At 32.4% G+C, this 72,089-nt stretch overlaps 2 protein-coding genes across 2 annotated transcripts; both read left to right on the forward strand.

Moving 5' to 3' along the window:
• Positions 1-15,369: 15,369 nt before the first annotated feature.
• LOC133186105 (uncharacterized) lies at positions 15,370-18,636 on the forward strand. Its single transcript, XM_061321380.1, has 2 exons — positions 15,370-15,394; positions 18,004-18,636. The coding sequence occupies exon 2, from the start codon at positions 18,005-18,007 to the stop codon at positions 18,440-18,442; it is 438 nt and encodes a 145-aa protein (XP_061177364.1). The 5' UTR covers positions 15,370-15,394; position 18,004; the 3' UTR covers positions 18,443-18,636.
• Positions 18,637-58,036: 39,400 nt separating this feature from the next.
• Positions 58,037-60,497, forward strand: LOC133186106 (natterin-3-like). The gene is made up of 2 exons (XM_061321381.1): positions 58,037-58,129; positions 59,879-60,497. The coding sequence occupies exon 2, from the start codon at positions 59,880-59,882 to the stop codon at positions 60,309-60,311; it is 432 nt and encodes a 143-aa protein (XP_061177365.1). The 5' UTR covers positions 58,037-58,129; position 59,879; the 3' UTR covers positions 60,312-60,497.
• Positions 60,498-72,089: the final 11,592 nt, after the last annotated feature.

A 72,089-nucleotide genomic window follows, 5' to 3' on the forward strand; every position in this document is an offset into this window, starting at 1 on the left:
CACAGGGCTTACAGCGGGTGTGACCGGTCAACAGGGGATGCTTACTCCTCCTAGGAACCGATTCTCCCTCTATTTCTAGGGTTTGTGTTTTTGCACTGTTTACGATTTGTTTTGTGTACTGGATTTATGATATTGATCTCTATCCGTTATCTTCACATTTCACCATTTAAATGGTACACGAGGTATAAAACATACATAAAATACAATTGGTCAAGTAGGATGTGTGATCCAGAATTGAAGGGATTTTTTTTAAGTAACCGTCACATAATTGACCAGGTATAAGATGGCTGGAGGCTATGGTAGTCGCAGATCGTTTTATTTAATCAAACGAATAGACATAATTAGGAAAAAAATAATAAAATTCATTGGGAAATATGTATTTGTAAAATATAAGGAAAAAAAGAGCTGATCCTTACGTCGCGGGTTCGAATCCACTGCGGGACGTGGAGACCGGTCCTTCGGATGAGAGGATGAGAGGCATAAGACCGTATAAACCGATGTCCCGTGTCAAGGTAGGTGTTGACACGAAAAAGATTCCTCACTGTTCAATTGCCCTGAGTGCCGATTATAGGTATGAATTTGCAGTCCTCCACCGGCAAGTGGTGGCGTCTGAGTGAAAAATTCTCGAGAGGGACGTTAAACAACAAACAAACAAACAAAAAAATTAAAATTTTCATGCAGCCGATCTATGTTTAATCCCGACTATGTGCGAATGTTTTTCCTGATTTTTAGCTTAAATTTACGCTTTCATCTTTATATATCATGTTTAGCTTTTTCTTTTTTTCCTGTGTGAATTCTACGGTATTTTCATTTTTTTTTTTTTACATAAAAAATCTTTAAAATCCTAGTATTTTTTAAAGAGCCATGTTATATTTTTAGGTGTCCTTACTACGAGCACATATATTGAATTTCATTTTACATGCAAAGAATATCACATACAAGGATGGTTATTCGGAGGGAAGACCTCTCGCTGCTTGCAACGAGTATCTAGTTATTTACTTATTGTAAAGAATCACTCGGTGTAAAAATAGCCAAAGGCATAAACTTGCCAGATAAGTATTCTGAGCAATAGATAGTTTTCCTATGACGTATTTTGCCTCGGAGTTCTTCCCCTTGGCCGCCATCTTGTAGGTCAAAGTAGTGAATTGTCCTCTTTGATCAATCAATTTTAAACCAATTTTAAACATGCATACCAGAAATATATGGGAAAAAATATTTTAAAAAATTGAAATTATGAATTAAAAGAGCCTTTAACAAACGTATATTAATAAGAAAAACAGTGTTATCTTCGCCTCATTGCCCAGTATTACAAATTGAACTTGGGATCTGGGGATGTTTACCTACAATATGGCGGCCATGGGGGAAATAACTCTTGCTTAAATCATACTATACATATTTTATAGACTACTCAAGTTCCTCCAATAATGTCCGGAAGTCAAAGAAGATTTATTTAATTAATTAACTTAAAACATAATCAGTGACCAGTGTCATCAGGCAGTATGAGTGTGAATGATTTAAGAAAGCACTAAATATTTCTGGAGATGAAGAATTGGCCAGATGTTGTGTTGTTTAACTTCATTACTCATGTTACTTTTGAAAATCAGTAAAATCATTAAATATAATGAATATAATAATTATTTTTTAAAAAAAAGTATCAGAAGTGAAATGGGAGCCATTTCACTGGTGATAATAGTGTAATGTGTATTGTGGGTTCGACCACGAATGAAGTAGAAATATAATTATATAATTCTTTTTGTGTTACTTGACGTATTTAACTGACTGGATTTAATAAATAACAGAACACAATCAATATCAATCAACAACACAACGATTAAAAAACTGATCTTCAATATTAATGTAATTTTCCGGCTTTGTTATCTCCGTGTTCTAAGCCTTGATCTGAAACTATTTGTGAGTACTAGCTCCTAGACCACAAGTTACTAAACTCTGGGTTTCAAACACTCGTAAAATATAATTTGCTCTCTTATAAACGTAGGAATTTATGTTACTCAGATGGTCCGAGAGACCGCAAATGAGTAAACACAAACACCTTACCTCCCTATAAGTCTTCTACTTACGACAGCTTCTTATCAAATGAACCCCGGTTCTTGAAATCAGAATGAGCCCGCTTATCAGTATACTTTTCCTAGATTCCTAGATTTAGATCCTCTTAACTCGGCCGCGTTGCAGTGGTTGCACGTAACAAAATGACGTCAGATTTGTTGCGTCTGCATAAACAACTGAAACTCATAAACACATTTTTTTGTTACAGTACGTAGAAGTCTGCCACATAATTGCATTAAAAAGGCCAAAAATTAGAATCTTACCCCCTTCCTGAGTTTTGGAATATAGGTTTGTTTTCTCTTTTGGCTTGTCAATTATTTGTGTCCTTCCTTCTTATATGTTGGCGTTTTTGAGGATAACTCACATAAACCACGTGACAATTCCTAAATAACAAGTGATTCTTGTCTGTTATCGCCTCATATTTCAACCCCCCTCTAAAAAAAAAGAAACCATAAATATAGATAAACAAAACATTATAATGTTTCATATAAAGTAGAAAACAAGAAACATAAAAAAAAAAACGAGGGAAGACACCTTTAAACATACATGTATTAAGTGACCTACATTTTGGTCAATTAATCCTTACTGTCGTTTACTAATGAATAAATGATGAGAAATTTTTAAATAAAAACACGGAAATCATAGGAAATGAAAAAAAGAGTGCCATCATTTAACTACATGCATGTATATACGAGGGTTGTTCTGAAAGTTCGCGGACTTCTCTCATAACTTTTTTTTACTTAACGTCATATTATATCTTTTGGTTAACATCTTTAAAGATTACAGCTGTAAATTTGAATGATGTATTTCGAACTTCTTCAGAAATAAAAACCGCGAAAATGGGATCACAGAGCAGGTAAACATTTAGTTATTTACAAACATTACACAAAATAATGTCTGTAGTCGTTTCTCTGTAAAATATCAAAAAAGTACGAAAAAGTCCTAGACATTCAAAGTAAGAATCGTTACATTTTTTATATTCCAAATTATGACTTAATACCGGTATTTATTGCGTTTATCGCCATATTGTTATAAATGCTTTTAATACCAGTGCAAGGGCAATTACTCATGTGTTCTTGGTAGAGGTTAAACATTCTTGAGACTGTGAATTTTAAAGAGATTACTTAATATAACAAGCACCTAATGACCCCCACCCGTCCCCACCCCCCTTTTAGGCATCAAGTGAGATGACAAATGGGTGAATTCAAAAAAAATGACCAAACGCATATTTATCAACCCACACTAAAAATACAGGCAATGAAAATAGATTTCTATGTCTCAGCATATGTCTTTAGATAGTGTCTAAATACCTGCCAAATATCTCGTTGATATCTCAATTAACAAAAAAGTTATGCCCAAAAATGATGCTAAAATTGTCAGGAGTGCAACACCTTTTTGTGACATTTTGAAATTTCAATATTTTTTGGAGATCTGTGAAATAAAAAATAATGCTTCATGTTGAAAATAAAGACTTTCCTGATAATATTCAAAGTATTGAGCTTTAAATGTGGACTGTCATAACTTTTGTTTACTCAAGTTGTGGTCGTGGCTGATGTTTAAAAAAATGTTATACCATGTCAGGAGTGCAACAGAAAAAATGTAGTGTTGCCAAAAAAACATCAATTGTAAAATTCTCATAGAAAATTAAGACAAAAAAGAATTTTAGAAGTGTAAAATAATAACTGATATACATTTTAAAACTTAAAAATGTTATATAAATCACAAGCAGCATTAATGAGAGTCAAGTATATGTGCATACCCAAAAATGTCAGGAGTGCAACATTTGATGTTTTGCTCCCAAGCATGAAAAAAACTATTATCATTATATGATTTTCTGATTTTTATTTTGGAAAATAAAGACACTAAGAACATTTTTACAAAATATATTTATCAATTACAGGATCTGTCTGTGCTTCAGATCCATATTTCTATGGTCAGGAGTGCAACACATTTTTTTAAAGATTCAAGTTGTGTGAAGAAAAGACTTCTATTCATGCTTAGAAGTATTCATTAATTAATAATGATCTTTTTGTATAATTTAATGCTAAATTATTGACAGTTTTATTATTAAAATCCTTCCTTTTTCAATTTTATCAATTCAGATGTGTTTTTATCTTTTTGTGATTTTTTTAATGAACGTTAAAAATAAACACATTAAAACATTGTCATTAAATTCAAGTAATTCCTCCTCAACTTCACTGAAACAACAGAACAAGTTCTTATGTAATTTTCACTTCACAATTCTACTTTAAAGGCACCAATGCTTTTGGTCAGGAGTGCAACAAATATGTTAGAATTATAAATCATCCAATAAGAATAAAAATAAAGAAAAAATGATAAGTAGAATTTTTCTGGTGGGTTACTGTGTTTGTCTTCTAAAGGAAAATATGCTTTAAAATATATTTTATCTTCTAAATATACATTTAAGCTAGTTTTTTGGGCATAAAATAGGGTATAATTCCAGATAAAATGTGAATTTTAAATACTTTCATCTGTTTAATTATGAAGTATTGGACTATAAGTATTGCACAATTTCATTACCACTTGATGTTGCCAACACTTTATGAATTTTTGTGTTCTATGGTTTTAATTTTAAACTTTACTGCAGTCCGGAGTGCAACAAAACTGGTTCATAATTACCGATGCTTTTTAACTATCTTTACTAAAAAAAAAAGTTGAAAAAAAAAAAGCTTGATACTATTTGATGTTCAAAACACTATGTCTATCAACAAATTACAGAAAATTTACAGTCAATTCAGGGAATATTTTTCATCATTTCACATATATTTTAAATACAATTTATATATATTACACTTTGCAAATAATCATGTTTTAAGGTCTTCAAAATATGAAAAACCTGCTGTAAACGATGAAAAATATCAACACGACAAATTGATTTACAAAGTAAGAATGGGTTATTGTGTGTTATAATTTTTAAAACAATGTTAAATAAAATACATATCAGATGTCAGGAGTGCAACACAATAATGTAACATAGGGTCACTTCAAAATCTAGTATTTTTTGTAAGAGAACTAGTATATAACAATTCTTTTTTGGCCTAGATTTAAAGAATTGACTTGAACGGACAAAAAAGTGAACTTTGGGGAATTTTATTGCTTCATATTTTTTTCATATTAAAACTTTTCAAACCAGAATTGAAAAAATAATGTAAAATAACAATCAAAAAGCCAATTTTTTGTCACATGTACAAGAGACGATACTCATTCAAGGTATAGATTTAATCATTTATACCCATTTTACCATTTTGAAGCATAAAAAACTATAATTTGTTGTGATTATGTATTTTAGAAAGTCTTTCAAGGTGTAATGATATTTTCTTTTTTCAAAAGAAATTTTACTAATAAAAATTCTGAAACTTTTTAATCCAATTGTCTATTCCATTGCCACTTCAGGATTTTAAACTAGAATGCATTTGCAATATGATGATATAAGTGAAAAATATGTTATAAGTAGTTGAATTTTGCCAAAAAAATTCAGTTTGGGGGTCATTTTTTTGAATTCACCCAAATACCATTTCGACAAAAATTTGCAATTTTGTACAAAGTCACATGTACATGTAATAATTTATGGAAAATGTTATAAATTACATAGATGATTTTTTTTATTTTACAGGAAAATTGAGAGACACTATTTGTAAACATATGCTCGATATTTTTCACTAGGTCTGTGTTGAACTTGGCATAGCTAATGAAAAGACAGCGGAACTCCTATCAGGTTTGACTCGAAGGGATAGAATAGAGGCAGTTATATCTATTCTTTTGTGTTTACCTCAAGATACATTGACTGAGCTATTTATTTAACAATCCCAGGATAGGTGTCGAGAATGCTAAACACAAATTAAGTAAAACAACTAAAAATAAAAGTAGATGAAGTTATGTAGCTGATTTTCTTAAGAATATCCGCTCCTCAGCCAGGAAGGATAACTCTAAAATGATCATTTAATCAAGAAAGACTCAAATTTAAGTGTCCTTTTTTTAAGAATGAAAGACAGAAATTTATACCTAGCAATATTTACACAAACCCAAACACGATATCTTTTTATGATTTGATGAATACTTCTGATATATATGATATATATGAACTAATAGGTTTGGCTAAGTTTTGTAAAACTGTTCCTAAATTATTTCATGCCTGAACTTCCTACAATGTAAACATTAAACGATTTTTTTTGACAACCGTCAGTACTGTCCATATCAAAGATCTTTTTGTAGTTCATTATGTTAACTGTTCACATGTTGATTTGTTCAATTGTTAAACTTATTGTACTAACATACCCCATATGGGGCTTTAGTGAAAATAAAAGTTTCAAGTTTTCAAAAAGTTTCAAAATTAAGCTTGAAATTCGGGTCTTTTCGTGCAACAATTTTTATTCATGTAATTCATGTGATTCAAGTTTCTTTGAAGTATAAAAACGGTACTGGGAAAAAGTCGACATTTGTGCCCCATAATATATATTTTTAATACTTTACATAAATCAAATCTCCTTCAAGCTTGCTTTAATTGCCAAAGCTTGTTAACCATGATATGAAATTTGAAGTGATTTTTGATGTCTTCCAATTATAGCACATGCTTTTTACACTACAGGTATTTGTTATATAATAATTGAAAAAAATATGAGAAATAAAACTCCATATAAGTATTAATAACATGCATTTTTTTCGAAATGCCTGGATACCTACAAATGATTATTCTAAAATATATTTGTTGATCAATATACAATTAAAAGTTGCATAGCTGTTGCTTTTCATTTGTATGAAGTTTGAAGAAATATCATAGGTAATACACATTACTTTTCGAAAGCAGATAACATATTTTGAGCATTTTCAATTAACTGCTGATTTTCAGAACCTGAGAATCGGACTGCCCTAATCATTATAAATAGTTAAACTCTCCTTCCAGAGAGGTCATTGGATATCAGCTACAGGTGGTATATGTATATCTTGGGTTTTCAGGATATTTTTTCACATATCATTTTAGTATAGAGTAGAATGACATGTTTGGTTTTTTGATAAAAGTCGTCACATCTTTAGTGTTACATGTAGGTACCTTTGGCTAACAACAGGATATTATTTCAAACTGAAAAGCAATCGGTCGTGCAAATAGTCAATTCTGCTTAAGCCAGGCTACTGGTTAGAATTTTGTACTTATTATCACCTATTTCACTATTATATTTAAAGCAGAGTTAATTATTTAGTTATTATACCAAATTAAATTGCAGATTCTATTTTGCATTGACAGTGCCTTCATTTATGGACTTTGGGTCCTCATGCATCTCAGGCCAATAATGGAAAGGCAATAAGTTTTAATAATTGATCCACGCCTTTCCAACAATGGTACATTGGCATCATTAAGCTAGGTGGATGAACAAGTCCTTAATAAATAGAGTTTGAACTTGGTACAATCAGCCATGGCTAATTTTTGGTTCATTTCAATGGTAATCCACCTAACTACTAACGCGTTATTAGTTATCAACCCCTAATTGAATACTGTTCATTTCTGTAACATAAACAAATGCCGTTTTAGATCACACTCTTTTCAGCAGCAGTACATGTATTATAGAGCATTCCTGAATATTCCCTGGGTTTCGCCGGGGTATTTACATTTGTGTATAAGTAGATTGTGACAAATAGTTGCCACAAAATGTAATTATATTGTTTCATTATAAATGTGATTAAAATTAATTTCTGTTACCATTTATTGCTTCTGGGATTAACTTTGTTTAAAAGAAATCAATTTCAGAAGATAGATAGTCCTCATTGAAAAAAAAAAAGGCAAAATAAAGATGACGTTGTATAACGTCACGGAGTAGCAACTACAATTTTGTGTACTCAGGGAAAACTTGGGAACTCGGGGAAATGCATGCTGAAGGAAGCAGGAAATATGTCAGAACCGAGTTGCATTTGTTTATAAATGGCAGAGGTGGTACTTAAAGACTCTGTATCAGACGAGGGCCATCTGTGAGGAAACGAATTGTCTGGAAAAATCTGATCGAAAAACTGAAAGAGTTAGTTAGTTAGGTCACTGTTGCTGAGTTTTTGAAAGCACATTTGCGCGTACATGTAGCTGCCAATCTGTAGCTCGCTGGTCTGAAAAAAATATTCTGCCATTTTGTTGACAAGACAGCTCGGTCCAGTGCGCTTCGTGCATGGCTTGTACACACAGTTTTGTTGTCGAAGTAGAAAAGAATATGTTAGGTACAAATGTTTTTAAAGTAATATTTTGAGATGGCAGTGAATATATGGAAAAGAGCGCACTTTTTTATCCCAGTTTTTCAGATCAGCAGTCTGACTAAAGCCAGCCCCTACTATTTCACTTCGTTCGTAGGGTCTGACCCTACGAACGAAGTGAAATAGTAGGGGCTGGCTTTAGTCAGACTGTCAGATCAGCGAACTACTCTGCAGCTAAGTTACGCGAGGTAAATAAAAAAAAATAAAACATAGACAAACGAAATTATGCTACTGGAACAATGTTAGTTAAGTGAATGTCAAGTAACATAGAATCATTATCGGTTAGGACTGTGTGAAATGTATAGGGAAAATATTTTGAGAAAATCATGACACTTTTTTTTTTACAATGTTGTTAATTTGTTGATCTTAAAATTAAGTAATATGAGTTCCATTAAATCACATGGAATGAAACTTCACATATCAACAAAATAAATATTTTTTTTCATATGATAATATGCTCAATTTAATTTCTTAAAAATGGTAAAACGAAGGTTGACATGGTCCGCGAATTTTTCAAAGATAAATTAATCTCGATCAAAGAGCGACAACTCTTTAGGTCTAAACAAGAGATATATAATTATATCTCTGAAATCACGGGGATTGAGGGTAATTTGAATTAAGTTTAATCAAGAAGGCACATTTATTTATATGGATTTTCATGAAATATGAATCATTTATAAAAAGAAAGAGGAACATCTAAAACTCAAGTATTTCGCTATTGCCCCCCTCCCTCCCCGTGAAACAAAAAATCCTTTCTGCAGGTATAACATTTTGTAAATGGTAAATTCATACTAAAGTTGTTTTTTTTTTACCCGGAAGGGGGGATGATATATGTTACATACCAAAATATATCAAAAATTTATATTTTTTGGACAAGTTCGATTGCTAATTGTATTTTTTCTCTCAGGTTTGTGAAGTTATACATTGTCTGCGTTTCCTAAAGATATTCCCAAACTGTTGCTTCCAAAATTTTCAATTGGAAACAAACTTTACAGTGCTTTAAGTAAGTATCAACCAAGACAGGTCACAATCTGATTTTTATCAGAGAGTACATAGGTATGCGACTTGTCAAGGTTAACAACACAAATGTAAATATTATGCCTGTTTATAATGTTACATGGACGTTATCTGTAGACTCCGATATCGACAGCTACACTCCATATTACCTTCTTCAATGAGATAAAATTTTATTTCGTTATCTTATCAATACCTAGCAAGTGTATTCATATCTTTACTAAGGTGTTCTCACACTCTATCATGTCTACGGTGTGAAAAGCTTATGTGCGATTTCTATTGCACGTTTATTTTGGAATTAGTCACATAATTCGTTTTGCTAAAAAATAAGAGAAAAAAAACTATTTATTTTACACTGTTTCAGAATCTCTCAGTAAAAAACAATCAGAAGATTTTAAAAAAATGGAGACTGTTCCCTTGAAATACCTGTCTGTTTTAGATACTGATATTGATCAAGGAATAAAGAGAGTTTGTCGAAATCTCAAGGGTTATAGTGTAAATGAAGACAAAGAGCAATCCTGTTTTACAAGCATTGATGCAGAAGAAAGACAACAATACTTTGACAGATTTTCAAAACAAGGAACTTAAACGCATGGCTAATTAAATTAACTAAACTCCCAGAAATGTTATGAAAATTTTAGAGACCTATGATGACCGATGAAACCATTGAAATATCCAACAGAAAACAGTTACTAAGTAACTGGTTAGTTACATCAGAAATTCAGTCTGTGCCACAAGACTTTGTGTAAGTTATTATGAAATGACTGATATAAAAACCGACATGATTGTTCTTGCCATCGCAGTTTGACACATTTACTAAAGTAAATTTAGAGGCCAGTTTTATGGCTTTTTCAATGGCTTAGTTTAAAAGTTAAGTTGCAAAACTAATTGTACAGAAAGAGAGCAGAGCATTTATTAACATTTTTTATGCTTAAATTGTTTCTAACCTCCATACCTTTAAAAGATACTCAAAGTTATTAAACAGAATCTCCTAGAAAATATTCAGAAACTGGACAAGATGGACGGATGCTCTTAAGAGTAAATGAGCTACTTAGTATAAGTAGACGTATGAAAAGCATCTTGGAGTATTTCAAAGGCTGAGGGATGAGATTCCTAGCGATATTCTCAGCAAGGCTTTTCAGTTGTTTTTTTTTTTTTATTATTTTTTTTTTACTTTGTCTGCCGCAGAAAGTCAAGAAATGGCTTAAAGTACCATCAAAACACAGGTGTCACTAAGAACTGACAGGGTTTTCCTTTGTATAAGATATCATATAGTGATTAGTTTTGAGTATTAATAGCTCTGGTTCCAGGATCATGAAACAGACTTAGACTCAAGTCAAATTTTCAATCGCCTGTAAAATCTTTATCAATTATTGAATTACTCTTTAAAGCAGATAAAAACACTTTTGTGAAGCAATACTGAAAAATATTTTAATTTTGGTTTGCTTGACTTCTACAACATTTTAGTACAACATGAAGATTTTGACTTAAGCTTAAGATGCTTCATGATCCCGGGGCAATGTTCATCTCTGTGACAGGTGTAAAGACATGTACAGAGTTAAGAACAAGCAAGCAAGCAATGGTTTGGGATGGCATAAAAATCGTTTGGTCAGCTAAAATGTGAGAGATATATATGCCGTTGACATTTTTAGCTCACCTCAATGAAGTTGGGGGAGCTAATGTAATGCCCTCGGCGTCGGCGTCCTAGGTTAAAAGTTTTTGGAACAGATTCCTTTTCAAGGCTTCTTCTTCTGGGTCTTACATTAATCAGAGATACATGGATGCTTCTAGTATATTTCTTTGTACCAGTCAAGGTTTCTGATGCTGCAATTTCAGCTAAAGAACGTTAACAACTTTTTTTTGGACGTTATTTTTTTTCAAGGGGGTAGAGGGGACAGTAAATGAAAATTCCACCAGAGAAACTTGATGACAAGCTAAAAATCGATCGTTCTTTTATTTTCCAAACATGAAAATCTTATTTCGGGGCGGGAGGGGGGGGGGGGGTCATTCCCTTCAATTCTTAAACTTCGTATGGTTTTTCCTACCAACCTATAAAGTTAACTCTTTAACAGGAGTCCAAGGTCATTCTCATTTTTTACTTACTTTACTCTAGATTTGTACATAAATAACTCCGCAAATATTGCGGCAAAGGGAACTGGACCCCCTCCCTGACTTCCATCTTCACCCATGATGTGGACGTGGAGTAAATAAGAAATGGAGTTTTTGAGCGCGATAAATTTTTGAAAAGCCTACTTGTTTTTACGATGAGTTAAAAAATAAGTTGTTTTTTTTTTTAAATATAGATAATAACCAAATCTAAAAAAGATACATGTAACTGTGCTTTTGTGGAAAAATACCTTTTTTCGAAAAAAAAATATGCTTGGAATTTTTTTTAAAATGACATTTTTAATAGGTTTCTTTTCAGTGAATGACATAAAATGTATATCGTTTAGTCGATTTACGATACCTCATACTCAAAATACAACAATCAAATGTATATAAATGCAGGACTGTCAAACTTAGAGAGATGGTGTAAAAATGAATCCCTAATAAGGCAATCTTTTATGAAGAAATTTATCTAAATAATTTACTTGAATACTGCATGTCAGCTATCTCCCCGAGTGCGTGTACCCCCCCCCCCCCCAACCACCCTGTTTACGCTCCCCCAAATCTTCATAGTTTGTGAAATTAAATTATGCACCGTTTGTATTAAGAAGACTTCTTAGAACCATAATTCTTCTTAAGGAATGGCTAAATCGTTTTCAAATTAGTAAAATCGCTTTATTTTATGTTTACGCCCGAACTTACGCCTACCCATGAGTAGACGTAAAATTTTGGTCTAACTTTAGTCCGGTGTAAAGATACGCTATTTAATGAAACGCAAATCTTTGTGCTAGTCCCGACTTTACGCCGGCGTAGGGCTACGACTGGGCGTACGACCTTTGATGAAACGGGCCCCTGGATCTGGCCTACATTTTCCAGATGAGTGACCAGGTTAAAGATTTTGGAGCAGTGTTGCAACCACTATTGAAATAAACGCCCACTATTGAAATAATTATTTCAATAGTGGTTGAGAGTGCATTTCAAAACCAAAGAAGGTTGTAACCACTATTGAAATGATTATTTCAATACTGGTTGAGAGTGCATTTCAAAACCAAACACAGGTTGTAACCACTATTGAAATAACGTCCACTATTGAAATAATTATTTCAAGAATGGTTGAAAGTGCATTTCAAAACCAAACACAGGTTGCAACCACTAATGCAATAACATACACTATTGAAACAGTAATTTCAATAGAGGTATTGAATGCAAAAATCACGCAAAAAATTGAAAAATCATTTCATTAGTGACCGTTTTTTCAATAGTAGTTGCATTGAAACTACCCTATCGAAATAATATCTACTATTAAAATGATTTTCAATAGTGGTTGCAACAATGCACCTACTATTGAAATAACGATCACTACTAAAATAATTATTTAAATAGTGGATATTATTTCAATAGTGGTTTTATGCGTGTAACCACTATTAAAATAACAACCTCTAATGTTATAACACTTATACTTAGTTTTCCCAAATAGCTGATTTTATGTATTGACGAGTAGAATCGTTGGATGTACTACCCATATTAGTAATGTGTGCAAGCCCATGAATATACGCGAGAATTTACTTCTATTCTATATCCTTTTGATTAAGAATAACCATATTTTTATCAGAAAGTTTGTACACATATGAGATATCACATAGATGTCTTCTTTCTTCTTTTTAATGTAGATATTCTAATTTTCAAAACTATTTGTATCTATAACCTTTAACTTTCCCTGATTGATAAGAAAGATGAACCATATATAACAAAATTACTTAAAATTAAAAGATCAGTTAAACCTCAGATGTCCGTGTATTAATAGTATTTCTAAACAGGAAATAAAACATAAAATTACATATTATTTTTTAAATTCAATAAATCAATTTATTATGTTGGAAAACATAATGAAGAATTTATCCTTATATTTTTTTTCCAATAGAAGGGTTATTTCAATGAGGCTTGCAATGTGGTTTTTTATATTGAAATCATTGTAAGCAACTATTGAAATAATTATTTTAATCACTATTGAAATCATTATTTCAATCACTATTGAAATCATTATTTCAATCACTATTGAAATCTTTATTTCAATAGTGAACATTATTTCAATAGTGGTTGCAACTTGGTTTAGGTTTTGAAATGCATTCAAAACCTCTATTGAAATCATTGTTTCAATAGTGAATGTTATTCCATTAGTGGTTGCAACCTGTGTTTGGTTTTGAAATGCACTTTCAACCACTATTGAAATAATTATTTCAATAGTGAACGTTATTTCAAGAGTGGTTGCAACCTGTGTTGGGTTTTGAAATGCACTTTCAACCACTATTGAAATGATTATTTCAATAGTGGTCGTTATTTAAAGAGTGGTTTTAACCTGTGTTGGGTTTTGAAATGCACTCTCAACCACTATTGAAATAATTATTTCAATAGTGGTCGTTATTTCAATAGTGGTTGCAACAGAGCAGGTTCATTCTAAAGTAACTATTTGCCCTACCCGGACCAAACTTGCTTGGATGAAACTTCTTTTAGATTCACACTACCAGGGTTGCAACGGATGCTGAATTTGACCTACATTTTCCAGATGAGCGACCATGTTAAGGTTTTTGAAGCAGTTTCCTTCTAAAGTGACTATAAGCCCTATGCTAACCAACTTTGCATTGAAAATACATTTATTGTAGCACACTACCAGGGTTGCTTTGGATGCGGGAATTGACCTACATTTTCTAGATGAATTAAAGTATTTGAAGCAGGTCCATTACCAAGAAAAGTCAATATAGTAAATCAAGGGTTGATCTATTTTGAATTGACGTAGAAATCTACGACCCCCTCCTTCTCCTTTCAATTCACACTACAAAGACCAATCATTATGAAATAAAGACCAGTGTTCAAATGGTTCTCGAAATTGAGGCTGTTATTCAATTTTGATGCAGCCCTGTATTTTACGCCATCGTGACAAAAAAAAATCAATGTTTGAATGTCAAAAATTTCCTGCATGCAAGATAATTTATGAATTTCAAGTACATGTTCGATATGAACTACAAGTGAAGAGGAGGAAGCACTCCATTGGAACTTCGACCTCATATCTTCCTTATCCATTCTGTTTACCTTAGTGGACTGTCATATTTCATATCGTATTATTTCCTCTTTCAACATTGGTGTAAGTACAAATATTTTCTATCTGATATAGATATCTTTTCACCTATAATTAATTTGTTTTTAAATTTACGCTATAATTTTTATTTTCGCGGTTCTAATAAGTGTTTACAATACTAGAATGGATAATGTAGACATTGTTTACATATCTAAAGGAAATACGTGTTCGAGTCTTTCTTTTATTGAAGCAGTTGTGCATAATTATTCAATATGTGTAGTTCACAAGTATAGTATCGGACACGTAGCATCGGGGGGGGGGGGCAATTTTTTCAAAACATAGCTTTTTATTGAAAATGTTCATTGAAAGGCCGATTACCCCCCTCCCCACACTTTCTGTTGCAGTGTAGTCAAATAAGGGTAATAGTGGTAGTGTATGAAAAGAAATTGGTACTGAAAGAAGTGGAACGTAACCCCCCCCCCCCCCCCACACACACACACACACACACACGAAATGGAATTTTCGAGTTTGGACTATTTTCCCTTTTTTTTCTTTGGCTTGATAAGTTTTTCAGGTAAGTTGAATTTTTTTCTCTATGGCTGCCCCCCCCCCCCCCAATTTCAAAAACGATGCTACGTCCCTGAGTATTGTTTATCTGCAATCATATTTTTTTTTATTTTTAATGCATGAAAAATGTCATGCAACTTTTCATTTATCTAATATTAGCTTACGGCAAGTTTAATCTTATTAGATTACAGCGGTAGCTGAAATATCAACAGTCAATCGCTGTCCGTGTAATCTTTTCTCGAGAGGGGGAGGAAAATCATCCCAAAAGCGCCATAATAGTTGCATTGTTGGCTGCACATTTATCGACTCAACATTTTCAAGGTAAGTGCACATCAGATAATATTTTTTTGTGCGTAACAGAGAGGATGCAAAATGAATTCAAACAGGATATGTAGGAATTTAAAGGTGCATAGAGTTATTTTACAGCGACAGATTGATTTCTATTATACTGAGTAATCGCTTTGCTGCACATCTAACTTCCCTCTGAATTTTACGGAAGCGTATTAGTGCCACGTTAATTGTTTTGAAGTTGGCAATTCCAACTTTACAGTTAGCTTTTCCAACTTTTAAAGTTAGAATTCCAACTTTAAAGTTGGTAATTTCAACTTTAATCTTGGCTTTTCCAACTTTAGAGCTGGAAATTCCAACTTTAATTTTGGCTTTTCCAGCTTTGAATTTTGTAATTCCAACTTTAAAATTGGCTTTTCCAACTTTAAAGTCGGTAATTCCAACTTAAAAGTTGGTGATTCCAACTTTAATCTTGGCTTTTCCGTTTTTGTACGACTTTATGCGTTTTATTCAGATACTTTGTAGCTGGACTCGCGTTGCCGTTTTATACATGCAATTGCAATGGAAAGAAACGATTTAATTATGAAATTATGACGAAAGAAGGAACTATTTTATTGTGTTTTCATATACAGAATTGAAAGATTTAGTTCTGTTGTATGTGTAGCATGTCATTTAGTGTTGATTCATCCTACATGTATATATCAAACATCTAATAAATTAAATGGTCTCATTAATTTTGTTTAAGGTTCGCTCCTGAGCTTTTGAGCAGATTTTTATCTTAACCTAGATTTCAAAAAATCTGCATAATGTTTTAATTCTTACAATAAATTTGGATTCTACAATGCCAATTCAACTATATTCAGTTAAAACTCCATGATTAAATTCCAGACCAAAAGCATTAAGTGAGGAACTATATTTTGTGGCGGAAGGTTTTTCTGAGAAGAAAATGATCATTTTTTCTCTTTATAAGTATTTAAAGTATGTTAAATTTGGATTTCTATTTTTACATGCAGTCTGCACACGGAGTTATTTTGTGCAGTGAACTGTTTTATACTGGTCCTAAATTATATATTAAATAAACTGTCATAAATTCTATCATCATATTTGATAAATATAGCAAATATATTGTGAAAATCAAGAAAAAATAGCCATAATCTAAGCTTAAAATTAGCACTTTTTTAGTAATATCTAAATATTAACATCACAGACCCCCGCTTTTAATTTTCTTTTCTGAATATTTAATATACTTTTAACCATTCTTCTTAAATTCAGTAAAATGTCACTACTTTCAAATGATTTTTTTGCTCGTTAAATTTTTAATGCCAGAAAAATGATTTTTTTTTTTTTTTTTGAGTGCAAAAAGGTCAAATAATTGAGCATGCAGAGTAATTTGTACATTTTTTCGTTGTCGCAAATTTTAATGTGTCTGTTCAAGATGAAATAAGACCGTGTCTGTTCCCATAATTTATTTGAATAAAAAATATTGGAGGAAAAACTTTAAAAATTGATTTATGTATAAGACGTTTTTACAGTGCAAAAAGGTCAAAATAAATGCTCTGTAGCACCAAAACAAGCTCATTGACCCGCATTTTTTGTTTTGATTTTTAATTAAGCTATGTTTATAAATTCTAAAAATATACTTGATAAAATAAATCTCATTACTTTTGATGACAGGATCCAACCTCCTTAAGCTTATTCTCTCATACAAAACAAAATTTTATGTCTGATCTCTTAAATAGGTTTGGTTGAAATCCTGTCATTTATGGAGTTGTATGAAGTTTTTTCTCTATATAATTATATAAGATGGACCAAAAGATATATAAGGGGTTTTAATTAAAAGTTGGCAGTTATATGTAAGGTCATGGGGAAGGTTAAGGTAAAAAAAAAATAATTGACACAGATCAATTGCCCACCAATCAATTTCAGTGTATTAATTTTGCATTAATAAAATTGGCACTAAATTAAAAATAAAGGAAAAAGGAAAAGCCAACTTTAAAGTTGGAAAAGCCAAGATTAAAGTTGGAATTACAAACTTTAAAGTTGGTTTTTTATGTTGTTTAACGTTCCTCTCGAGAATTTTTCACTCATATGGAGACGCCACCACTTGCCGGTGGAGAACTGCAAATTTTGTTCTATACTCGGCACTTACGGCCATTGAGCAGTGAGGGATCTTTTTCGTGCCAGCACCTACTGCGACACGGGACCTCGGTTTATACGGTCTCATCCGAAGGACCGGTCTCCACGTCCCACAGTAGGATTCGAACTCGCGATGTAAGGATCAACTCCTTACTCCGCGACTCTAGAGCAGACGCTCTAACCACTGCGCCACGCGGGCGACAAAATTGGAATTACCAACTTTAAAGTTGGAAAAGCCAAGAGCTAAGTTGGAATTACCAACTTTTAATATATTACGTGGCACTAATACGCTTCCGTAGAATTTACCTATTTTTGCATTAAAACACTACTGCGCACTAGCTCACAACGCTGATAACACGCTGGGGTAAGTTAAAAGCATGGGATAAAAATTGAACTTGAATCTACAGTACATGTGTTTATTTGCATAAATTTGACTGACTCTTTTTCTTCAACTTATTTGAGCAAACAATGTGAAGTAGTATCAAACATGTTTGTTAAAATTTCAGAATGGCAGTTTGGGTAACAACCACCGGATCAAACATACCAGAGGGAGCAATAAGGGGTGGATATGAAGCAGATGGGAGACCTCTTTTCATTGCCCGGGCACAAATTGAGGGTATCATGACGCCTGGAAAATGTGGATTTCATATTCCTGGAGCTCATATTCCATATGGCATGAAAGAACAAATCATCAATCAGTATGAGGTGTTGGTTCATCCCTCGAGAAATCCTGGCTTTTTAGATTGGCAGAGGGCATCTCATGGACACGTGCCACCAAACGCTTACAGGACGGACCATGAAACCTATGTTGGGAGAGCTTTCTACCAAGGGAGTTTAGTGCCAGGGAAAATTGCTACTGCCCACCCTCACAAGTGTGCATACATAGGCTATGGAGGGAACGAAATCAGTATTAAGGATTATGAGGTCCTTTGTCAGATAAAGTAAAACCTGAACAAATTTGAAATCTTTCCATTAAGTGACAGCGGCTAAAATGAATATCAAAGCCTTTTAAAGTGCAATGAATTAATATTCATATGTTATAAAAAGGACCAGTTTTTACGATTCCGTATTTTATAAATAACACTATTAAAAGCTCTGTATATCAACAGATCAGAAAGAATAAAGATTTAATATCTACAGTATGTTTAATTGTCTACCACTCACCACTGATAGGTATCTGTTGTGAATTGGAAATGGATCTTACTCAGGCAGTGATAGTGTCATTCATTTTCAATCTCTGAACAGCAAAACAGATATTTTATATATATATATATATATATATATATATATATATATATATATATATATATATATATATATATATATATATATATATATATATATATATATATATATATATATATATATATATATATATATATATAATTTGAAATAAAATTTGCAGAGAAGGCACGGAGTTAAAGATATATAAGATATATATATATATATATATATATATATATATATATATATATATATATATATATATATATATATATATATATATATATATATATATATATAAGCATTGAATTATAATTATTTTTTGAAAGACGTCTCATAACTGAAAGGGTGTTTGCAAACATATTGAGTAACATGCTTTAACATACATACCTGGTTTTGAAAATAATAAATATATCACTATATTTGTGCAGTTAGAGTCCTGAAAAATGCAAACTTCTTGTAAAGAAATGCATGGATCTTGTTTCATATGACAATCATAGCATGTAACAGAGAATCAATTAGCTTCCGTAACATTTGTTTTAAATTGCTCAAAAACCTTGCAGTCCTGATAATGAACTGGAACTTATCTTAGAGTGACAGTAAAACCTAATATGATCGATTGTAGTTTCGATTTAGATAAATAATAGCAAATTGAATTAGACAAAAACAGTTGTCTCACTAAGAAATTAACTTCCATAACGGTGATTAAAGAACGTTTTTGCATTATCAATTTGGAAGCGAAATACTTCATACATTTTGTACTTTTGAATATATACATTTGTGGTATCTCTCTATTATATAAACATACAGAGAGCAAATATCTTCATACCTGTATGAAGTTTTTCGAAGGTCATAGGTCATTACGTGACCTAATCACACAGCGCAGTAATATCTACATATAAAGACTCTACTTAACATGTTTTCATGTGTAAAAATGTACAAAATACGCAAGTAAAATAATAATCATTTTATTTACAATGTAAACAAGTATTTAATACAGTTCTTGATCGATTTTACATAGAGAATAGAAAACTACGTGTTATAAGTTTCATGTCTGAGCTGCATAGTCTAAAAGTTTACCCTTATTTTTCTTGTAGACCTCTGAATGCTATAATTTTTTTTCATTAAACTTTACTCACAATAAATTTGAAAATCTATTGGAAAATATAATGTAATGCAAACACGCCACAAACTGCTGACAAACACTGCACTTCGGAAGTTCGGTTGGCACACCTCCATCATCGAGATCGTTTTCTTAACAATATAAGTTGTCGCCAGTGTCTCCGTGTCGACATCATAATAAATATGCCTTACTGAAATCGTAGATTTTAGTTAACTGATCCGGACAAGTGTCTCCATCCATCCCTTTCCGACCGAAATTCCTCCAACTTTTTTTAATCCAACATCGGGTGTGTTTCGTGTGGGGTTTTTTAAAATCGAATATGGGATCTCATAAATACAAAAATCCCCAGTCACTAAATGCTCACGAGTAGCCTTTCACAGAATATTCCCTTCAAAACAGAATCCTTTGCCAGAGGAATTTGAAGCGTAACCTCTTTTCAAGCCAATTTACACCTTGCGTAATTTGTCAAAATCTACGACGAACAGTTAGTGCAATATTTATATTCGGTTATATTCAATTTACCGTCTCAAATGTATATATACATGTAAGTAATAAAAAACAAGTTTAAAAACTTCACTGGGAAATGAAGTGGATCGGTACGTGATCAAATCTTCTGACAGGGTTTGATCACGTGACCGACCCGCTTCATTTCCCAGAGAAGTTTTTTAACTTGTTATTTATTTCTTAATTAACATCTTAAAACAAACTTTAATTACATCTATTGCCTGGAACGTCACTTTTTTTCAGCTGAAAATTAACTTCCGTAATAATTAACTTCCGTAAAAATATTTTCCCAGAAATTTTTACTTGATATCAGATTTGTCCCAGACTTTAAAAATATTTGAGGATCTTTCCATTCGATAATAAATCAATCGGTATAGGGAATACCACTGTAAAATCACATTTACTTAGAATCAAATTTTGGGTATTTGAAAAAAAAAACATTAATTCATTAGGATTTAATTTTATTATTGATTGACAAATTGTGTTTATACTCACTTTTGAAGTTTTAATATTTTGTGGAGGACGTCAATTCATGTGTCTCTTCATACCCAGTAAACAACAAAATCAAATAAATAAATAAACTCCCACGATAATGAGTGATTTCACAGCAATAAAATTCATCAAAAAGTCTATTGCTGTACAATAAAAAAATCATTTACCACGACCCATTTTAGATGAATAAGTATACCGAGAGGAAGATGTTAGGTGCTGCAAATGAAATTCCTTTATGAAATGTACACAACGTTCAGGAGGCAAGGCGGTTTTTCATTTAAGAGGACCCTTTTGTCATATCAATTAGATTAAATCATAATTCTCCTAGAGTAACTTAACCCTATAGCTTTATTTACTTTTAAGATTTGGCTCTATTTTATGTATAAACTGGTTTAATAAAGAGTGATAGAGGGTCCGCGACATTCTTTTCATACTCCAGTGGCGACAATAACGCTTTGTAGTTCGAGGTTATGAAAGCTGTTGAGATTTCAAGGTGCTGTGGTAGTTTCAAAGAGCTCCTTATTCTCAATCCTTATCACGCCTTAGGGTTGGCCTCACTGTGGAATACCGAGGGTGAAATTATTTCAGTATCACATAGAAAACTAGTATATGAAATAAGAATCCTTCCTACGACATTTGGAAAAATCATTTGATAGTATATCCCAAACATAAATGAACTATTATACTTAACTATTGTTTACTATCGTTAACGAAAGAAAACACTTTGGTACTTTGATTAACTATGAAAATTTATAACTGTTTTGAGATTTCGAAGCTTAAAATTTCTGAAATTCAATACAGATGATGTAAAACTTGAAAATAATATGTGAATTTTTAAGTAAAATTTAGAATTAATATCAGAAAGAGGCGCGTAGGAATTGAAGAAGGATTTTTTTTTTTTTTTTAAATTGAAAATACTAGTAGTGATGGTTTGCTTGTGGTAATCAATATTAATACCAATGTTGTAGTTTACGCAGAAGTGAAGTTGAAAAAAATATTTTAGATTGAATTTCGAATTTTCTGCATGCAAAATAATTTCTGAGCTACAAGCGAAAAGTTTTTAAGAAGCCAAGTGGTAAAGATGAAGACGGAATTTCAAATTCTGTTCTTCCTTTTTCATTGCTTTTCAGTAGTACATGTATCCTGTAATATTTATATCAACACTCTCTTCAGTGTAGCAGTGCCTACTTTTAGTAAGTACCAGTATTTTTTTTTTCTCATTGCAATATCTTTTCACCCATCTCATTCTAATTTGTCGTTCAATCATTGTAATTTTTAGATTTTTCTTGGCGCATATTTTAAAATTTAGCAAATGCCTGAGGGGACGTAAATTTCTATTGACAAACTAGCAACTTAATTTGATAAACTTTATGCCTTCAACTTTTCTATAGTTCAGCTTTCCTTATTTATTCATAGTATTGACTATATCAATTTTTTGTTTATCGAGAAATGATTTTTTTTTAAAAAAAAAAAAGAAAAAAAAGAAAAAAGAAAGAAAGAAACGCACACTTTATGAAAGCCGAAGGCTTCCTGAAAAAACTGTTCAATTTGTTTTTTAGATTCATTTCTTGACGAAAAAAATAATTTATAAAGTCACTTATAATTCATTTTCAGTGACAAACATAATTTTGCAAGAACATGCTCATTAACTCGAAAAATTGCGCACGAAATTTTCATGCGAAGAAATTAAAAAAAAAGAAAAGAAAAAGAAAACAGGATTCTCTGGAACGGATCCAATTTATAGTTTGATTATCCATGTTTTTTTTTAATTTGGGGGGGGGGGTTACGCAACATAAATTTGATCATGTTTATATCACTTTGTGTCAACAATCAAGTGTAAAATTTTCCAAGACCAAAAACAACATCTCCCCCATCAGAGGCTCATTCACTTTGTCTGAATTCTGCCTAAATGTGATTTTTTTAAATTATTATTTTTGTTTAATTAAGAATTTATTCTCTCCTCCTCACTAAAATATTAATAGCATTGATGGAGAAAATTCAGATGTACTGTGCAAAAATATATTCGAGAATGGGTACGTATTAATCAGAGGTGGATGCTTAAAAATTCCAAGAACTTTTGGAAAATTTGAAATCACAAAATTTTACCAAAATCAGTAATATAAAGACCTATGCCTTTTCAACTCTATATACAACTATTCCCCGCGAGAAATTAAAATCCAGATTTTTGACAACATTGACAGCTGCTTTTTCAATAAAAATGGAACTCGTAATTTACTTACCTTGTCATTAGTCATTTGCAAAATTATTTTGTTAAAAACATTCTGATTGTACACACAAGTACTCTGAAGTTAATATTAAAAAGATGCTTAAGTTTCTGATCAATCATTAGATATGTGCTTATTGGAGACCAGGTCTTCCAACACTCTGTTTGAATTCCCATAGGTACCAATTGCAAATCTTATACATGAGAAAAAGAAATTTCTTGTAGTGGCCTTCAACTCGACATTTATCGACGACGTCTTGTTAATTAACAATTATAGTTATTTCCATTCATTTGTCGAAACGATATATCCCAGAGAGCTTGAAATAAAAGATGCCACAGAGTCTGACACATATGTTTCATATTTAGATATTTTACTAGAAAAAGACTTTAATGGTAACCTAACAACAAAGCTTTACGATAAATGTGATGACTTCAATTTTTCAATCGTCTTCCCTTACTTATGAAACATATGGAGATAACGAACAGTATTCAAGCTCAAAAGTCCATTAAACAATACAAAATAGGAGCAGAGCAAACACGGACCTCCAAAACATCAGATGAGGGATCAGGTGCCATGGAGGAGTGAGCATCCCCTGCCGACCGGTCACGACCGCCGTGTGCTCCTTGTCATGATCGGGAAATAGCGGAAAAATCCGTCGACAATTCAGTGTGTAAATTATGGCCTAACAATTAGTATGAAGAACGTCAGTCAGCATTTGACTCAATGATAAATTGCATTTGCTGACAAGGTCATTGTATCGACCATAGAACTTACGAAATGATGACTTTAAACGAGACTGCTGATATTCTTGTTTCATCAACTTGATATGCCCTTATCAACTGCATATGGGGTGTATATCTCTCAGTTGGTTCGATACGCAAGAGCATGCTCTACGTATGGACAATTCTCAAAATGAGGTAAGTTACTGACAAACAAGTTGATGAAACAAGAATATTACAGTCTCGAGAATATCAACAGTTTCGTTTAAAGTCATCATTTCGTGACCAGGAGCACACGGCGGGTGTGACCGGTTTGCAGGGGATGTTTACTCCTCCATGGTACCTGATCCCACTTCTGATGTTTTAGGAGGCCCGAGTTTGCTCTGCTCCCGATTTGTATTGTTTTGATAGGCTTTGAACTTGAATACTGTTCGCTATCTCCATATTTCACTCAGTGCATGCTGTTGAGTATCGAATAAGTTGGGAGACATAATCACCAATGAAAATGGAATATTAAGGGTTTTGACGAAGGAAGAGCTGAAGTTACCTCATTTGTCATAGATAGAGGCAATACAAATTTGAATAAAAAACGTTCGAGTAATAAAGATTTTACAGCAGTTGTGAGATTACTTTTGGATCAAACCTTGTATAAAGGGGAAAACCTGAAATCTGTCAGAATGAAGTATCAAATGTGTTATAAGTATATTAAAAACCATGTCAGAAAGGTAGAAGGCAATGCGAACCATTTGTTTTCACTAAATAGGAAGTGAACAATATATCATGGTTCAAGCAGACACGACTTGTCACAATATCGTCTGTGTTTGTAAATCCTATATCTAAAAATCCAACTTATATTCATAGTTCGCTTTCTGAGAGTAAATCTTCAAAATCAAATTTCAGTATTCTAAACTTTTAACATACAAGATCTACCCTACCTATATTGGATTCTTAAACTTCATAAAATCCTTACAAAGATATATAGCCGGATCCAGCAACTGCTCTACTAAGCCTATCTTTACTCCTCACAAAAATATTAGTTGCTGTACTCAGACGTAATCTGCCAAAGCCAATTTGAGAAATACATGGTGTAAATCGAATATGGATCTCAAAAATTCAAAAAAAAAAAATAAAAAAAAAATAAAATAACTTTGTGCAAAAGTCAGTAATGAATTTAGATACATACAGCCATTCCTCAATGTGACTATGAAACAAAACTAGGCTTTTTGATATCACAGTCAATCTCTTTGATAAAATATGGAGATAACGAACAGTAATCAAGCACAAAAGTCCATTGAAAGGTTTTATTATGAAATGCTGTATTAACAGCCTTAACGTATTTTAACTAAGTTTTATGGTTTTATAAGAAAAAGACAACAATTTTCTTACATAATCTTCTCTCTATATATTATTATTACTTAATACATATTGATTACAAAATGTTATGTTGATAAAAACTCGACCAAATTTATGTCTGCATTTTTGTCTCCCGTTTTACATTCAATACTAATGGCAATTTGACCGTAAAATCTTTGGTGAATGTAAAGAACATTTCAATGGTAATTGACTGATAATTTTAATGCCAGTGTTAAATAGTTAATTACCCCTAATTCCAGCTCTTAAAATAAGGGGGTTGACGATATTTTTCATTGAAATCGGGCTTTAAAGCATCAACACATTTTAAAATATTCTTGGATATGAATGAATGTTCCTTAAATCTTTTTCCTATGTTTTACGCATATAAAATTAAACATATATTATTAATGAAATACCATGTTTTAGTTGTAAAACCCTTTGAAATTGGTGTAAAAATAAGCATTTTTTTTAGTTTTTTTGTCTGTAAACATATGCCCCCGACCCCCCCCCCCCCCCCCCCCACTCCCCGTGAAACATAAAAAGCTTTGGTATGAATTTGTGAAGTGACAGTCCATATTATCAGTAAGGAATTTTTGTTTCACGGGGGGGGGGGGAGAGAGAGAGAGAGATGTTTTAAAAATATTTTCCGTTTTCAGTTGATTTCTATAATGAAAAACACAAGTTTTACCCAAATTATAGAGGTATCTCTCTTTGTTTTCCCGAAGTAAGTAATGTTTTATGAAAATTCATATAAATATCTATATAAATATGAAAAATCATTCAAATGTGTTAACTTTTGAAAATTGACTTGGATGTAGGCGGGAGAACAATCCTATCGTTCGCAGTTCTTTCGGTCTGTTTTTCCGTCCGACTGTATTTCTGTCTATCTGTATCACTTTCTTCTCCGCGCAATATCCAGAAGCTTTTGCAATGAAATTTTAAATATGAACTCCCTGTGAGTTTCCTCACAGATGATCCCTCTTGATTTTGAGGTCAAAAGGTCAAAGGCCAAGGTCATAAATTCTCTCTGTTTTAACACTTTCGTTTCCGTGCGATATCTCGAGAATCCTTTGAGCTTTAGCAATGAAATTTTATATAATAACTCCCTTTGGCCCAAGGAACACTCCTATTGATTTTGAGGTCAAAAGGTCAAAGGTAAAGGTCGTAAATTCATACATTCTATCTGTGCGTAACACTTTCGTTTCCGGGCGATATCTCAAGAAGCTTTTTAGCTTTTGCAATGAAAAGTTATATCATAACTTCCTATGGCCTCTCTCGCCCTCGCAAAATGTCCTGCCCCTTTTTTTATTGTATTAAAAGTCGCTTGGCACTACTTTTAGCACAGGAGCATGTGGAGAGTTATTACATATAATACAGGATGTTGGCGGACTTTATATCCTAAACACATCTATTAGAAATGTTTGGTAAAGGCTAAATTAGACACCATGTGTTGTGTAAAATTTTGACAATATCGATATGTGAATATAAACATGTATATATGACCTGATGTTTGCATTCAATTTGCTTATATTAAAAGCAAGCGCATCGCTTGTCTTGGGGTATGATTCTTGCTTAGTATATGAAAGGTCCCTTAGATTTGCGTATGCTTTTTTTTCCTTAAGCGGGGAACACAAATTCTCCGAATTAGCTTGTTTCTTATATACATAACTTGAATGTGAAATCTCCTGAAAAATTATTTAATTTTTTTAAAAAATGTTTTTTTTCTTCCTAAATTTCCGAAGACAATATTGAATATTAAGATTTTATTCAAAAATCTCTGACCGTTCTGTCGTAAAACATCATTGGCTATATGAACTTGGAAATTTACATCTGTTTTATGACTTTGATGCTGTCCTCTAGGAAATCCCCCGTGGCTATAAGAATCAAGTTTTTAGATCCGGTTTATAACGCCACTGCCGTCCAAAGGACCATATTGTTCCTTCTTCCTCGTCCATTATCGTCTTTTTGAAAACATCTTGTGCTTCTTGTTGATAATATCCTACAAAATGTCGGTTTGATTCCGGCTTTCTTAATCACAAGGTTTGGGTTCTGATGAGAATTCCGGTGTGACAGCATCAAGCGGTTTTGTGGGTGATAGCTTGATGCCTCAATTTTACATTACATAAAAAATCGTTTAAGAACAAGGATAAACTCTTCTTCAAGCATTGGAGCTTTGCAAAGTAATTGCAATGTCTAAAATTTTTTTAGTTCTCTAATTGTTATAACAACCATTTTTTGATACTTTATGTATATATCTATATATATAAAAAATTCATGTTAAATTGAGTATTCAATTCCCTCTATTACGTTTAGTTGATTTCTAACGTCGGAAATTGAAATAATTAGTTATGTTTGCTTAATTTGTAGACAATTCTATTTACATGAAAAGAATTTTGCAAATTTAGAACGCATTTTCATATGACGTTTACTCCTTTAAAGATTTAATGAAAAGTCAACAGTACATCAAAGTTATTATATTTTTTTTCTTTTGGGAGGGGAATCGATATTTCAAGTTAGTGAACCTTGGTGAATTGATTATTTTTGACGATATTTCATGACTAAATAAAAGAAGATGTAAACTATCAACGAGAGGGAAATAGCTTTGCGATATGTCTTTGACACTTTGTCAGAATGGATTAAGAGCATCAGATGGATGTTGAAATCTCCCATTAAGCGATTAAGGGGTTGTATGAAAACTATTTATCCTTCTGTCTTTAATAATTCAGAAGTGAAAAAGGAATTAGATAGAATACACGATCAGTATGTACTGGTCCCAGCTGACAAAGCTGGTAACAACATAGTCTTTGTTTGCAAGACTCATTATTTGAATTGTATTTTAGAGGAACTAGGATTTAATTCTGCAGATGAAAGTCCAACTTACACCCACTTAGCTCCCTTTCTAAGGAGGACATTCTTCAAAATCTATGTCCGTTTTAGATATTTTTAATATTCCCAACAATCAAAATGAATTTGAATTATCATACCTTTACTGGATTCCTAAACTTCATAAAAATCCGTACAAACAAAGATACATAGCGGGTTCCAATAAATTTCCTCTTTCTTTACTTCTCACTGAAATATTTACTGTAATGAAGGAAAAACTTCAGGAGTACTGTACAACAGTATATTCGAGAAGTGGTGTAAATCAGATGAAGATACATAAAAACTCCAAAGAACTTTCAGAAAATTTGAAATCACAAAATTTTACTAAAATCAATAAAATCGAAACGTACGACTTTTCAACACTTTAAACAACCATTCCCCACGATAAATTGAAGTCCAGGCTTTTTGACATCGTAAACAGCTGCTTTTTCAATAAAAATGGAACTCGTAAATATACTTACCTTGTCATTAGTCATTTACAAAATTATTTTGTTAAAAAAGCATTCTGAATGTACACACAAGTACTCTGAAGTTGATATTAAAAAAGATTCTTGAGTTTCTCATTGACAATATCTCTCTAGTTTTTGAAGATCAGGTCTTCCAACAATCTGTCGGAGTCCCCATGGGTACCAATTGCGCCCCTTTAATAGCAGACCTATTTTTGTATTCAAAAGAAGTAGAATTTATTCAAAAACTTCTACATGAGAAGAAGAAAACACTTACTGTGGCCTTCAACTCGACATTTTGTTATATCGACGACGTATTATCAACAACAAATAGTTACTTTCATTCATTTTTCGACTCGATATATCCCAGTGAGCTTGAAATAAAAGATACCACAAATTCTGACACATCTGTTTCATATTTAGATATTTTACTAGAAAAAGATGTTAATGGTAACCTAACAACAGAGCTTTATGATAAATGTGATGATTCAACTTTTCAATCTTAACTTCCCTTACTTATGTAGCAATATACCTTCAACACATGCATATGGGGTTTATGTCCCTCAGTTGATTCGATACGCAAGAGCATGCTCTACATATGAACAATTTCTTAAACGAGGCAAACTATTGACAAACAAGTTGATGAAACAAGGATATCAACAGTCTCGTTTGAAGTCATCATTTCGCAATTTTTTAGAACCTATCAATAAGTCAAATGCTGACTGGTGTTTTTCATACTAATTGTAAGGCCATTACTTATACACTGAACTGTCTACCGATTTTTTCCATTTTTTTTTTTCAGATCATGGCAAGGAGCACACGGCGGGTGTGACCGGTCGGCAGGGGATGCTCACTCCTTTGCTCTGCTCCAAAATTTGTATCGTTTCTTTGACTTTCGAGATTGAATACTGTTCGTTATCTTCATATTTCCTTTTCAAGTTACATATTGCCTTCAATTTATCATTCTTCTGCGCTACAACCTTGGCCTTCAAGGTATCACACCGGTAATTTTTTTCACTATATAATTCTACATAGAATAAAAAATCTTTAAAAATCAGGTATTTGAATTCATGAGAAAAATATCTAGCACGAAATGTTAAACGTTACCCGTCACATTAGTTGACAACAAAACAGGGTATGTACACGGCATTTTCTGATTTTTTTCCATCTGCAAACAGGAATACCCTCAAAACTACATGTTTTCAATGTGTTTGTAAACATCGCAGATACCAAAAATGTAAAAATTAGAATAACGGAAAGTATAAATTTTCTCATAATTAAAAAAAAATATTTTTTTATTATGCGTGGAACTACAATTGACTTAGTTCATTTTGATTGGTCAGTTACCAGTGTGATACCTCGAATTTACCTGTTTTACATAAAACTTCATACAACCCTCGCTAACCTGTTGATGATAAGACTGGGTTGTTAATAATTTCGAACGTTTTGCGATTCTCAGTATGAATTAATTTTATGTTCAAGTACTAATATTTTCGATTTTATTAATTGAAAACGTTAGATTTTTCAAATTATGTGTGTATAAATATAAAACATATACCAAAATTCCTTTTTCGACTGTTATTAATACAAACCATGCCTTAAACAAATACATATAGTTCAACAGTTTTTAGTCTAGTTTATCCAAGCTAACTGGCCTCCTCCCAAGGCATGGAGCGTAATTGAAAAAGAATTTGAACTTATATGAAATTCTAAGTGTTTGTCCTCTTGTTTTGGATAATGCAGAATAAAATAATGTAATATTTTTATTAGCATTTCAGAATGGTACGTTGGGTAACAACGACAGGATCAAATATACCCGAAGTGGCAATAAGTGGTGGATATGAGGCAGATGGGAGGCCTCTTTTTATTGCTCGGGCCGAAATGAATGGCGTTATGACGCCTGGGAAATGCGGCTTTCACCTTGATGGAGCACATATTCCATATTGTTCAAAATAGAATATCGTTAATGTGTATGATGTGTTGATTCCTTCAAAAACTCCTGGCTTTTATGATTGGCAGAGAGCTTCATACGGCAATGTCCCACCACATGCTTTCAAAACGCACGATGGAATGTATGTTGGTAGAGCGCTGTACGAAGGAAGTTTAGTGCCAGGGAAAATTCAACCTTCTCACATGTGTGCATACATAAGCTATGGAGGGAATGAAATCAGTATAAAGAATAATGATGTTTTTTGTGAGGTAAAATTGACATAAACTAAAACAATTTTTATTAAGATTATATATATATATATATATATATATATATATATATATATATATATATATATATATATATATATATATATATATATATATATATATATATATATATATATATATATATATATATATATAGGGTGAGTTAACCATGCATCGGACACATACCTTGCTTCGGACAACTTTAAGCAATAAACTTTCATTGAACCTCAGTGTCTCCATGTTTTTACTTGTTTCCATCATAAAGATGAAGGTTTAAACTTTCTAATGATGCCGATTTTTAGTTTCATGTTGTGATAAAAATACCACAAGAATGGCCTTGAAATTACGTCATATTTTGCATCATCAAAGGGGAGTAACCAGAATTTTACGATTTTGCATTTTTTAGAGTTGTCGTTCTTTTAAATAGACTTCAACAGAACGAGTCGGACCTAGGTAAAATTTGTTAATGATTGATAATTGTAAAGATTTCTTTTTAAATCTTACTTCAATGTTTGTAGAATATTTTTTAGAGTTGTTTTTTACTAGTATGTTTATTTCACCATACATCGGACACAAATTAACCATGCATCGGACACTTTCCGATGCATGGGGTTATCTCTTCCATTTTCATATAAAACCCAAATGACAGCTGTTTTTTGCCAAAAAAGGAAAATAAAAACTCTAAATTTTTAGTGAAAATACAAGTTATCGATATCTGACAACTAGAAGTGGGCTCAATTTATTTTTATAAAACTGTATGATGATAATCCACGAGACAAAGGCGCGAGATGGCATATTACTAGCATTGTAAAGCCTTTCTAAGGCGATGTGATGCGACTAAAACCTCTTCACATTTGTGGATGAAATAGTCATTCACATTTAACTATAAGGTTAATTTTTTAATAAAAGATAAAAATGTTTCGGCATTACTAATTTTAAAGCACCGAGATCAATTGCAAGGTATGATATTTTTTCGTTCAAAATACCGTATGTACGATGTATGGTGAAAATTGTTCGAACCATGGTGAATTCTGGCTTATTTCGAAAAAATCGATTTTTAATGATATTTTCTCAATAAATAACACACAATTGTGTCAAAAATTTATATTAAAACCACATACTACATGTTAAGCTCCATTTTGATAATATTCGGTCGGTAGCGATATCGCTAGACCTTGTTGAAGTGCGAGGGTGTCCGATGCATGGTGAATTCACCCTATATATATATATATATATATATATATATATATATATATATATATATATATATATATATATATATATATATATATATATATATATATATATATATATATATATATATATATATATATCTTATATTTATCTATCTATAGTACAGTCCCTGAAACGTTCTACTTTCCCATTTTTCCGTTCGCTCACCGTTCGTTCACCGTTCGTTCAACGTGCGTTCACCGTTCGTTCAGCGTGTGTTCACCGTTCGCTCTCCGTTCACAGTTTTGCGTTCACCGTTCACCGTGCGCTAGCGTTCACCGTTCACAAAGCGTTCAGCGTTCGCTCTTCGTTCCGTTCACTTTGCGTGCACCTTGCGTTCAGCGTTCACCTATCGTTCAGTTTTCATTGTCATTCGGAACTCCGAAGTGAAAGGACTTATCTTTTTGTAGGGAATGAGTTACAGGTTTTTTAATTAAATAAGTAACATATCGTGTTTGAAGAATCATTATTTCATGTTGAAAAATATCTACGATATATATTTTTATTATTCTAACTTAGCTGTTAGGTTATTTATTAAATTACTCTGGAAAATAAATGTTGTTATAAGCACATTCTGTACCTATGTAGAACGATGCTGAAATATTAAATATAACTAAGGGCAATGTGCAAATACTTCAAGCACTGCAACATTTTGTTATTTTGTTAAAGACGACAAATCGTTAATGGTGATATAATTACATATGTATCTAAGTCAAATAATTACGCAGCAAAATTACGAAAATATTTATTTCTAACACGTTTTTAGCTCACCTGAGCCGAAGGCTCAAGTGAGCTTTTCTGATCACATTTTGTCTGTAGTCCGTCTGTCCGTCTGTCTGTCCGTCTGTCCGTCTGTAAACTTTTCACATTTTCGACTTCTTCTCAAGAACCACTGGGCCAATTTCAACCAAACTTGCCACAAAGTATCCTTGGGTAAAGGGGATTCAAGTTTGTTCAAATGAAGGGCCACGCCCTCTTCCAAGGGGAGATAATTAAGAATTCGTGAAAAATTAATGGCATCATTAAAAAATCTTCTTCTCAAGAACCACTGTGCTTGAAAACATGAAACTTATGTGGAAGCATCCTCAGGTAGTGTAAATTCAAGTTTGTTCAAATCATGACCCCCGGGGCTAGGGTGGGGCCGCAATGGGCGATCGAAGTTTTACATAGGAAATATACAGGAAAAATCTTTAAAAATCTTCTTCTCAAGAACAGCAAAGCCATAATTGGTCATATTTATATGGTAGCATCCTCAGATAGTGTACATTCAAGTTTGTTCAAATCATGACCCCCGGGGGTCGGGTGGGGCCACAATGGGAGATCAAAGTTTTACATAGGAATATATAGGAAAAATCTTCAAAAATCTTCTTCTCAAGAACAGCAAAGCCATGATTGGTCATATTTACTTGGAAGCATCCTCAGGTAATGTAGATTCAAGTTTGTTCAAATCATGACCCCCGGGGGTAGGGTGGGGCCACAATGGGCGATCAAAGTTTTACATAGGAATATATAGGAAAAATCTTTAAAAATCTTCTTCTCAAGAACAACAAAGCCATAATTGGTCATATTTACATGGAAGCATCCTCAGGTAGTGTAGATTCAAATTTCTTCAAATCATGACCCCCGGGGGTCGGGTGGGACCACAATGGGCGATCAAAGTTTTACATAGGAATATATAGGAAAAATCTTTAAAAATCTTCTTCTCAAGAACAGCAAAGCCATGATTGGTCATATTTATATGGTAGCATCCTCAGATAGTGTACATTCAAATTTGTTCAAATCATGACCCCCGGGGATCGGGTGGGGCCACAATGGGCGATCAAAGTTTTACATAGGAACACATAGTAAAAATCTTCTTCTCAAGAACAGCAAAGCCATGATTGGTCATATTTATATGGTAGCATCCTCAGATAGTGTACATACAAATTAGTTCGAATCATGACCCCCGGGGGTAGGTAGGGGCCACAATGGGCGATCAAAGTTTTACATTGGAACACATAGTAAAAATCTTTAAAAAAAACAATTTGTTAAGAATAGCAAAGCCATGAATGGTCATATTTATATGGAAGCATTCTTAGATAGTGTACATTCAAGTTTGTTCAAACATGACCCCTGGGGATCGGGTGGGGCCACAATGGGTGATCAAAGTTTTACATAGGAATACATAGGTTAAATCTTTAAAAATCTTCTACTCGAGAACAGCAAAGCCATGATTGGTCATATTTAAATGGAAGCATCCTCAGATAATGTAGATTCAAATTTGTTCAATTCCTGACCCCCCCCCCCCCAACCACTTTTATATTTAAACTTTTCAACCTTTCAAGATTGAAATGATTTCTGCTTTTTCCTAGCCATAGTGCTCAGGTGAGCGATGTGGCCCCTGGGCCTCTTGTTTTTTCAATTACTACAGAAAATATGATAGAACTAGTTCTGAGAGTTATACATAGTACTGCGGATATCCTGTTAATTTATTATCTTTGGAGCGAATTAAATTGATAGTGTGGTTAAAGGAAATATTTATTTGAAATGTACTGCACTACAGAATTTTCTCTACTATAATATGTAAAGTCTATAGTTATAGAGAGAAAAAAATCTTTCTTCACCGTAACTTTACACGTTTTCCATTCGATATGATTAATATCCCCCCCCCCCCCCTTCCACCTAGATTGGTTACTTAGTCTATTTCCGGAATATTTTAATTAAGATTTTTAAAAATAAGTTAAGGTTTTTTTTTTTTTCGAACAAAAATTTCAGTCTCAAAACAAACATGCATCTAGAAAAAGTCACAAAACAATAGTAGTTGAAAATGTACACGTGTCGGCGGTGGTATTTGAAATTGGCAGAGAGTATGTTTCAAATTCAAGTGTTAATGTCCGATGTATTTTATTCATTTCTTATTCAAATGTTGGGATCAAATCTAGAAATGATAAAAATAAATGTTATAACTTGTTGGAAATACTCGCACTTCGTCTTTGATGTGACGAAACTTTCACACCTGCACAGGGTCGAATGATTTTGATTGACAGGACAAGCAGGTGGACTTCGTGTGAACTTCAAGTAGGGAAATAAAAACGAGTATGACTGTCAAACAAATTGATATGATTTGTTGATAAAAAAAAAAAAAAGTTACTTTCACTGTCTGATATATTTAGAAAAATTTTTTTGTTTGACATAGGTACAAACATTAATTGAAGCCTGAAAGGAGGGGGGCTAAAACGGAATATTTCTCTCTCTCTCTCTCTCTCTCTCTCTCTCTCTCTCTCTCTCTCCTTTGTCTGTTTAATAAAAACTATAACAGCATATTACATAAAAATCAAGTGCGGAAAATTGAATTTATAACAAATAAGATGAATATGTATCTTTGTATTATCTTGCCCGAGTATAACCACGGCCATCTACATATACATGTAGAAGTCTGCTCAATAAATCATCATGAAAAATAGAAATGACACATAATATATTATTGTATTAAAAGTTTAAAATACGAGCGTATAAATGCAAAACGTACACTGACCTTTGTAATTTTTTTTTTCCATTACTTTACACGAAATCGTCCTGACACGGAGATATATGAATGGATGTTACAGCCGCTTTAATTCATTCTAGAAGTCAGAAGTTTTCTCCGATTTGTTTATGCTTCAGCGTTCGGCAACAATTGCAATGTTTTAATGGGATAAAAATCATGTGATTAAAAACTTAATATGCATGCATCGTCTTTCTTAGGACAATTTTGGAGAATTTATTTTATTGACTTATTTATTCATTCATTTATTGGTTTACTTATTTAGTATTTATTTATTTATTTTTTTGGCATCTGACATTTTAATACAATAAAATAGTTTCAATGCAGGGAAAATATCAGAGGCATTCTGAATATATCGTTCATCTTGCGTTCACCGTTCGTTCACCGTTCACTTTGCGTTCGCGTTTGCGCTCCGTTCGCGTTCTGCGTTCGCTCACCGTTCACTGTTCACACATCGTTCACCAAGTTGCGTTCAGCGTTCACACATCGTTCACTCACCGTTCGCTCTGCGTTCGTTCACCGTTCGTTCACCGTTCGTTCACCATTCGCTCACCGTTCAAGTGGGAAAGTAGAACGTTTCAGGGACTGTATCTAAAGCATGGTTTTTCAAAACTGTGTATTTTGTATTTGAAACAATTCTAACAAGAATATATTTCTTTTTACACGTTTTTTCATTTCTAAATTATGAAAATTTTTCGTTGTCTTTTAAACTATGACGTCTTAATAACGACGTTAACATGTCATGTTGCATATCGTTGTTGTCACTATTTAAAATCCACTGAAGAGCCAAGAGGCGAAAGCGCTAAGGATTAAATAGAGGATATTCAATGTTTTGTTGAATTTCTTGCTTTAATGATTTTGTTTTCTCTACTTTTCAAGCCTTTGGAATCCATCTTTCGTCTGTAAAACAAAATATGATTATTTAAAAAATAAACAACAATGTTAAAAAGTTCTCTGGGAAATGAACTTGGTTGGTCTGTGATCACATCCTGTGAAGCCCGAAGGGCTTCTCAGAAGATTTTATCACGTACCAAAAAAGTTCATTTCCCAGTGAACTTTTTAACATTGTTGCTTATTACTTTTATTTAAATTTGAGACGAATAGTCTGAAAAGAACTGCAATTATTACACAAATGGCCCGCCGTATTGCTATGTTGTGACGCGCAATGACCTAGAAGCTGTTTGGTCTTGAGAGTTCGCCTCGCTCCAACATTTGAATACTTACATTGATGTTCAGCGTCCAGTTCAAGAATTATCTGTTCATAATGAAAAAACCATGATCGCTACTGAGAATAATCTTACTATCATTGTATGAGTTCTTAATATATGATGTCAAAAGCGGTAGTATCGTCTTCAGTTTACATACCTTCAAAGGAATTTCGGGTTAAAAAGGTAAGCGTGATTTTCGGCTACTTAAAAACATTCTTCACACCGAAGAAAGAACTAATGATCATTTGTTGAACGAAAAAAAAAAACATATATGTTTCAATAATTTTATCTTTTTCATCGCTTTAATGGTTTAGAAGTTCCGAAACCAGTGTCACCGTGACAGAAATATGTAGACAAGATATCATCTCGCTGTGTGATTCGGTCACGCCATGACCTCTGACCCCCTAATAAGTTCATACAGAATTGAACATATTTTCTCTTCAAAAGGTTCATCTAAGAAAAATATTTGCAAATGTAAATAACATAATATAAATTATCGGTTGAAAGGAGGTCAAAGGTCAAGATTGCACAGACAAGGAGCGTAGCATTTTATAGAACATATACGATACATTCCAAATTTCACATCCTTAATTTTCGGTTCAAATGATAAAATATTTTCAAGCCTTTTCAAGCAGATTTAAATCTACGACTAACAGTTAGTGCAATATTTATATTCGATTATAAGTGATTGTCCATCTCAAATGTATATAAGTGATAATTAACAAGTTTATAAACTTCACTGGGAAATGAAGTGGGTCGGTACGTGATCAAATCTTATTAGAAGGCCTTCGGCCTTCAAATGATTTGATCACGTGACCGACCCACTTCATTTCAAAGTGAAATTTTTAAACTTGTTATTTATTTCTTAATTACAACTTTGCTATGAAAAGCCAACTTTTCCAGAGTCTGATTTACTTATATTTTTCAGTTGTTCCTTTATCTTGCTTTGGTTATGCTCTTGTAATTTGTTTTGTGAGAAGTATCCAAAGAAGTGATATTCAATTTTTGTAGTAATGAAGACAGCTATCTTATTCTAGATACAAGTTCCCTGTCTTCTTTAAATGCAAAAACCACTGAATTTAAATCAAGGATTCTAATGTGTATGAACCGACCCATAGCAATATTCACAGCACAGCTTTTTCAGCCTAAAACTATGCTGCTGTCCAAACATTGCTGTCATTTAAAAGAAAGCGTTCCTTTCCATTTCAGAAGTGAATTAAAAACCTATCTCTGGAATAAGACGGTCCTGTTTTACCTCGTCAAGGACGAATCCCTCCCCTCCTCCCTCCCCCACCAAAGTTCTGTTAATTCTAAGGCAGTTGTGATGATATGTTCAGAATTTGGTGACAATCGATTTTACTTTAAAAACCTTTTTTGATCGCCTCTGCTGTGCGACAAACATGCATTTGAAACTATTATTGATAAAAGTGCTAGAGAGACATTTTCTAGAAGGAAATATTTACAAATACATGTATTTACGGACTATATATAATTACGAAAAATAGTCTAAAATAATTGGTTCAAGTGGAATCACCCCAAAACATGAAACCTTAGATAAATATGAACTCAATGAGGAAAATTTAAAGAGGCTAGTCTGCAGCTGTTAGCGGGATTTCATGACAAGGATAAAAATTATGATGTTATATAATAAAAGTCTAGCATAGATCACCATATTGAACTATGACTGGAGTTAAAATCAAGTCCACCATGGTGCAGTGGGGTAAAGAAACTTAACTCCTACAAGGAAAAAATTCTCAATAGCTTTCTCATTTATTCATTGCTTAATCGAGACAAAAAAGATGTGTTTATAAAAATTGAAACAAATTAGTATTAGTTTTCTAAAGAAATAAGATGTATACAAAATAAAAAAAAATATTTCTAGCCAAGAATTATGTAAACAGTGGATTATAATGATTAACTTTAAAACAAACATAAAGAAGGACTCATTAATAACAATTGCTATAGTGAAAAGTAATAGTTTTGACATTGGCGAATTTTCAAACACAGAATTAAATAAATGTCACCTTCTTGTAAAAGTGAAATGAAGTGAATGTGGAAAATAATTACTTCAAAGAAGAAGAACTACTTGGGCATTATAATTACAGAGAAATCAAAAAAAAAAATAGAGAGTAGAAATAATCAGAAATATATATTCAGTCTAATGTTGAACATAAAGAATTCATAATGATTCATCTTAATTAGAAAATTTTGAACAGAATTTTGATATTTGATTTTACATTGTAGCTTATACATGTACATGTTAATGACAAAAAATATTGACAATAAAACATTTTTTTAAACCTTATCAATACTTTAACGAGCATTTAGTAATGTAATCTTTGTTCACGAGACATAAATTAAAATTTGTGTTAAATAAAAAATGTTTAATAAAAAATTGTGTGTTCATGTTGAATAAATCAGTAATAAAACCTGTGCGTAAGGATCGGGAAAATATTTTTTCATCTTTACAGATCCGTACCGGAAAGCATTTCCCTCCATTTTAAACAAAACTAATAAGTAGATTATCATGGCTTTAATAAGTATCAATATTTTTTTATTGCTTGAAGAAAAGAAGAATGATGATCCAAAATTAAAAACAGAACAAATATTTCAATCAGCAAATCTTATTAACTTTATTAACTTTCATGGATTAAATTGGAAACTTTTTATATACAAATACTTGGACATGCATGGTTCTTACACTGATTATAAGAACAAATTGTATTGTAATTTCAATATAGTGTAAAATGTCTACATTGCTTTCCAGATTAATACTAAGAAAAACAAAAAAAAAATGACAAATTTGTTCAACTAATAATCAATAGTACCATTTTCCCCTAGTTAATTTGGAATAGCATATGCGCATTGCCAATATGTGTGTGTGTGGGGGGGGGGGGGAGGGGGGGGGGAATTGTTTCAGTGTCGTTGAAGGTACAGGTTACATAAATTATGTTCAATCCCAAAAAGGAAATGAACATCTTCAAGGTGTGTACAATTACTGTAGAAAGTTACAGTTGAATCAAAATTTAAAATGCTATAATGTAGATAAAGAATAACAAAGAAGGTACCACCTGTAAAGAAAAACAAATAGTTCTGCAAGTGAGAAAGAATGGAGGCGTACAAGGAGAGGACAATACCCTCTCTGAGAGAAGACATTTCTCAATTTTAAAAGTTCATGAAAAGTTATAGTCGACAAAAATTGTATTGTCAAATTTATCTTTTACACATTTGCTTCCTTTATTTTATTGAATAGCTTATTGAAAAATAATTTTTTTCTACATATTTTTAGGGTATAAGTGAAAATAATAAAAAAAAAATCTCCACACATGATTCGAACTCTCTCCATATCTCACTGTTAGGCATAAGCCTGAATGCGTTAATCACTACGCCACGAAGTCTTGTTGTCAATGATGTGTGTCAGTGTGGATTAAATAAACGAGTTTGTTGAAGCGTGAATTTTTTTCAGAAATGTTCAATTCTTATATCGAATGGGTTCAGACTCCATTTTTTGAAACATAAAATAGATTTTACATTAACTTTTCCGTCAAATAAAAGTTAACGTAGAATGGAGACTTGATTCATATTCATTCATATTCAAAAATCTTTTTTTATGGCCCGAATAACCCCATTTTCCACTAATTATGCCTAACTGGCAACTTTAAAAACAAATTATCAACGAAATAAGTGATTCATTAAATAAATTAATCAAATATTTTGAAGATGCCAGTACAGAAAGTATCATTTTAGAAAAAAAAAAATAACTTTTCTCAATTTGAAAATTGAGAAAAAGAAAAATATTGTCTCAGAGCGGGGGATTGTCCTCTATTTGTACGCCCTTTTTCTTTACATTTATTTATTTATTTATTTATTTATTTATTTATTCATTTATTTATGTATGTATGTATTTTTTTTTAATTGTTATTAATTCAACTTTATTCACTACCATTCCCCACGATAAATTAAAGTCCAGGCTTTTTGGTATCATTGACAGCTGCTTTTTCAATAAAAATGGAACTCGTAAATTTACTTACCTTGTCATTGGTCATTTGCAAAATGTTAAAAAACATTCTGATTGTACACACAAGTACTCTGAAGTTGACATTAAAAAGATGCTCGAGTTTCTGATTGACAATATCTATGTGGTTTTTGGAGACCAGCTCTTCCAACAATCTATTGGAATTCCCATGGGAACCAATTGCGCCCCGTTATTAGCAGACCTTTTTTGAATTCATATGAAGCAGAATTTGTCCAAAATCTTATACTTGAAAAGAAGAAAACACTTGCTGTGGATATCAACTCGACATTTAGATATATCGATGACGTATTGTCAATTAACAATGATTATTTCCATTCTTATGTCTATACGATATATCCTTGTGAGCTTGAGATAAAAGATACCACAGAGTCTGACACATCTGTTTCATATTTGGATATTTTACTTGAAAAAGACGTTAATGGTAATCAAACAACCAAGCCTTATGATAAACGTGATGACTTTAACTTTTCAATCGTCAACTTCCCTTATGCAGCAATATACCTTCATCACCTGCATACGGGGTTTATATCTCTCAGTTGATTCGATACGCAAGAGCATGCTCTACGTAAGTATAATTTCTAAAACGAGGTAAATTATTGACAAACAAGTTGATGAAACAAGAATATCAACAGTCTCGTTTAAAGTCACCATTTCGTAAGTTCTATGGTCGATACAATGACCTTGTCAGCAAATACAAATTATCATCGAGTCAATTGCTGACTGACGTTTTTCATACTGATTGTTAGGCCATTATTTACACACTGAATTGTCGACAGCTTTTTCCGTTATTTCCCTATCATGACAAGGAGCACGCGGCGGGTGTGACCGGTCAGCAGTTGATGCTCACTCCTCCATGGCACCTGATCCCACCTCTGATGTTTTGGAGGTCCGTGTTTGCTCTGCTCCTATTTTGTAATGTTTAATGGACTTTTGAGCTTGAATACTGTTTGTTATCTCCATATATTTCATAACTAATTCAAAACATCCTGATATGTATTCTATCGTGGAACGGTATTTAAGAAGTTGTACCACTCCAGCCCTATTCTACTGGTGTGATCTTATAATAAAAATATATCTTTGTGAGTAGCGTTTTGAAAGAATTTTTTTTTAATTTCTGTTTTAGTAACCATGGCAACATAATGTTTTTTGAAATAAAAAAAAATATATAAATTTATGTATCTTGTTGTAATCTACGTGAACACGAAGATTTAATAAAATCAGACTAAACTATTTGAAGAGAAACATATTGAAAGAATTTCAAAGAAATTTCTTTTTTAAGTAACTATAAAAACAGTTCCTCTACAATACAATTCAAATAATTAGCCTTACAAACAAAGACAATGTTGCTTTGTCAGCGGGGACAAGTACATACTGATGCTGTAATCTATTTAATTCTTGTTTCACTTCTGCATTGTCGAAGACATCAGGATAGGTGGTTTTCATATTGCGTAATCTGGCGTAATCTTCTACTGAATTCATAATACAAGTATTTTTGAAATTATGACGCCAGTTGAAAGATCGGGGTTTCCTAAACTTTGGCCTTCACATTTCGGGGAGGGATATCGTTCTAGCTACAGTATGAATCCCACAGTGTAAATTACTAAAAAGTTAATCAGTTCAAAAAAGTTTTCTCATCACTCATTTTTTTTTAAATGTTTGACCCAAGTAGATGTCAGGAAGAGAGAAAGAGGAGGGAAAGAGAGAGATTACCACAGGTAATACCCTATACATAACTTTAAAAAAACATATGATCGTAAATCCTTGGAAGAAGACACAATATTTGAAAAGCAATTTTTTCATGTTATGTTTACAGGAAAGTTGAAAGTGAATTTTTTCACTTTGTCACCATAGTGTGACATTTATCCATGTTTTAAAACTGCACATTTTAGAGAAAAGTATGTCGATTAAATAGCTAAATCAAGCTGTTTTAAATAGCAAAATCAAGCTATACCAGTACATATAATTCAATAACAGAGCTTAATTTTAAGAGATTGTCCAAGACCAGTTTAAGTCTTACATTCCTGGTTCAAAGAAGAGTTAGGAATATAACCAAAAGACTATGATCTATTTACTAATAAACATGCATGTTGTGATTGCTTGATTGATTGTATGTTTTTTAACATCCCATTCGATAATTTTTCACCAAGAACGCTATGCACTAAAATAATAGTATATGTTATTTTGACAATAAATTGAATTACGTCATGAGACAAAACTTTACAACCACCTTTTTTAATAATTCTTTTTTTAAATTTTCTTTTAAGTAGAATTAGCAATATTAAAGTCTGTAATTTCAGACTGGTAATGAATTTAGTGTATAATATACTAATATACAAGAGGCCCATGGGCCACATGTTCACCTGATTATTTTACGCTCTATTTGACAAATACGTATATGTATCTTGTGTAAAATGTAGAATTATTGAGGCTTCTTCCCTGGTTACCCAAATATGAAGGAGAGTGCATTTAGAGGCAAACGCTTTAGTGCGGGTATTATTGTTTTATAACAACAATTATTACAACAATCTTGAATTTCTGTTTTAATACAAAACATCAGCTTTGATGAGACTCGATGAATTTATCAAATCTGTCGAGAGAATTATCAAGCAGACAATTCTCTTCTAGAATTTGTCGATTTTTCAGTTCTAATCTTATCATCTTTCTCATATGTATATAGTTACTACTAAAAGAAAAAAGTCTTTTTAAAAATAATCTCACACTAGTTCCAATTTCTTTTACTTTAAAAAGAGAATATAAAACTACATGCATGAGAATCTCAATTCTTTATTCTGGTTACATTATAAGACAAGAGACATAAAATATCTTTTGAAATAAAGAAGATATTTAAATATAAATAAGTGCAAATCTTATAATACGGTAACAATTTTGATGCACCAGATGCGAATTCCGACATCTTAACATCCAAAATAATCTACCACAATCACATTTTCATACATGAATTGCATAATTTTTAGAATAAAAGCTACGTGAAGTCGCCACTCTACAATCTACAAGTTGCGAGAATGCTTAGAAAACTAATCATCACTAAAACTAATGACATAATACGCGAGAAATTTACGGAATTCCACTACTAGACGTATCTAAGACTACCCTGATCATTTCAAAGTATGTATTATGTTCATATTTGAGACTAGAATTTTTAATTCTCATATTAATTAAGTATTTACCGCGTACTGAAATAATCAAGTATATCAGAAGTATAAGTACATAAACAGACACACAAATTCATGAGCGCAAGGACATTTACTTAATGCACATTTTTTTAATGATTAAGGACATTAATGATACCGATGTTTAACTAAAACACGTTTGACTTACAGTTGAAGCTTGATGTAAGATATGCTTTTTGTTTGTATATTCTTACTTTTTGTGGTCCTATTATAGCCAAAGGGGTCTTAGTAGTTCAGTGGATAGAGCGCTGCCGTGATACAAAAGAGGCTCGAATCCCGCTTGAGACTTGATTTCTCACCACCCGTGACACAAGATCAAAATTGGAAGAAACTGAAATCTGTATTACAACTGATGCTTCCATTATTCAAATTAATTTGACAAACTATCGCCTTGAATTCTAGACAAAATTGCCATAATTTTTTTTTCTGAAAACTGACCCTTTCTGCAATCAGGGAGTCATAATTGTGAACAATTTTAATTCTACAATAGATATGCTGCTTGAAATTTGACTGCTTGTTGTCCTTTTGATCTTGGAGATCTTGAATAAGCAATGACAGTTTGGGAAATAATCACCAGCTCAGACATAACAGAGGAGGCAATAAGGGGTGGATATGAAGCAGATGGGAGACCACTTTTTATTGTCCGGGCACAAATTGAAGGCATCATGACGCCTGAAAAATGTGGATTTCATATTCCTGGAGCCCATATTCCATATGGCATGAAGGAACAAGTCATAAATCAGTATGAGGTGAATCATGAATATATATTTGCAATTTTTGGCAAAGTTAGTTGAAGAAAAATGTGTAGGATTTATTGTTTAAAACCAACATTGAATATTCCTAGCATAGAATAACGTGAAAATTTATGTGAGTAAAAATATATGTGACCAAAGTTCTAACATATTGAATAAATAAAATCTATACATTTTGAGAATTTTCTTTTTAATATTCTTCCACCAAAAGACATAGTTCCCATTGGCTCTTATTTCTTGCCTATTTTTATTGCGTTTTTTAAATCGAATGTTGTAAATTTGTATTGTTTAATTCAAATATGTTACAAAAAATTAAATTTCAATTGATAGTTTGATATTAAAGGTTCAGACCAAATTTTAATTCTAAATGTCAAATTACAAAATGTAGCCTTCCTTTTTTGTAGAAATTTGTAAACTTTGTTTGTTGCTCTACATAGCATGGGAGCAGTGATAAGGAGACACTTGAATCTATACTGCATGCTATGGGATGCTTGTATATTAATTTAACAATGTATGGACATTGTGTTCTTGATTCTTGTATAAAAATTGACTGATTGCTGTCCTCTTGTTTTTGAGAAAGCAATTTCCTGTTAGTGTAATAAGAGCTGGATAAGAGTCAGATGGGAGACCATTTTTTTATTGCCCGGCCCAAAATGGAGGGCGTCCTGACGCCTGGCAAATGCAGATTTCACCTTCATGGAGCTTATATTCCATATGGCAGGAAAGAGAAAATTACTGATCTGTTCGAGGTGTTTATTTATCCCTTGAGAAGTGAAGGCTTTTTAGATTGGCAGAAGGCTTTTAACGGCGACTACAAAACAGATAAAGCCATCTATGTTGGTAGAAAAATCCTGGCTTTTTAGATTGGCAAAGGGATTTAAATGGATCCGAGCCACCAAACGTCTACAGGACGGACCATTAAATCTATGTTGGTAGAGTTTTGTACCATGGAAGTTTGGTGTCAGGGAAAATTGCTACTGTTCCACGTCACAGATGTGCATACATAGGATATGGAGGGAACGAATTCAGTATTAAGAAATATTAGGATCTTTGTCAGATAAAATAAAATCTCCAGCAAACTCTGAATTTTTCAATGAATTGACGGTGGCTAAAACTGAATATCGAAGCCTTTTGATATGCAAGGAATAAACATTGTGTAGAAAGCACTCACTCTTTCTTGAATTTTGTAATTTGTTATAAATGAAATGCATATGGTAATAGCTCTATATACTTATAGTATATAATATTCCTTTTTCTTTATGTAGTCTAACAAATTTATAAGAATAAAGATTATATAAAGCTTGTATTGTTTCTTATCTCTAGAACGTATCTGTTGTTCCTTGTAAATAGGTCCCCAGAAAATAATAGTGTCGTTCTTATTCAGCAAAAGCTGATAAAAGAAAATATAGATTTTGTCTTTCTCAAAAATTCTAATGCTATCAAAAATAAATAAATAAAGTTCAACCAGCAATGGATTTTTATTACGAAAAAACTATATTTAATACAAGAAAGGGTTTGAATGCCCTACTGTTTTCTTTGCTGACAGTTACTTAATATGTGTACACATGATTGTCTGACAAAATGTACACTAAGAGAATAAACTGCAAAAACAAATTTTTAGTCCTTTATAAATTAGCTGTCAGATTCCTCGGACACCTGATTTCCCATTTATTTACTCACTGAAAAGCTGCTACTTATAAGACAATTGTAAGTCAAGTTTTCTTACTTATCATTCACAGATTTGATTGATTTATATCATTTAAAATTTGAAAAAACTTGCAATTCCATCACCTTTTAACCCTTTGCCTTTTCGGGCATTCTGATTCTTTTAACCAGTTCACTGCAAAAAGACGATTTCTTTCAAAATTCAATTTCTCATACAAATTATATGGTATTTGTTTTAAAAAAAAACAACGTTATTCAATGAGCATGGCTTTATAAATAGTAATAGCAATGCCATGTTGTCAACAATATATTTTACTCTTATCATCGTTTATTTTTACCTTAGTCTTTGGCTTTTGATTCTGGAATAAATAGTCTGCTTGCCACATTGCATCTCTGTAACAAGTACAAGACTGAGAAGTTAAACACTTTAAACTGTGCTTATAAATAACTTTTTCAAACTCTTTCTCACTTTGAACTTACGGCCTTTACTTGTAAAGGCTTGGTATCAAGTTTGAGACTGAATGATCGAATGATTTCTATCATGCCACAAATGCACAGTGATTTTGAGCTTACCCTGGAACCTTCAGACTTACAATATTCTCTTACAACTTTTTACAAGGGGATTAAAGAAAAATCAGCATATATTATCATCCTGAAACAGTTTTATAATAAAGAGGTTTTCAATTCAGCAATTTCAAATCTTGCGTTTATGCTGTATACTTGTACCCTTTTTGTACGAATTCGTATTTGACATAGACTTTTACATCGCAACACATGAATACAATGTATATATATTTAACTGCAAATTTTTAGGTATATGATAGCTAGTAATGTCAGCATAGGAATGTGTGAAAAAAATCAGATAAAAGCTACCTATAATCTAGTAACATACCGTATATACTCGCCTCTAAGTCGGACCGCCTATAAGTCGGTTGTAATTTTTGAGGTTATTTTGGAGGGATTTGCAATTAACCCGCATATAATCATTTCAAACACTGTGCAAGTACAGGAAACGATTTCATTATATTTGCCCTCTTTTGATCATTAAAAAAGCACACGATAGCAAGAAAAGTGTCAGTAGTTTCACATAATGATTCATGTACACATTAACGTTTTCCTAGATAACACAAGTTCAATATCTTTCCCGTACATTAAATGAAGAAAAAGTTATACATGGGCTATACTTTCTCGGAAAAGTTAATTTATAAACAACGTTTTGACTATTCAAAGGCATGCACGTATTTCTTTAAATAAGACATGAAGAAAATACATGCTCATATATGCAAAATGTTAACTAAAAGCTGTGTTTCAATATCTTTCAACAAATCTGACATTATGAAAATGGTTATCCATGAGTTTTTTTTTTATCTTCTTCATGTACCAAATTTATATCAAGTTTTACATAAAAGAAATTTTCAATAAATTTGGATAGTAGTTTACTTCACACATTGTACAAAAAAATCAAATCATGACCATTCATTTTTACAACCATAAATTCTGAGGTGGGGTTTTTCTCCTTCCTCTATTCATTTTGCCATTGCTCCCTTTAATTTTTCTGATCTTTTTTCTAACTCTTCCTTAGCCTTATCTAGATTAGATCCTTCAGCCTGTTTCCTTGCAGTTTTTATTTTTCTTCGAATAAGAAGAATGACACACAGTCTGTCCTCTATCTCCATTAAGAGAAATTCTAACAATAATTGATCGTTTATCTGAAATCAAATTTCATTGTCTGGGATGGGTGTCAATATCATAAAAAAAATTCATATACTATTGTTTAATATTAATAATTCTTTTTCACTTTTTCAACATATTATTTATCAAACAAAAGGTAATTAATAAATTTTACAGACCTTTGCCTTTATTGAATTCTTTTAGTTTAAGTGAAAGGTTCCTGAGGAATGAACTGGTCTGTAATACTAGCGTAAATGATTCTTAATGATACTTCAAACAATGATTAAAGATGGTTAAAGGTTGCATGAAAATGGCGTTAAGGTGGCTTAAAGATAACTTAATGACGGCCTAAAAAGTTTGGACATTAAGCCACGTATAATGTACAGCTTAAAGTGGTTTCTGCTTAAAGATCTTAACTTCTCTAATCTGCCTTTAAGCATAATGAATCAAATATGTTCGTCCCAGACACTTCGCTATAAGATGTTTTACTGTATAAGTACTAGAAGCTATAGTAGTTATTTAGAAGCCTTAGTGCTCCGTTTATTTCTCTTGGCTATAAGATTTGATCAATTAACATGATCCACATGACAAAGAAGTACGTATTGCTTGACGGAGTAGTTCACAATATTTATTCAATGCAATTGCGAACTGAAATAGTATATAAAGATTGTCCTGAAAAAAATATTACAGGCAAATAATTTGTACATTTTTGATATCGGAAAAATAAAAAAGTGACCTGTATTTTATTATTATAATAATTATAATAATCGTGTATGTGTCTCTTTCATCACATGTAAATTGGCTGAATCTCTCTCTCTCTCTCTCTCTCTCTCTCTCTCTCTCTCTCTCTCTCTCAAAATAACGCATTTCAAGAAATTAAAAAATACTTCTTTTTCTTTGCTTTATCCTTGAAAATAGTTGCTTATCTATTTTGTAGAACGTATTTTTTTCACTTAAACAACTCATTTAAAGCTCGGTGCATACATGTACCAAGCATACTTTTTTAATATACATTTTCCGCTACACGTCATGAAGTGAACATTTCAAAATAAAGTGGTACATGTACTTATTTTCATATACTCAGCTACATTGGTTTTATTATGTAAATTTCAAACACAATGTATTTTTTTATATCAATTGTCACAAACATATTTATGATATGACATACAAAAGTATATCATTAATGAATATAATAAACGACATAAAAAAAAATATAATAATGACCATTGAGAAAGAGAAAGGGAGAGAGAGTGGGGGGGGGGGGGGGGTAGAGGAAGGCGAAAGAGGGAGAAGAAAGTGGATGATAAAGAAATACCTGTTAATTTTAGTACTGGTAAGTATATTCAAGAATTGTAAGATGTCTTTAAGGGCGTGGTTTCAAGGTCTAACACAAGTGAAAGCCAATCTTTCTATTTATTACTAAACTCATTTATTTGATAACTTTTTTTTTGCACTATATATCATTGTTGATAGTAATGTTTTATTGTCTCTGAGTAATCTTTGTAATCTTAAAACCTCATTACGACATTTAGTTCTGTACAGAAATGACTTCATACAGAACAGTTTTGTCTTTAATTTCCTACTATCGGGTATTGGGCTTCCAAATATGGACGTACAGCTATCTCTTGGAAACTCTATATTATGAGCTTTATTAATAATACTAATACTTTTTATAAGTTCCTGACCCTTCTGGCATTCTCACATAATATAAAAAAATGTTTCTTCATATGTCTGACAGAAGATACACAATTTAGTATCTTTCAAACCAATTTTATGTAACATTTTATTTGTATGTAAGATATGTTGATTTATTCTTAATTGTAGCCATTGTAATTTGGAACTTTTTATACACTGAAAAGGAATTTTGAATAGCATTTACCATAAGGAATCTTGAATTTTAAAATGTTTACTCCATTTTACTTTTGGAAAAACTGCTACATGTTCTGTGTTCAAAATATAATACATAGGGTGTGTTCCTTTTTTTAGATAAACAGAATTATTTTAAATAAAAAGGTAGAATGGGCCTTGGGTTTACTCTTTATTTACTTTTTCTTCAGCCATAGTTACTTTTAGGACTTTCTGTAAACTTGTATAGGTTTAAAAAATTGGTTTCTATATTTAAGTTTGCTCGAAGATCTTCTAATTTTAGAAAAGGTCACTTTTCATCTTACAAGAATAAATATTACACCATTGATAAGCCATTAAGAATAAAAATAGGCTTACTGTCAATTTTATGTTTTTATTGTGCCATAATGGCCTAGAAATAAAATCTTCCTATGAATCAATTTTCATTTTGTCTTGTATATTTTTGAAGGCAGTTAATGTAACTTTCCAAAAATTATAAGTTATTCTGCGTAATATTAATTCAATTTAATCTGAACCAGTATAAATTAACTTTTCAATATTAAAAACATTTTGAACCAGTGATCTCCGTTTAGACTTCGCCATTGGGTAGTCTTTTGATCCAAGATGATTTTAATCACTTAATATAGTTATTAACATCAATCATATTCAATCCATCACTCTTCTAATCTTGAGTAATTTGTTTTCTTTTTATCTTGTCCACTTGAGATCTTCATAGAAAATTAAAAATAGCATTTTTTTTAGAATTTACAAAAATATTCAGAAGGTAAAGGTAAATCAATAAAGAGATTGTTTAACTGTGCTATTAACAGTGATTTTATAAGTGAAATCCTACCCAAGGGAATAGTACGTCTTTTAATCCATTGTAGTATTATGTTCTTAATTTTGACCAATTTTTTGTCATAATTAAGTGTTGGAACTCTTGTTCCCATCAAACTACTGTCCACATCAAAATAAAAATCTTATACTTTAAATTGTGTTGTCCATTGGAAATTCATTTCATCCAGTAGTCTTTTGTTTAAATATTCGTTTGCTTCATATCCAGACTATTTGTGTTTTTGAGAGATTAATTTTAAGTCCCGATAATTTAAACAAAATTATATCTTCAATACAATTTCGTAGGGATTGTTCTGCTCCATCTAATATGACTAGTGTGTCGTCAGCATATTGAGACATTCAGGTTTTGCCAAAGGTCAATAACAATACAATACAATAACAAAATACAATAGCTCCAAAACTATGTGGTTTACAAAGTTAAAACTTTTACAGTTTATAAATATATCAATGATTAACAGATAGAAAGTATCACTTGATAACAAATACTTAAAAAAAAATATTTATCGAGAAAAATTCTTTTTTAAAAAAAAATGCATATATTTTTAAAAAAAAATATACCCAATTAATTCTGTACTTTAGTGAAGCCATCATTGCAGAAACAAGATATGTTTATCAATGAAGGGCAAGTTGGACTTCGATAGCCTCTGGAAAGTTGTTTTCCCTTTTTATATTGTCCAAATGTTAAGATTTGAAACCGAAAATACATTGCAATTGGCGAATTTTATAGGGGTCTTGTCTTTATACATGTCATGCTTTCAATAACAGCCTTTCAGAGACCATTCACGTCCAACTTGCCCTTTATTGATAAACATATATTATTTGCGCAATGATAGTTTTCACTAAAAGTACAGAATTCAGCAGGTGCATTTTTTTTTTAAAATATGCAAATTTTTTGAATTTTTTTTTCTCAAAAAATATTTTTTTTTAAATATTAGTTCTCAAGTGATACATTATACCTCACATAGTTTTGGAGCTATTATAAAATAAATTTTTGGACATCTTGACTTTTGGTAAAGCCTTAAGTATTTATCCTCATCAATTTTAATATCTTTAATATTATCATCATTATTTATTATTTATTACAGTAAAAATAAATATGGTGAAATTGGATCACCTTGACGGTAACCACGGCCTAGTTTACAGAAATTGAATAAATGACCTGCTTGAATGATAGCTGATACAATATTACACTGAAATACTGAAATCCATCTTCTTATAGAAGGTCCAAAATTAAAGAATTGAAGGGCTTTATCGATAAAATTCCATGAAACTGTGTCAAAAGCTTTTTCAAAATCAATTATTAACAGCAAATCAAATCGAGGTATATTTCTTTCTTCTGATAATGCATTAGATCAAAAATTAACCGTCCGGTCATGTTACATCTCAAGGGTATGACGGCTTTAAATTTGAACTCCAGAGCTTTGGTCAATTTTGGGCAGTTCCATGAGGATTTAATATTGGTTTATCTAATCTTATTTTATTAATCTTGGATTATTGTGCTTTTTTGTGTTTTGGCAGTTTTGCATATACAATGCCACCGGATACTAGAAGAAAAACCGGGACAAAGTCTATTTAAAAAAACAGAACGAGGAGTGCTCACAGAAGAATGCAGGTAACACAAAGCCACCAAGCTCTCCAATTAACACATTCACAAGTATCCTTACAAACCAAACGAGAACCTACCCACATCAATGCCAGACTTATGGCTTTCTGTGCTCGTGTTAAGACCGTAGCTTATGTCAAAAATATGTACAGCAAGGTTTTAATAGATCTATATGCAGCAAGTGCAGATAACAGTATCTTTGCGTACGGATTTTCTAAAGAAGACGGTTATATGCATGAAAACTATCATCATGATTGTGAACATGGGACGCGGCGCAGACTTTTGCAATACACGAGACACAATGAAATTCATAACACAGCATTTGTCATCACAAGATGGATGGGTGAAGACCATATTGGTGTTCAAAGATTCGTAATCATGGAACAACTAGAAAACGATGTCGTTAATTCTTTGGAAGATTGACTTTTAAATTCATAAGCAGGGTAATCTGGTAATAGATAACTTAAATAGAACTATGATTGACAATAATTCCGGATTTAAATAAAGTTTCCGACTTGGAAAAAAATATTTCGACTTGGAAAACATATATGTATTTTTCCGGATTTAAATGTCTAAACTGGTTTATTATGTTTATTATTCTAGTGACATGGCAGCATATCCGATATATATATATATATATATATATATATATATATATATATATATATATATATATATATATATATATATATATATATATATATATATATATATATATATATATACTGATTTTACAAGTGACATGGAGAATGATATAAAGTCAAGAGGTGTAACTCTATTCCTGAATAATAATTTTAAACACAAGGATCATAATAAAATATCTGATGATGCAAGGAGTCTTTTGGCTACAGATTTTACAATCGTAAACAAGCTTCTGAGTTTAATACCAATAAATGGACCAAATGATGATATACATTCATTTTTGAAGGACTATCAGATATTTTAAAAGATTCATCAAATCAAGATGTTATTTTGGCAGGGGATTTTAAATTTGTTTTGGACCCAGAAAAAGAATATTATAACTATCTTCATATTAACAATCTAAATGCAAGAAGTAAAGTTATAGAAATCATTCCTGACTACAATTTCAGTGATATTTTTAAAGAGAAAAATCCTGATGAAATACGATATACTTGGCGTAAACCTTCTGTAAACAATCAAGATAATTTTTTTTCTTATATCAAGTTCTTTTTTAAATAGTGTTGAAGAAAGTAAAATTTTGAATAGTTATATATCTGTGAACTCACCGATATATCTAAAGATTAAATTAAATGAGAGGACAATTGGAACTTCTCCAAGATATTAAATTTATTGAAAAAAATCAACAAAGCTATTCAGGAAACAAAAGAAAATTATGCATTTCCCATATATTGATGTATCAGATGCAGAAATTCAGTTTACTATTGATGATCAGCTTTTTCTTGAAATATTCTTAATGGAAATTAGAGCCAAAATAATTTTTTTTCTAATTATCTAAAGAAAAAAAAGCAATGAAAAAGAAAAACGGTTAATTTCTGAAAGTAAAAATTAGGAGGAAAAACTATGATAGAAATATACAAATAATTGATGAAAAGAAAAAGGAATTTGAAAATATAAGAGACCACACACTTAGTGAGGAGTAAAGAGTGAGGCTTGGTAGAACATTTACAGGAACCCGCTGTCTGTATCTTTGTTTAACATTTCGTGCTAGATATTTTTCTCATGAATTCAAATACCTGATTTTTAAAGATTTTTTATTCTATGTAGAATTATATAGTGAAAAAAATTACCGGTGTGATACCTTGAAGGCCAAGGTTGTAGCGCAGTAGAATGATAAATTGAAGGCAATATGTAACTTGAAAAGGAAATATGAAGATAACGAACAGTATTCAATCTCGAAAGTCAAAGAAACGATACAAATTTTGGAGCAGAGCAAAGGAGTGAGCATCCCCTGCCGACCGGTCACACCCGCCGTGTGCTCCTTGCCATGATCTGAAAAAAAAATGGAAAAAAATCGGTAGACAGTTCAGTGTATAAGTAATGGCCTTACAATTAGTATGAAAAACACCAGTCAGCATTTGACTTATTGATAGGTTCTAAAAAATTGCGAAATGATGACTTCAAACGAGACTGTTGATATCCTTGTTTCATCAACTTGTTTGTCAATAGTTTGCCTCGTTTAAGAAATTGTTCATATGTATGTAGAAAATGCTATAAAAGGATGCTTCTTCAGTTTCTAATTGACTATATCTATGTGGTTGTGGAGATCAAGTCTTCCAACAATCTGTTGGAATATCCGCGGGTACTAATTGTGCCCCGTTATTAGCAGACCTAACTTTTATCATACGAAGCAGAGTTTATTCATAAACTTCTACATGAAAAAAGTATCTTGCTGTGGCTTTTTAATTAACATTTAGATATATCGATCGATGACGTTTTATCAGTGAATACATTTCTATAGATCTCCATGCGTCTTTTATACTGACTAAATGTCTGCCAAAAATCTCATCGATATCTTAAGAGACAAAAAAGGTTGTGCCCAAAAATGATGCTTAAATATCAGGAGTGTAACATATTTTGTGACATTTTGAAAATTCCATATTTTTCTAAAGATCTGTTACATAAATAAAAATGGTTCATATTGGAAATAAAAGAGTGTCCTGATCAAATTCAATGTATTGGTTATTTGTTGAAATTTAGACTGAAGTAACTTTTGCTTGACCAAGTTATGGTCAGGGCTGATTTTGAAAAAAAAATATACCATGTCAGGAGTGCAACAGATAAAATGTAATGATGCCAAAAAATATTGAATTTAAAAATCTGTATGATAATTAAGTCAAAAAAGGAATTTTGAAAGTGTATAACAATAACCGATTGACCATTTAAAGGCTTAAAGTATTATATGAATCACAAGCAACATTAATGAGAGTCAAATATCTGTGGATACCAATTTATGTTAGAAGTGCAACATTGAGGTTTAGCTCTCCAACTTGGAAAAACTTTAATCAGTATATAATGTTTTGTTTTCCTTTTTGGAAAATAAAGTGTATTGAAAGTTTTTATCAAATAAATCTATCACATTATTACATTATCTGTCTGTGTTTCAGATCAATATTTCCACAGTCAGGATTTCAACACATTTCATAAAGATTCAAGTTCAATAATGAAGGGACTCCTATTCATACTACTGATTAATAAGCATCTATCTGAATAATTTAGTACTAATTTAATAACAGTTTAAATTATAGAAATCTGTCCCTCTTTTCAATTACATCAGTGCAGATGCGTTTTTAGCTTTTCTTTTAATTTTTAAAAAATTTTAAAAACAACACTGAACAAATTGTAAAAAAAAAATTCAGATAATTGCACCATGGCTTTACTAGTACTGAAACAATACACCTTTATCTTCCTTATATATTTAAGCTAGGTTTATGACATAAATAGGGGATACTTTGTTCTAAAAAGTCAGGTTTAAACAACTTTATGCTTTTTAACCAAGACGTATTGGACTATAAAGTTTATTTTGTAAGTTCATTGATAATTATCAAACAGTTTTGTTGCACTTCTGACTGCGATAAGATTTAAAATTAAAATAACAAAACACAAAAAGCCATAAAGTTTTGTCATTATCAAGTGATGATAATGTGCAATCTATATAAAATGTTTCATAGTATTTGTAATAACAAGAAGGTCTTCCGCTGAAGACAAAAGACCTTAGTAAAATTGAAAAAGAAACCTAAGAATAACAAGGTCTTCCGCTGAAGACGAAGGACCTTAATAATCTTAATCATCAGAATCGTTGGAAACGGGAGACCTTAAATATCCGGAATGTCACATTCATACATAGCACGGCCTTGGTCATGCATATTTCGTTTACTACGAAACTCCTCAGGCGTTTAGGTTTTGCAGTGAAAAAAGAAACGCATCCGAACTATAAGCGAACACTTCGGAGGCGGCTAATCGAAAGGTCGCTCTGAAGTGATCCCGAATGGGATGTTGTTGAGAAGGGGTAGCGAATTCGGAGCATCTAATTTTAATTAGATTGCGCATCAGAAAGCAATTCACTACCTACAACCAACAGCACAAAATAGTAAATTACGATTACTTCAGTACAGAATCGATCACTTTCTCGTGTATTACTCGAAAAATTTCAAGAAATATGATGTAAAATTTAATACAACAAGAATATTAAAAATTAATAATCAGTAAATTTAATTCCTTAACATGGATTAAATTGGCAGGTTTTTTTTTTATTAAAAAAAAAATGCTTAAATAAATAAGCATGATATTTCATGGATTTTAACGATAAATATTGAACCAATGTCTTGGAAAAAGGCATAAAGTTGTAATTCACACAAACTATGTTATTCATTATGTCATACAGGTTTGGCATCTCCTGACTAATGTTTTCGTCTTTGCTTCAAAGTAGAGCAAAAATTAAACTATAGTTCTTAATATTACCCCATCTTTTAACTTCATGGTTTGCTCTCTCTCTCTCTCTCTCTCTCTCTCTCTCTCTCTCTCTCTCTCTCTCTCTGTGTGTGTGTGTGTGTGTGTGTGTGTGTGTGTGAAAAGGAAATAATAAATAAAAAGATACTTCAAATTATGTTTATTTTCTCTTTATTTATTTTGGCAGAGGTTATACACAGTTGTTTTGAAAGTTAAAGTATTTCCAAATACACTGTACAATTAACCCTCACTTTTTTTTATTTCATCTGATAGAATAGGGACTTTGCAAATATTTACCTCTACATTTTAACATCCATTTGGTAAACCAATGTGTATCTGTTCTATTTTGACATGGAAATATATGATGAAAATGCCTGTTCCTCAGCCAGTCCCAACTGCAGGAAAGATATATCTCTCCTAAGACCTTAAGAAAGTGTGAAAGTCATGAATATGAAATAAAAACGAGTATATTTTCTTGAAATTGTGGTTATTTTCTAGGAATATCTACTAACAAATCAACCCTTGTCAATTGTCAAGTGGGGAAAAATATGTTTAAATCTCAAGTGTTCTATAAGCAAGATAATTCATGAAATACAATTGCCTGTTCTGTATAAACTACAAATGAATGTTAAAGGGGGAGAGATCATTCGGAATTTCAATTTCCGATCTCCTTTTTTCATGGTGGTCAGTCACATTTCATATTAATGTTCTTTTTCTGAATAGCAGAGCCTGCTGTACTTCTCATCGGGCCGACCTTTCAATCATTACAATATTATTTTTCAGGAATGGAGAGTTGCAAATTACTTTGAAAACAGAATTCGTCATGTTCATATTCTCCTTCCCGTACCTCTACCGAGGAAATACATTGTAACTTAGAAAATTTTAACAAGTTTATTTTCACATAAAGAAAATAAATGCGGCACTGTTGAGAATCGAACCCGGTACCATCGCCTTTGCAGCCAGGTACTCATTGCATCTCACTACGCTATTGAAGCTGTTGATTGACAGTGGATTTAAATAACTTCAGTACACTTTTTTCGCCTTACTTTCTCTAATGTATAAACAAATACTACTAGTATGTTAAATGTATATTTACAGTGTAATTTGTAAATATTCTTTATTATATATTAACAAAGAATAATTAAAAGCATTTAAAAAGGTTGGATTTTACGCGGGTTAATATACTCGTAGCGCTCCATTCGGGGCTTCGGCTCCATTGCTTTTAAAGAATGGAGCGTTACTCGTACATTAACCCTTACGTAATATCCATCGTCGCAAACCACGGTTCTGAGTCCACAAGCTTCCTCAAGTGATAGAGAGAATCGATGTGAATCACCTGTGGGTTACCGACGACGCGTAATATCCTCTCGAGAGCATATAAAAACAAGAGCCCACAATCGAAGTATAAACTGCGCATTTAGCAAAGTCGACATCCTAAAACAGCTACATTTCAGGTAAGTCAGCATGAAAATCTGAGATTTTTTTCGACTTCATTATATTAGGGATGTCAAATTATGGTGGCATATTTATGCCATCCAAATAAATTTTGTCAACATAAGATATCGCGTCAAGTCAACTATCACGTCAAGATAACTTGCTAGTTTTGTCGAGGTACACCAACTTTTATTTCGTCTAGTCAAGATAAGCTATCACATTTTTTGCAACAGCTATCTTGACATGACGAGATTATATATCTTGTATCATGACTATTTATATGTATGTATGTATTTATATAGATGACGTGTTATGGGTGTCTCGGCCGTTTTCCAGAGAAACTATTCGAATCTCTTTTTTGGAAATTATTCTTCAAATTCATCATTGCTATTGAATCAATTTGATTTTTGTATTTTCTATTGGAGGGGTATAATTTTTAAGAGATAAGGTTTTTTGAATATAAACCCTTCCATAAACTTTCTCCGTTAAATATGAAACAAAACAATCCATTTACTTAATTCATAATTTCCATTTTTTCTTAGTTACTGGCATGGCATAAGTAAAACAATTAATGAAAAGAGTCAATCATTTATTAAAAACTACCAATAATAATATTCTAGCCAAGTATTGATCTCTGATAAACAGAAAAATAGCAAATTTATTGAAAGGCGTGGTTTCATCATTCAGAGGGTAACAGTGTTTTTTAACAAATGTTTCTCGGCGAATCAAAGTCAAGTTATTTACATGAAAGTATAACATAATTAAATTCTTTGTTATATATTTCTTTTTAAAAATTACTAACCTAATACCGATCGTTGTAAAAATCATTTCGTCAAATTACACATACACAACCTCTCTCTCACACACACAAACACAGACGCACGCACGCATGCACATACAAGCGCAATCCTTATTGGTCGCAAATTCTTCCTTCGTATTGTCTTCCTACAAATGTTGATTACTGTCAAACTTATAATTCAGACAACTAGTTTACAAAAATTCAATCTAAGGTCTTCAGAGGCTACATCGCATATGGAGACTAGTAATCAAGCTCAAAGTCCATATAAAATACAAATCAGGAGCAGAACAAACACGTCAGAGGTGGGTTCAAGTGCCATGGAGGATCGAGCATCCCCTGCCGACTGGTCACACTCGCTGTGTGATCCATGTCATGATCGGGAAAACGGAAAAAAATCCGTAGACAATTCAGTTTGTAGATAATGACCTAACAATTAGTATGAAAAATATCAGTCAGCATTCGACTTGATGATAGACTTATTTGCTGACAAGGTCATTGTTCCCACCATAGAATTTGCGAAATGATGACTTTAAACGAAACTGTTGATATTCTTGTCTCATCAACTCGGTTGTCAATAGCTTGCCTCGTTTCAGAAATTGTTCATACGTAGACCATTCTCTTGCATATCGAAATGTTGCATTTTACAATGCGGTCTTCCTGTTTTAGCAGAAATTTGTAAATTTTGATAAATTCTAATTTTGGCCAGAATATAGTCCCCCAGAAGGGGTAGAGATTGGGAGATTTATGAATCTATACTGCAAGGGAATGTTCGCATGCTTTAGTGACTATATATACTACTGATGTTTTGACCGTATTTTTTTAAAAGATCGCCTTGTTCTTCCATAATCCAAACCTTCCCAAGCCACTACACTATAATTGCATGGATGTTTATATAAAAATCTGACTTTCTACCCTCTTGCTCTTGAAAAGACAATATGCACGTAATAATATGTGTCTGTCTTATATTCAGAATGGCAGTTTGGGTATCAACGCACGGGTCAAACATACCAGACGAGGCATTAAGAGCTGGGTATGAGGCGGATGGAAAACCACTTTTTATTGCCAAGGCCATAATGGAGGCCAGTATGACACCTGGGAAATGCGGATTTCATCTTGATGGAGCCCATATTCCATATGACTCGAAAGAACAAGTCGTTGATCATTACGAGGTACTGGTTTTTCCTTTTAGAAAATCTGGGTTTTTAAATTGGCAGAAGGCTTCTAACGGCTACGTTCCACCCAATGCCTGCAAAACGGACGATGGAATCTATGTTGGTAGAGCGTTCCACGAAGGGAGCTTAGTGCCAGGGAAAGTCCATGTTGATCACCACTGTGCATACATTTCGTATGGAGGGAAAGAATTCAGTTATAAAGATTATGAGGTCCTGTATGAAGTAAAATAAAACCTGTACGACATTTGGAACAATATTTGAAACTGAGCGTTCTTAAGTGAATATCCAGCCTTTTTATACTTAACTTTTTTTACTTTGAATAATTCTAACACATATATTAATATCTCTGTATTCTTAAATCAACCTTTTGATTATCTTCCCTCAAAGTAAAAGAATAAAGATTATATTCAGCTTGCATTTTTTGTCACTTCTGTGTCTAATTTACGATAGAATTACAAAAAAAAATAAGAGGTCCATTCTTCTTTATTTTTTCCTCTGCCAAAAAGGAAGAAAACAATTTAGCCTTGTAACTTAATGCCAGATCCAGGGCCTCTTTTGCAAAAGAACTTACGACTAAGACCAAAATTTAATTCTTTTTCTTACCTTCTATTTTATTTTAATTTTAAAATGGTTTTCATCTTTTTAAAATGAATTTAGAAAGATGTATTTATGCTTGCAGTTTTACAAAGAATAATCAATTTCGCAGAATTTTACAATGAACCGAAGTTTATGGTCTTAGTCGTAAGTTCGTTTGTAGAACGGTCCCCTGACTATTAGGAGGCAGAGCTTACTAGTAGTTGAGATACGTATCGGCCGATTGTTACGTGGTTTGGTAAACTGATACATAGTTGAGTAGTTGAGATACATATCGGCCGATTGATACGTGGTTTGGTAAACTAATGTATTTCTCTTTCTACAAATGTCAAGGATTTTTTTTAAATTTGTTAATACAACTTGTATCTATTATTTCATCTCCCGATGACAACGGTGCTCGTCCTGTAACACAGGCACTTGTTTCGTGTATGGGGTCACCCCTTCTTTTTCTTTCTACAAGGTTCCTAACACAATTTAGGATCCCCCGCATCAAACTCGTATTTTGTTAATATATAAATCATAAACCTACTTTAAAATGACACTATTCCCTTTGAGAGACTTTTTTGTCAAATACGTCTCTGGTCGAGCCTCTATATTATAGAGATACAAGAATTTCGGTTAGGGTTTTAGTGTACGACAAAACCAGAGACCTCAAAGTGGAAAACTTGAAAGTCTCTGGTTTTATCTGACATTTATAACCCCAACCAGAAGTTTTTGTATCCAGTCTAGAGTCTTAAAATGTATTTAAGTAATTTTCGAGGAACAAATGAGTGGCTTACAATAAAGAGGTTCAACCAGAGATGTCTGAAACGATTTATTTGAAAAGAAAAAAGTCGCTAGAAGCGAACGATGTCATTTTAAAGTAGGTTACTGATTGATGTATTAACAAAATACAAGCTTGAAGAGGAGTACTTGAAATTGAGTTAGGTTAAGGTACCTTATGAAAAGAAGGAGAAGGGGGTGATCCCTTATACGAAACAAGTGTCTGTGTCCTGTAAGCATTAATCAAAATTCAAGAGAGATAATTCATAGTGCAAAATTTAACACTGTCAACTTACGTAATCATTGCATTAACTTGATTGATTGATTATTATTGTTTTACGCCGAGTCGGCATTATTTCAGCCATATTTCGGCGGGACATTAACTTGAATTTATAAATGTTTCAATTTTTGAAAGACCCAGTGCCATTATAAAAATGGGTACAATGTAGAAATTTGTGAGCGTTTTATACATAATACTCTTAGTGTGCATCAGAAGGGTTCAAAGTTTACATCTGGAACGCGCAAAATCAAAATCTGCTTGTTGAAAATCCGCTGATTTCAACAGGGAGAAGACCAAACAATCAAATCAAGAGTTCAATATCAGTTGGATAATGCATAAAATTATTATTTTACATAACAAATACCCTGTGTTAACATAAATGAGTCAATGATTGTTTTATTATGTAATCATCAAGGAGATGTTGAACAAGGCGTGCAGAATAAATGCTAAAAGACTTTTCTTTTTAGTATCAGAGAGTGTGAATTTTTATAAAAGGTTTAGTTATATATTGGATTTTTTAACTGTAATATTTTGTGAATGTGTCATATTTAATCATTTAGAAAGTCAGAGAACCCTTGGAGTGCGCAACACGGGGGGGGGGGGGGGGGTCGTCCCCAAGCACCTGTGATAAATGTAACTAATAATTAACGATGGGTAATTACGAGGGGTGATCAAAAAGTTCGCGAATCATCTCTATATTTAAAAACCCCCAATTCAGATCAGAATGAAATTTGGCACACATATAGTCATACACATGTTCCATAAATAGCAGATGTTAAATAATGTTTTGCTCCGTGTTTGTGACGTCACAATGTGAAAATGACGTCAGTATGTAGGTCACTTGTGACAAAAAATGGTTGACTCATTCGTACTCGAGCAACGAACGGCTGTAAAGTGTATCGTATATCTCGGAAATTCCTTTGCAGTGGAATATGATAATTTGTACAAGGTTTGCAAAAGACTTACCAGAAGTTCAATCATTAATTGGATTGAATGTTTTAGTGAAGGCAGGGAGATGGTTTAAATTGATTTTTGTTCTGTTTGCCCAGCGAAAGCAAGCCGGTAAAAAGATGTGTCCTTAGCTGAGCAATTTGTTTTAAAAGATCGCCAAATTACAGTAAGAAAAATAGTTGAATATCTGAGCAATAATATAATTATTAAATCCCTAAAATATCGTTTACTTTAGACTTTAAACATATGAGATATGGAAAAAAGAAGGCGCCTTTACTTTTTTCACATTGGATAAACGACGCTCCCGAGACAGAGGACTCGGGTTGTGATGGTCACCATACTAATTCTGGGAAGGGATATCCTTATCCACCCATCCTATTGCCGAGATTTGGCCATTTCTGACAGATGGTCTGTTCTTGTTATAAAAAATTACTAGCATGGTAAGAAATATAAGACTGGAAAAATCTCTTAGCTTCTGTGAACAGACCGCTACGAAGCATGTTACGTGACCGCCTGGATCACGTGATTTGCGCATGGGAAGAACAATGGCAGATGTGCATTAAAATTGGAGAGGACTACTTTAAAAAATAATGAACACTGAAACCTCATTTTATTTCTTTTCAAGAAGCAATTCAATTAGTTCGCGAATTTTTTGATCACCTCTCACATATATTAAGTTGGAATTGTAAAAATTAAAATGCCAGTCTTTATTTACAATGTATCGATATGAATTAATTACGTTGAAAATATAAAAAAAAAAATTATTGACAGTCGTGGATTGATTTAATTGATCTTAAATTTATTTAAATTGAAAAAGAAATTAATGAAACTATAGCAAATTACCAAATATGATTTTTTTCAAATTTAATTTGTATTTTTAATGGATGCAATTTGATGTTTATGTGCATGCCAGTAGAGAATGGAGGGGGGGGGGTCCAATGGAAACTGTCACGTGACAATAATCACTTGACAATAAGTCGTTTGAAAAATCGGGATATATATCTTTCAGTTGATTCGAAATGCACGTTGGATATTGGTAGGTCATTAGTGTAAACCGTCTAGGAATCTATATATCGATATATGACAAATAGGAGTGGACTCTTTTTCTCTTCAAACTAGATGTTGATGAACTCCGGAATTTGCTATATTACGAGGCATTGCAAGGCCTAAGGCAATGTGATGCAATTAAAATATATTCACATTTGTGGATCGATAAAATCAATTGAATTAGAAGAAAGAGTTAATTTTTAAAGAAAGCATAAATGATATTTATGTCAATAATTTAAAAGCATTTTAGACGTTTTAAGTGCCACCACGAAAAAGGTTGGACATTTTTCCAGTTCAATCTCCGTTTGTCCGATGGATGATGTCGTTTGTCCGATCTATGATAAAATTGTGTCACAAATTTATATTTTAACCACATAATACATGTTACGATCCATTTTTATCGCTATTTTTTTATGTTAACAAGTAAACTTCATGATAAATGGAATATCTATTTTTTTCTATTTACGTAGCAATATGTCATAATTAACTGCAGATTGTTTTGTGTTTATATCTCTCAGTTGATTCGTTAAGAGCAAGATAAGTTCTGCAATAAATTTTTAAACCAAGAGAGACTACTGACAAATAAGCTGATGATACTTTGATATTTAATGTCAAGATTTCGCAAATTCCATGGTTGTTACTATAACTTTGCTTGCAAATACAAACTTTCGTTAGGTTGAATGTTGGCCGAAAAAAAGACAATGCACTTTTAAAGGGTCGAAGTAACCTCCGAAAATTTTCACTCATCGTCGTTTTGGTGTCCATTCTTTGTCTATTTCTGGAAATAAAATGGACACAAAAAAGTTCGACGATGACTTTTACCTAGACTGATATTAGACTGATATTAATTTGGATCACTTTTTAAAAATGTGCGTCAGTATTGTGATCATTTGTTCAAAACCAAATTCATATATACATCAAGGTACTTTCTATATTTATGAAGCGCTGTCTAAAGAAAGTTCGGGTATAATGTTACCTTGATCTGTCCTTTTTCTTCTTCATCAAACTCCTCTTTTATTTTAGCCAATAACCAATTGATCTCATGGAACATGATAGATGGTGTCCTGTAGAAGTGCAATAAGGTTTTGGAATTTTCAATTTTACTCAGGGGGCAAAATGAGGAGAGAATGACGTTCTTTCTACACAAATCTGGTTCCCTGAACTCCTCTTACATTTAACCCAGTAGCCAAATTACTTAGTATCTTTTAAAAGATGATTGGTGGTGTCCTGTATGTATGCAATGTCTACATATATCTATATGTTTCTGATTTTTCATTTTCACTTTGGGGGTCAAATGGGGGTCGAAAATGACGCTTTATGATACAAACCTCTTACATTTTATGCAGTAGCCAAATTAATTTTTGACCAATGACTGTTGGTTTTGCTTTAGAAGTGGAATAAGGGAATTTTCATTTTCACCCTAGAGGTCAAATGAAAAATTACCTTTATTCTACAAAAGAAAAAACCCTAGTTCCTGGAACTCCTTTTACATTTTATGCAGTAGCCAAATCATCTTTTGGAAGGTGATTGTTGGTGTCCAGTAGAAATGCAAAACGGTTTTGGAATTTTCATCTTCACCCTAGGGATCAAATGGGTTTTAAAAATTGACCTTTTTTTCTACGAAAAAACCCTAGTTCCCAGAACTTTTCTTACACTTTATGCAATAACCAAATTATCCTTTTGAAGATGAATGGTGGTGTACTGTAGATGTGCAATATGGTTTCAGAATTTTTATTTTCATCCTGGAGGTCAAATGGGTATCGAAAAATGATTTTTTTTTTTTACAAGAACCCTAGTTCCCAGAACTCCCCTTACATTTTACGCAATTACCATATTATCTTTTGAGTGATGATTGCTGGTGTCAAGTAGATAGGCAATAAGATTTCGGAATTTTCATTTTCACCCTCGGGGTCAAATGGTGGTCGAAAATGATGGGAGGGGGGGGGGGTCTAGAAAAGAATCCGGGATGTTTCGCGCCGATTCTGTTTCGCACTGAGATGGTTCGCGCCTGGATGATTCGCGCCGATTTAGGTGCGAAACATCTCACGATTTATTTTAAATATTCAATGACATTTTTATCCATTTTAAAAAATTGTTTATCAATTATAAGATATACATATATAGATGTTGTGTGTTCAAATGCATGACTTAATAATATGTATGCACTGCCAAAGATTACGGATCGTGTTCATCAAATATTCCATGAGGATTTAATTGTAATTAGTTGTAGATCGAAAGGTGAGAATTTATTAATGGACGTGTTGGTAGTCAAACCAGCAATAATTACTTAATTAGATGGCGGTATTATAATTAGCATGGTGTTAAAATAATACATAATTATACATACATAATTATATGCTATGTATACTTCAAACACAGACATAAATAATTATGTCTGCTACAAATATAATCTTCTTGAATTAAAAAAATGTTTCAAAAATATCAAAATTTACACCATATAACATGTTTAAAATCTAAAAATTTTGTTAAACGAACTTCAGTAGGCTAGCACATATTTGTACAACAATGTGGGGCGAACCATCTCAGCGCGAAACGGAATGGGTGCGAAACATCGTAGCGCGAACCATGCTTAGGTGCGAAACATCCCGTTACCCTAGAAAATACCCTGGTTCCAAGAACTCTTCTTACGTTTTAAGCAATAGCCAAATCTTCTCTTGGAAGTTGATTGTTTGTGTCCTGTAGATATGCAAAAAGGTTTTAGAATTTTCATTTTCACCCTGGGAGTCAAATTAGGGTCGAAAAATGACTTTTTTTCTATACTAGTAAACCCCCTCCCCCTGGTTTAAAGAACTCTTCTTACATTTGAAGCAGTATCCAAATCTTTTTTTGGAAGATAATTGCTTGTGTCCTGTAGATATGCAATAAGGTTTTGGAATGTTCATCGTCACTCTGCGGTGGTAGAGAAATGTCTTTTTTATCTAGAAAAAACCCTGGTTCCAAGAACTTTTGCTACATTTTATGCAATAGTCAAATTATCTTTTGAAAGATGATTGCTGTTGTCTATGGTAGATTTGCAATAAGGTTTCAGAATTTTCATTTTCAATCTTGGGGCTAATTGGGGGCTGAAAAATGACACACAAAAATCTAGTGCTCATTGCATTTTGTCATGAATAAAGAAGAATATATTTGCTTCAAGGGTTATATTCTGAACCATTTTTAAGATATTTAACAATTATTTAAGAAATGGGTTATATGATCCTGGGGATACTTGTCCAATAGAACACTTTAAGAATTATTAACCAGAAGTCTTTGAAGAAACTGAAGCTCTACTGTAGTGCTGGGACAATATATCATATATTGATTCCATGTGATTACAATACGAATATTGATACGTATATGTTAAAAAAAATGGAAATATCCCAAACAAATTTTTAGACTTGTTATTTCCTTTGTTTACTTAAGACTTTGGGTTTAAAATGTAGAATAAATTTGCTTAACATAACTTTATATATGAAATACATAATAATAAACAACACATTTGTTAATATTTTTTACAACAGATAAACGCCTTCCATAGATAAATCATTTTTATTTGTGAAGAAATATTTTGTTCTTTTCAATACAAAAAGATTTCATAACTAATTCAAAATATCCTGATACGTATCGTATTGTGAAACATATCGGTATTTAAGTTGTACCATTCCAACCCTACTCTACTGATGTGTACTTAAAATAAAGATGTATCTTTGTTTTGAAAAAAAAATTAAAAATTTCTTTTTTAGTAACCATGGCAACATAATACTTTTGAAATCAATAGCAAATATATAAATTTACGTATCTTGTTATAGTCCAATTGAACACTAAGATTTAATCAAATCAGACTAAACTGTTTGAGAAGCACTTTGAAAGCATTACAAAGAAATTTATATTTTAAGTAACTATGAGAACACAGTTTGTCAAAATCCAAAACTATTGTATAGTTTTATCTATCTTAATAAAATCTACTTCTATTCCAAGTGGCATTGAAATCAGACCAAAACTGTAGGAGGAGAAGCGTTTTTAAAGCATTTTGAAAAATTTCAAAATGCTTTCAATTTTAAGTAGCCATGGCAATGGAAATGCTGATTATTTAAATCCAAACCAATGAATAAAATAATATATCTTAGTATCTTGTACTCGTGTATCAAGTCTTATTGAAATTGAACCAAAACTGTTGGAGGAGTAGCATTTTCAATGGATTTCATAGAAATGTCTACTTTTGGTAACCATTCCTATATCCTTTGTCGAAACCAAAAACCGATAAACCCTGAATAATGTTCATTATTATAGGCTAATTGTGAACCAAGTATTATTGAAATCGAACCAAAACTTAAGGAGGAGAAGTCGTTTGAAAGAATTTCAAAAAAATATCGATTTTTAGTGAGCAAGACACCACTGTTTAAGGAAATCAAAAAACCTATAAACAAAATTATGTACCTTAGTATAGTCAACTTGTGTTCTAAGTCTTAATGAAATCAGGTCAAAAGTGTAGGAGGAATAGAGTTTTTTGAACCAAAAAACAGATTTGCTTCTACACTATTAATAAAGCTTTCATATAGTTAAGTTGCAATATTTCTTGCATAGTGGTTCTTGAGAAGATTTTTGATCCCTTGTTGTGCCCCCCCCCCCCATCCCTGAAGGTCAGATTTGGACAAAGTTGAATCTGCACTATGTGATGATGTTTGACAAAAGTTTAAACTTTTCTGGCCCAGTGATTCTTGAGAAGAAGATCAAAATTGTATAAAAATAGATATGTCGAAAACAAGTTTTACACATTGTTTTACATGAGAAATGTTTTACACGAGTAATAAAACTCTTTGTGTTTCTAAATATTTCATCACACAACTAGTGTATTTCTTGTTATCTTAACTAAGATATTGATGATTTAAAATTCTGATTGGTTCAATTTTGTACGGGCCCATGTATGATAATTATACCCTGGGGTATATTTACCTGTCTCTACCCGCCAGGAGAGTAGTTTTCAATCATTTTAGTTCATTTAAACATATTCAAAACATGAGGACAGTCATTTATTTTAGATTCGATAAGCAAGAGCATGCATGAACAATTTCTAAAACGAGACAAGCTATTAAAACAAGTTGATGAAACAAGGATATCAACAGTCTCGTTTGAAGTCATCAATAACAAACATGTTCTTCAGCAATATAATTTCCATTTGAAATTTGTAACAAATCATGAGAAAAGACTTCTGCCTTGTACTTTTGTAATTAAACGATTGATTGATTGTTTGTTTGTTTGTTGTTTAAAGTCCTTCTCGAGAATTTTTCACTCATATCTAGACGCCACCACTTGCCGGTGGAGGGCTACAAAGTTTGACCTATACTCGGCACTTACGGCCATTGAGCAGTGAGGGATCTTTTTCGTGCCTGCACCTACGGCGACACGGGACCTCGGTTTATACGGTCTCACCCGAAGGACCGCTCTCCACGTCCTACAGTGGGATTCGAACCCGCGACGTAAGGATCAACTCCTTACTCCGCGACTCTAGAGTGTAATTAAACGAAGATCAAGGACAAGATTGTGAGTAAACATATTTTCTACAAGAAATATGGAGATAACGAACAGTATTCAAGCTCAAATTCCATTTAGACATTACAGATCGGGAGCAGAGCAAACACGGTCCTCCAAAAACACCAGAGTTAGGTTCAGGTGCCATGGAAGAGCATTTAAGCATCCCCTGCCGACCAGCCACACCCGATGTGTGCTCCTTGTCATGATCGGGAAAAACGGAAAATCCTTAGACAATTCAGTTTGTAAATAATGGCCTAGCAATTAGTATTGACTTCAAACGAGACTGTTGATATCATTGTTTCATCAACTTGTTTGTCAATAGCTTGCCTCGTTTTAGAAATTGTTTATACGTAGAGCATGCTCTTGCCTATCGAATCAACCGGGAAACAAAAATACCATCTGCAGATGATAAGGGTATATTGCTATATAAGTAAGGGAAGTCTTTCTCTAGTAAAATATCCAAGTATGCAACAGTTGTGTCAGACTCTGTGGTATCCTTTATTTCAAGCTCACTGGGATATATCGAGTCGACATATGAATGGAAGTAACTTTTATTAACTAATAATACGATATATCTAAATGTCGAGTAGAAGGCCACAGCAAGTGTTTTCTTCTTCTCATGTAAAACATTTTGAATAAATTCAGCTTCATATGTAAACAAAAATAGGCCTGCTAACAAGGGGGCGCAATTATGCCCACGGGAATTCCAACAGATTGTTGAAAAACCTGGTCTCCAAAATCTACATACATATTGTCAATCAGAAACTCAAGCATCTTTTTAAGAGGGCGGGGTGGTTGCGGCCATTTTCAGACTATATTGATCTCCTTTAGAAGAAGAGCTCCATATAAAGATATACAAAAATGATCAAATTTTAAAACTAAAATGTATGAAATTTTTGTTTGCCCAATGATAGTTGACAGCTTAAGATATCATATCTAAAAATTAAGTTATATCTGATGGTTAATTTGTTGACCCCCCCCCCCCCCCAGCCTCCTTAATATCAACTTCAGAGTACTTGTGTGAAATATATGGAGATAACAAACAGTATTCTAGCTCAAAAGTCCATTAAACAATACAAAATAGGAGCAGAGCAAACACGGACCTCCAAAACATCAGAGGTGGGATCAGGTGCCATGGAGGAGTGAGCATCCCCTGCCGACCGGTCACACCCGCCGTGTGCTCCTTGTCATGATCGGGAAATAACGGAAAAATCAGTCGACAATTCAGTGTGTTAATAATGGCCTAACAATTAGTATGAAAAACGTCAGTCAGCTTTTAACTCAATGATAAATTGTATTTGCTGACAAGGTCATTGTATCGACCATAGAACTTACGAAATGATGACTTTAAGCGAGACTGCTGATATTCTTGTTTCATCAACTTGTTTGTCAATAATTTACCTCGTTTTAGAAATTGTACATACGTAGAGCATGTTCTTGCGTATCGAATTAACTGAGAGATATAAACCCCATACGCAGGTGATGAAGGTATATTGCTGCATAAGTAAGGGAAGTTGACGATAGAAATGTTAAAGTCATCACGTTTATCATAAAGCTTGGTGTTTAGATTACCATTAACGTCTTTTTCAAGTAAAATATCCAAATATGAAACAGATGTGTCAGACTCTGTGCTATGTTTTATCTCAAGCTCACCGGGATATATCGTATCGACATAAGAATGGAAATAACCATTGTTAATTGACAATACGTCGTCGATATATCTAAACTTCGAGTTGAGGCCACAGCAAGTGTTTTCTTCTTTTCACATATAAGATTTAGGACAAATTCTCCTTCATATGAATACAAAAAAAGTCTGCTAATAACGGGGCGCAATTGGTACCCATGGGAATTCCAATAGATTGTTGGAAGACCTGGTCTCCAAAAACCACATAGATATAATCAATCAGAAACTCAAGCATCTTTTTAATGTCAAGTTCAGAGTACAATCAGAATGTTTTTAACAAAATAATTTTGCAAATGACCAATGACAAGGTAAGTAAATTTACGAGTTCCATTTTTATTGAAAAAGCAGCTGTCAATGATATCAAAAAGCCTGGACTTTAATTTATCATGGGGAATGGTTGTGTATAAAGTTGAAAAGTCGTAAGTTTTTAAGCTGTTGATTTTGGTAAAATATTGTGCTTTCAAATTTTCCAAAAGTTCCATGGAATTTTTAAGTATCCACATCTGATTTACACCACTTCTCGAATATATTGTTGCACAGTACTCTTGAAGTTTCTACTTCACTACTGTTAATATCTTATTGAGGAGTAAAGAAAGAGGCTTGGTTGAACATTTACTGGAACCCGCTATGTACCTTTGTTTGTAATTAAGGATTTTTATGAAGTTTCGGAATCCAATATATATATGGTAATTCAAATTCATTTTGGTTGTTTGGAATATTAAAAATATTCAAAACTGACATTTGATTTTGAAGAATTTCCTCCTTAGAAAGGGAACGATGAGTATAAGTTGGACTACCACTTCTAGAATTAAATCCAAGTTCCTCTAAATTTATATAAATAAAATGAGCCTTACAAAGACAATGTTGTGTGTACAATCAGAATGCCTACCTTACCTGTGTGTACAATCAGAATGCTTTTTAACAAAATAATTCTGAAAATGACCAGTGACAAGGTAAGTTTATTTACGAGTTCAATTTTTATTGAAAATGATGTCTATGATGTCAAAAATCCTGGACATTTAATTATCGTGGGGAATGGTTGTTTTAAGTGTTGAAAAATGGTACGTTTGGATTTTGTTGATTTTGATAAAATTTTGTGATTTCAAATTTTCTCAAAGTTCCTTTGAGTTTTAAGTATCTACATCTGATTTACACCACT

The sequence above is a fragment of the Saccostrea echinata genome, unplaced genomic scaffold (genome assembly GCF_033153115.1).
Source record: "Saccostrea echinata isolate AGI-Se365-2 ecotype Australia unplaced genomic scaffold, CSIRO_AGI_Sech_v1 ptg000012l, whole genome shotgun sequence".
Taxonomy (NCBI): Eukaryota; Metazoa; Mollusca; class Bivalvia; order Ostreida; family Ostreidae; genus Saccostrea; species Saccostrea echinata.

What these genes read in the sequence shown, in the direction of transcription:
- LOC133186105 (XM_061321380.1), top strand. Translation starts at nt 18,005, where the DNA reads ATGGCAGTTTGGGTAACAACCACCGGATCAAACATACCAGAGGGAGCA.
- LOC133186106 (XM_061321381.1), top strand. Translation starts at nt 59,880, where the DNA reads ATGGCAGTTTGGGTATCAACGCACGGGTCAAACATACCAGACGAGGCA.